Source organism: Lissotriton vulgaris, chromosome 1_1 (assembly GCF_964263255.1).
Source record: "Lissotriton vulgaris chromosome 1_1, aLisVul1.2, whole genome shotgun sequence".
Classification (NCBI taxonomy): Eukaryota; Metazoa; Chordata; class Amphibia; order Caudata; family Salamandridae; genus Lissotriton; species Lissotriton vulgaris.
Window position 1 is genome coordinate 1,476,123,596 of NC_141685.1, and position 72,089 is coordinate 1,476,195,684.

The window sequence follows — 72,089 nt, forward strand, 5'->3', positions numbered from 1 at the left end:
ATATTCTATACCACAATTTTGAAACAGACAAATGCACTGTGTAACTCTTCTAGTCACACTACCTTGCCGGCAATTAACCAGAAATTTTTCACACTGCTGGAAAAATTCCTTAAGACTACATATAACAATCTAACATAATCAAAAACTTAACATTTGTTAAACATCAATCCTATGACTATACCAACATATATGTAACATGCATGTCAAAAACAACATATAACCGTCTGATGCTACCAAATTGATCCAGCGCTGCAACTAAAATACTTTATAAATGATGTCACAATCCACTATCACACTTACCAAACAATACCAGGCCCATAAGAAACATTAGAGCAGCTGAATCAAGAGGTGAATGGATCTAATATGTATTTGTTTTTAAGCTATAAACTATCTACAATAAACAAGACCAGCTTGTCATTTCAAAAAGTTTATTTTTAAAATTCATAATTGAATAATCTTTATTAACTCTCTTTATTAAAATCAAACATTTAGTTTTATTAATTCAGTTAAATGCATTAACATTGGCACAATGTTTACTGTCAAATCAGCATTGATCAAAATAATGAACTTAAGAAAACATAAATCTTATTCTCTAAGTTAGTTTTCTGACCTGAAAGGGAAACAAATAATAAACAGTAGAATGCTTACAATCCCAAGGTAATCGGACAGCACTTCGCCCTCTGGAACAGACAGCCCCAAACCCTTCAAGAGAGCCAATTTTATATCATTTTTGCTCTCAAATTTAACTAAATGTTATACTTTAGAAAAGTTCAGCACTGTGATTGATTGATGGCTGTCAGGCCACCACAACTACCACGTCCAGGGAATAAGCGCGTCACTAAGCCATTGTCCATTGACATAGAGTGACATCAGCTTCCGAGCTTTGCAACATTAAAAGTTACCAACCCGACTTCCACCAAAAGCTCGGCAGAATTATGCCTGTCACTTCTTCGGCCTTGTAAAAGAACATCCAGAGCAGTCCATGAAAACAAGCTCCATTGTTCGAGCCATAGTTTTTTCAAAAGTCAGAGCCACAATCCATTCAAGAAGAACGTTAAACAAGCTCCGCATGGAAGATTTCCAAAACGTGTACACTTGGCTCCAACTCTGCTCAGTTCAGGCCGACCAACTTTTCTTCAGAAACAGAGACTAGGCCCTCAAACCATTCTTGAGCTAATATTTAAACAAACACAAAAAGAGTGATTAATTCAGGTAAAGCAAACGCTTCTGTACCACCCAATCCCTTGCTAATTATTAATTAACCCACTAATAGATAAACATTTAGCAAAAGCAAACATTTAAAGCAGCACATACAGCGACGGCTCGTGGAGGGAGTTACGGTGGGGCAGGAGGGTGGGGAGGGGGAGGGGCAGGGTGGAGGTTGCTAAAAACCGGCATATGGATAATTGCAGGTAAGTAAACAATTTAATTAATAAAACGAATTTCGTAGTGCGCTTTGCATCGCAAAATGCAATGCAGTGCGAGCTACGAAATTCGTTTTATTAAGTAAATTGTTTACTTACCTGCAATTATCCATATGCCGGTTTTTAGCAACCTCCACCCTGCCCCTCCCCCTCCCCACCCTCCTGCCCCACCGTAACTCCCTCCACGAGCCGTCGCTGAGCACATAAAATATCTACCATTCTTCATGTAATCCAGCTTTATGTTTCTGAAAGAGTAAAAAGATGATTAAATGATACACAGACAGACAAACACAACATAGGACATACATGTAAGCACATATAAAAAGCACATGCCATGAATGATCAGCCGAATATTAATAGTGACAAAGACAATAGGACAGACATAACAAACAAGACAATATTAATCATGTGTTACAAAACAGACTTGCAAATGCAACAAGAGCACATGTAGTTAGTTTTCCGCGTGTATATGTGTGGTGCAAACTTAATCTAGGTTGTGTTAATTAAACAAATCATGCAACAGCTCATTAATTGATTAGTTCATGTTATGGGAATTTAAATCCACGAGTCAGAATAAAATATTTTCTGAAGCCCGCTTCATCATTCTCAAAAGTGTTCAGAAGTGGCCTGGTGTATTTAAATTGAAAGGCTCTGTAATATTCAAGTAGATCTGGGCTAGCTATCCCCCCCTGTTCTTTTTTCCTTCTTAGTTTGCTCCATGCTATTCTTGATCCTTTCGAAGACCAGATAAAACTTGTGAGTTCCCCTTGAATTTCTTTATCGTCTCCCACTTGAATTCTAGCGGAATGGCGCTAAAAGCAAACGTAACTTTTGGTATAATTGACTTTTTACTATGTTTGACTTTCCAAGGAGGGTCAGTGGGAGACCTCCCCATACCTTTAATAGTTTCCTTACCTCACCTTCAATTCTATTAATGTTTATGTGTGTCACTTTATGTAGGTCCTTGACAAGATCGATACCTAAGTATCTGATTTTCTCCTTAGTGTAGGGGCTGTTAGTATGCATATTCCAGCTCATGACTTTGGTTTTAGACTGATTGATTTGGTAGCCGGATACCTTCCCAAAGCTAAGTAGTGTATCTTCTATTGCTCTAATGGAGCCATTCAGGTCTCTAGTGAAAATCATTAGGTCGTCTGCGTACAAAGCGACCTTTTTATGCCAAACTAGAGACGTGAAAGGGAATATGGAAGGATGGTTTCTAAGGCTATCTGCCATAGGTTCAATGTATAGGTTAAAAAGTAGCGGAGAGAGCAGACACCCTTGCCTTGTTCCTCTCTTTATTTCTATGTTTTCCGTGAGGTCTCCGTTGAATAAAATTTTGGCCCTAGATGAACTGTAGATTCCTTTGACCATCTCTATGCCCAGACATTCTTGCAGGGTTCCAGACACATGTGACTCTCTAAAAGATAGGTTTATTAGGCTCTAAATAAAAGGAGCAAATGAAGGGGCTCTGCCCTGGATGAGGCAGTGGATTTTGTAGAATAGTCATAGGAACCACAAATGGATTTTAACCCTTTCCATGCGGCCGCGATTCCCCTGGTGTGCTGTAAACAGCACGAACAGGGGCGGGCCGTGACGAACCCCAGCCGTCATCAGCACACGAGCACCATAGTGCATGACGGCTGGGGTTCGTCATCAGCATGGAAGGTGTTAAGAAAGTGTGGTGCCAGTGTGGATCCCAAATGTACCCAGTAGCGGACCAAAACTGGTCAAGAACCATTTAGCCCATGTTCACCCTCTTATCAATTATTCCAAAAAAAGTCTGATCACAACCCAGTGTCTGATCTCAGTGAGACCCACCATTTCTATCAGTTTATTAGAACTGGATTGATGCAGTAAGAGATTATATTAAACTAGTACCTCTACTGTAGCAAATTCGTACAATGTAACTTAAAAAACGAGTATTACATGAGATTACATTGCATGATAAAGATTTTACTCACCCAAATCAATGTTTTGAGTGCCTGCCTGACTGGCATAATAAAACAGCTCAATCATGAACCCTTGGCCTAAACAAAAGACAATTCCAACAGTAAGCATTTGGATTTAGGAAGTACCCTCTAATTTTTATATCATGGTATTTCTAATGCCAAAGCCAGTCTGCTGTAAAGAAGGTATGCGCCCTGAATGATTAGTACATAATAGTAGAATTACAATAATAATTATAAAAACCCTTCTTAATTAATTGTCCAAACTTATGCAGTTAACAATGAACAAATAACATGTTTTCCGATATGCTATTTTCTATATTATAAAAAAATTAAAACTATCTTTGTTTTGTTCAGGATTACACCACCAACCACGAAACAGCACGGAGATACATCATTACAACTCAACCCAAGTTAGAAATGGAATTTGTATAACCTAAATTAGCAGTACACTGTATCAAAAAAGAGTGTAAATCGTCGGTTGTATTTTCTGCTTTTTTTTTGTTTCGTTATCCAGAAATGCCCTATTCGGATGGGAGTCGAATTGATGCGCGAAGTCCATACACGGAGCCTGGCACATGATGGAAGAGATCCGTTTTCCGCACAGAGCTCAAGGTCAGCATTTCAGCTCGGTTGCAAAAAGATCATCCAGCTGATCCGCAAAGAAACAGCTTGCACCCTGAACTAGACCTCTAAATACTAGACAGCAAATCCTGGTAATCCCCGTCCAAGAAATGCAGTAAGTGGCGCGCAAAATCCTATCACTGGCCACACAAGCCATTACATTATTGCCCAAAATGGTCCTTAAAAAGGGCGATGCGAGCATTTACAGGAACATAATTACATTTCATTCAAGTGATAGTACTGCAGGGCAAAGAATTAACTGAATAATGAGCAAATGTACCCATTTGTTCCTGTGCAAGTGTAGTATTTCATATGACCTTTACATATGTGAAAATGTAGATGCAATGCACAGCAATAGACTTTTTGTCGGAATTGAAATATTTTCAGTTTTCACGTTAGCATTAGTATTCTGCTATCCGTCTTTGGGCGTACGATTCAATACAGAAATTTCGAGGGTCTGTATGTGATTTCATAGAAAAACGATTTAATGGAATACCATTACTTAGAAACGATTTCACCTAATCTGTTTAATGCATTTACCATTCCATATAGATCAATTCATAGAATGTCTTTTATAAAATTGGGTTTGGCATGCTTATTCTTTAGGTTGTAAATTCAATAGTACTATGTTTTAATTTCTGACACATTTTTGCTGGAGTTATTTATTTCTGTGCTGTACTTCACTGGACATTATTTCGAACTTATATATTTTTCATTGGCAAACAACTACTTGTATACTTTCAATTAGCTGACCCCTTACCATCCCTAAACACCACTCATTCATACTTACCCCCTAAAATCCCCTCACCATGCCTAAACTACAGCCATCTCTGACCATCAAACTGTACCAATCCCTGAAGCATAAAATCCAAGCTTCACCCATCCCTGAACACTAAAACCATGGACGCCATTTAGAGGTCGTCAGGGGTCACAGCTGTGACACCTGGCTTGCCCCTTGCGACCTTTGGCACTGCCTTTGCGACCACTGGCCTCAGAGGTGTGAAGACAAGTGACAGGAACACGGGTAGCTCATTCTTATGAACATCAGCCAGGGCTCCACTTTCCTTGTTTTCTGTCAATGTGTTTATTACACTAAAAGTGAATAATATAATATAACATGATTCACTATTAGTGAAGGGAGAATTTTGGAAAAATGCTAAAATTCTCCCTTTACTTAAAAAGCCTTCCGCAGATCCCATGGTGGCCTCCAATTATAGGCCGATATCATTACTACCGTTTTTCTCCAAAGTTCTAGAAAAATGTGTGAATTAAATTTTACGAAATATGTGGAAACCAACCATGTACTCCATCACAGCCAGTCGGGGCTCAGAGAATTTTTTTTAGCACTGAAACAGCCCTACTGGAAGTTTCCGAGGCTACATAAGAGACACTAGACAAAGGGGTAAAGCAGTGCTGATACTGTTAGACCCCTCCACGGCCTATGATACCGTGCCCCACGCCAGGCTCCTACAGAGACTCCAGGAATGCGGGGTTGGTGGCACGGTATTCAAGTGGTTCTCTTCTTTTCTCAGAGACCATCAGCAAACAATTTGGTACCCTCCCTTTGTGACCCCCATTCCCTCCATGAAGGTAGAGGTCCCTCAGGGATCTATTCTTAGCCTGTCACTCTTCAATGTCTATAGGGCTCCTCTGGTGCTTTTAGCTGAGGCATACATGCTAAAATAGTATGATATGCAGATGATACTCACCAGCTGTTCACCTGCGAGAAGGGCGTTCATTTTAGAGGCAGTGAAATTAACACCTGCTTGACGGAGGTTTTCTCCTGGCTTAAGCAGAACCAATTAAAGTGTAACCCGGAGAAATCTGAGATAATTTTCTTTGGCTCGTCACCATGTGAAGCATGACACAAGTGGTGGCCACAGGATATGTCCACCCCTGCTGCCTCTGTTAGCACTGTAAAGAACCTTGGAGTGAAGTTGTATTCCAATTTATCTATAAAGGTTCACGTCCAAAAAGTTGCCTGCACTTGCCTTGGCCTGCCTGCTAAAAATGTAAAAAAACATTCTGCCCTTGCTTCCGATTGAATACAGGAAGACAGTAGTCCAAGCCCTGATTGTAACAAGGCTGGACTTCATCAACGTCTTGTACCTGGGACTCCCTGAGTACCTATTAAACCATCTGTGGGTGGTCCAGAATGCGGCGGCTCGTGCAATTCTCATGGTAGGGCCCAGAACACGAATGTCTATTCATCTGAAGTCCCTGCACTGGTTGCCGGTCTAGAAGAGGATTCAATTCAAAGCCCTGGTCCTGGCTTTCCGAGTCTTCCATGATATTGGCGCCACCTATATTAGGAACAGGATTCAGCACTACGAGCCACAAAGAGCCCTGAGGTCCTCACTTCAGCACTTGACGACCGTCCCCAAGTTTTCCCGCTCGCGGCTGGGCGGCAGTTCTTTCCAAGTGCTGGCTTCCCGTTTATGGAATAGTCTTCCTCAGTCTCTCAGGCAGGTTCAAGATCTGCTTACTTTCAGGAAACAGCTAAAAACGTGGCTTTTCCAGAAACAGTTGTATGCTTCGTCACTGTTAGAGTGCTGGTGCCTGTCTCGTGGTCTTTTAGCACCGGTACATTGTGTGGAGTAGCCTCCCTTCATAAGTACCTATTTACAATACTTTACATTACATAAATGGAGAGCAGTTGGCTGGAATTTGGCTCTTCTTGTTAGCAGGGTAGGCAAAAATTGTTTTTAAATATATGTTGTGTCCATGCTTGTGGGTGAGACTGTGTTTATGCGAGAGGCGTGTATGTGTGATGAAAAGTATATGTTAAATGGTGTGTGATGTCGCTTCCACTACCCCAGCAATTTTGGTGAATTAAAGCCCATACCTAAAACATGTCACTACCCCTAAAATCCATCCTTTCAAACTCATTCCTGAACACTAAAAATCCATTACTACCACCAAAAACCACCCATCCCTGATCCCTAAAAACATTGAACAGCCATAAACTCCACCCATGCCGGAACCATAGACAATCATTTCCACATCTAAACTCCACCCTTCCCTGAAACCTTAAAATCCTTCACCATCCATTCCTGAACTCTATAACTCGGTCTGTATATAAACTCCACCCATTCCTGAGCCGTATACCACTAACCACCCATAACCTCCACCCATTCATAAATCCTAAAAACCCTTCCCCTCCCCAGACTCTACCCATTACTAGAGCTTAAAAGTCTTCACCAGCCCTAAACTCCACCCATCCTATAACATTGAAAACCTTTTTTCATGTCCAAACTCTACCCATCCCTAATACCTAAGAAAACCTCATCCCCACTAAACAATACTCCTCCCTGAAGCCAAACACTCCTCGCTACCTCAAAACTCTACCCATGTTGAATGTGGTTCTTTATTTTTCCCTAAAATTATGTTTTCTTTAAAATGTTTCCTTTAATTTTTGATTTATTTGCATTTTCTCAGAATTGTCTTTTTTAAAAATAGTTTTTCCCTGATTTGGTTTCCTCCAATGTGGTTGCACAGTTTTCATTTTTCCATTAATCCACATACTTCAATTGTGAGGACCTGGTGTATGTTGTTTTACAATGAAATGCCCTGCACTTTAACATAGAGTGGAGCTAGTCACACAGGTAAACTTATATATGAGCACATATACACATATAAATATATATAAAAAAAATATACACTTTATAATACATTTACTACTTTAAGCTATTCTTCATTGACTTCAAGAATTGCCTTACAAGACTCCACCCTTTGAAAAGGTTAACAAAATTAGTAAAAAGATGTTTAAGATAGATATTGAAGAAATTTAATATATTCATTTGATATTTAGAACACAATACAAAATGCAGCATTGTTAACTTAATTACATGTTTCAATATTGTGAATAAAGTAAATTAAATTAAATGTTTCTTAATATTTAAATAAAAACAAAATCCAACCTGGTGTATACAATTTATAGTTATTATCTAGTAAAAATTATAGGACTTTGTGTCTAGAATTAATTTAAATGAAATGTATTATTTTTTAAAGAAAGTAAAATGTCATTATTGTTTTTCATATAGAAAAGGTTAACAACAAATTTTATGATAAACTAATAAACGAACAATTTCATTTTATTTATTTGAATTTGTAAAAAAGTTACATTTAGTTAATTGTATTTAGCATTCGTTCTTATGGATTTTTTGTCCCTGCCTACATTATTTTCAATGGGAGGGAGCAGCTGCATCAATGTTTGGCCATGAGTGGTTGGCTTACTTTAGCCCTGAACTGTAGTACATTTACTACTGTTTTGTCTCCTTTTAGACCCCATAGAATTCCACAGAGATTCATATTTTGGTCACTGAGAAGGAAAAATAAATAGTGCAAACTTTTAAGGTGGAACTGGTACATGCAAATGAGAGATGAGCTTCAGCTCTGCATGGGGTTGCCTCGACATCAAGAAGATTTATAAGAGGGTAAGAAAAGGAAGGAACATGTACAATTGTTTTTTTGAAGTTCGGTGGACACCCTTTTCTAAAGGAGAACAGCTGTCAGGTGTGTATTTCTCCTGCAATTATATGAAGTGCAATGGAGAACGAGATGAATGCATGGAGATTCTGATGACAAGCTCTGAGAGAAAAACAAGAAGTCAAAAGTATCAAATGGTTAGAAGCACAAAAAAGAAGCATTCGAAGGCAAAGCCGATAGGTCTGAGGTAAATGTGTCTAAGTCAAAACATTAACACAAGATACACAAGCAGGAACATGGAGCAGCTGATAGGGGCAATTATAATTGTAAAGTAGCCCCTTGTGAAGGTCAATATAAACACTCAAGTAGAGACCGTAGTATGAACTATCAAAATATATTGGAAACAATATTGTAACACATGAATTTACCATTAAGATTATTGTAAAGTAAATAATATAGTGGAACAGAATGTAGAACGCAAGAATATGATTTTTTAGGAATATAATATCTAGTTTTTAAATATAGTTGTCTGTAATGTTGTTTATTTTAGTATTGATATTTAAATATTGGCTTTTCTTTACTTATTATATGTGACATATTACATTATTTTTTAGATATTAGTATTATGATAATGATTGTATTTTTTGAATTGTGCATCATTTTTAATCTGCAATTTAATTTGTTTTTAGTTTAACTGCCACCTTTTAATTTAGTAGCAGGTTATTGCATCAGTGAGGCATTAGGGTTGGTAGTTATTTAAACTATAAATTATTTGAGTTATGATCAACATAGCACAATGACCTGCTCAGGAAGGAGTCTTTTGTGTTCCTAATTATGAATGTACTACTTGAGAGGCCAATTGCAGTGAATGATGAGATTGGAGGTGCAATGCAGTAATTCAAAAGGAAAAGACATAAAAACTGTATTACCCCGACCACACTAAATTTAACTGGTTTCTGGGTGCTGAGAGTCTGCCACCTCTTTCCTAGTCTTGCTGTGGGTAAATGAGCCTTGTTAGGAAATGTATATAAAACAGGTTGGAGAATGGTGCCATATTCGCTGTTCATGGTCATAGGATTACAAAAGCACACAATAGTAAACAGTGGATAGAAGCAGGTTTTATAGAATTGGGGAACGTATTCAGCCAGGAAGCCCTACACACATTTTATAGCATGAGAGAAACACATCATCTGTGTAATGGACGCTTTATTTCACATAGTGCACTCACTGGAGCCGTTCTACGAAAATGGGGTTTAAATAAGGCGGGGCCTCTGTGTTTGGATGCCCTGAATCGTATGCTCACACACAGAGAAAGTAAAAAGACCATTTCCACATTATATCCAATACTGCTTCCACCATACCTGCAATGAAATCAAAGCCTGAAATTGAAATGAAAAATGCAAATTCATTGCAGGATCTCTAACAACCAATGGATGCAATGTCTGGAATACAGTAAAACTGTTTCTAGAATCCATGCTTCAAGTAGACTCAGTTTTGCTCAAACGAATTGGTCAAATGTATGATGCAATGATCTCAATGTCCATGGTGTGCCAAAGGTTGCACTTGCAGAGAGGAGCTCAAGAGATAGATGCATTGTGCAGGAAGTATCTTGTTGTTTGGGCAAAGTCCAGGGAAGCAAGCATACTAGAGCAGGCTTGGGTGCAAAATGGCACAATCTTTGAACAGGTTCCACAGACCCATTTTACATATTAGTAGGAGCCATTTTTGTCAGGACCTAATCAGAAACACCTGTGTTGCTCTCAATTGGTAAACATTCCTAATCATACCTACCTAAATCTTACTTCTTTACTTCCCAACTTCCTTTACACTTTTTGTGCCAATTTTGGATGTCACTTTTGATCTAAGGCATCTGGAGCTGTTAGACAGAATTGTTCTTCCTTTTCTGTACCTTTGTCCAATTTGTTTTTAGGGACAAGACTGTGTTCCAATTTCAGTTTCCCCTGTCCTATGCAAGAATGTGTTCTGTTTCTGCTTCCTCCTGCCGTGTGCAAGACAGTGTTCTGTGACATTCAGGCCTTTCCACCCCAGCAAATTGAGGTAGAATAATATAAGTGGTGGAGTGGTGAGCCATTGACAGCTGGGCATTCTTGCTTCTGGTGTTGCGTTGCTGTATCATTAGAGCCAAAATCGCTTAATCGGTTTTGACATTTTTACTGCATGACATCCAGCACCTGCCATGTGATGGCTAACCTGTGTGTTCACTTCCTACACCCATATACTTTGTTCCATTGCTCCACCATCACTAATTAGTGCATTGTCAGAAACTCTCCTATTTCCAGCCTAGTTTCTCACTCACTCTCTCACACACACCCATACCCTCCTTCCTCATGAAAACAATCCCATCTCAGATGCACAGGCTTCCTCAAACTTTCCTTTGCATTATAAAGCCCCTCTTACCTGACCTTCTCACACGCTATCTTGCTTTCAATTACTTTCTTTGTCACCCGTTTCCCACCAACACACACTCACTTTTCACTGTCTCTTAACTCACATATACACAATGAAAATGTTGAATTACCATTCATAGAGTCGAGCCTGTGAGAACATGGCCTAGTTCATGCATCTTGCTTGTTAGACACTGTTGTTAACAAAAGGACTCTGACCTCGCCCATTGCTTACCATTTGTTGGCTTGAGTGGCACTCTTCATTACAGCCTCGTAATTCATCATGGCAGACCTAACCTCATTTCTGTTCCTTTCTGTGGAGCAGTGACCAAGCACTGATCGATTCAACTTAATCAGTGCCCATCCACTGCTCCTGACGCGATCAAAGTACTATTTTGTTCTGTTTATCTTTTGGTGCCCTACAATCATAAGGCATGTGACTGGCAACAGAGTGCGTAGCAGGACAAACAAAATTGGAAAGATTTATTTTCAATAGTTAACTTTTTTTTATTTTGACAAGTCTTCTTTTGTCAATTTGCACTCATATTTTCTTTTTTGCTTGTGGGTGCTGTTCTCAAAAAATGAGGTTTATCTTATTGCAAGGCAACATTGTTTCTTTCTTATATGTAATTTCTAAAATGATGCTTTACCACATAATCATGCAGTACAATCCAATCCACCAAACTCCAACCCGCTCCACTCCAATCCACGTCAATCCATCTCACCTCACCCCACACCCATTTGCCCCACTCAATCCAATCCACCACATACCAATATACTCCACCCCACTCCACTCCAATCCAAACCACACCACTCACCCCAATCCAATCCAATCCGCCATGTTCCAATCCTCCAATCACACCCAACTCCAATCTGCCCCACTCCATCATGTCCTGCTTCAATTCGCATCACTCCAGTCCAAAGCAAACTGCCCGACTCCAATCCAGAACAATATGCCCCACTCCAATCCAAAATAATCTGCTCTACTCTACTCAAAACTAATGTGACCTACTCCAATTCAAAACAGCCTGCCCCTCTCCAATCTACATCAATCCAATCTAAAGCAATCTTTTACAATCCGATCTGCCCTACTCCAATACAAAACAATCTGCCCGCTCTAATCAGTCCCACTCCAATCAAAACAATCTGCCCCACTCAATCCAACACAATATGTCCCACTAAAATCTGTCCTACTCCAATCCAAAACAACCTACCCCACTCAAATCCAAAACAATCTGCCCCAATCCTATCATCCCCACTTCAATCCAAAGCAATCTGCCCGCTTCAATCCAAAACAATCGCCCCCACTCCAGTCCTCCCCACTCCAATCCATTCCACCCAGACCACTCCAATCCAATCCACCTCACCCCAATCCAATCCACCTCACCCCAATCCAATCCACCCCACTACAACCCAATCACCTCACTCCAATCCAGTCCACCCCAATACAGCCAAATCCAATCTACCCTACTCCAATCCACCCCACCCCGATGCAATCCACCTCAATCCAATTCACCTGACCCCAATCCAGTTCAACTGACTCCAATCCAATCCACCTCACCCCAATCCACCCCAATACAATCCACCCCCAGTCTAATCCACATCTCTTCAATCCAACACACCCCACTGCAATCCAGTCTACTCCAGTCCACCCTACCCATGCCAATCCAATTCACCCCACTCCAATTCATTCCACTCCATTTCACCCCACTCCATTCCACCCTACTCCGTTCCACATCACTGTAGTCCACCCGACTTCAGTTCATCTCATTCCAATCCTATCCACCCCACCCCACTACAATCCAGTCCAGTCCACCCAACTTCAGTTCACCTCACTTCAATCCTATCCACCCTGCTCCACTGCAACCCATTTTTATCCACCCCACCCCAATTTAATCCACTCGATCCAGTCAACCCCAACCCATCCACCCCACTCCACCACAGTCCAATCCACCCCACTCTACTCCACTCTATCCCACTCTACCTCAATCGAATCAGCCTCACCCCAGTTCATTCCACCCTACTCAATCCAGTCCAGCCAGTCCATCACTACCCCAATCCAATCCACTCCACTCTAGTCTAATCCACCCCATTCTAATGCAATCCATCCCATTCCAATGCAATTCATCCTACTCCAATCTAAACCATCCCCTCAAATTCACCCCTCCAGTCTAATCCACCCCATCCACTCCACTCTTATTTAACACACTCCAAACCACCCTACTCTAATCCAGCCCTATCATCCAAATCCAATCGACCCATCCCACCCCAAACCGATCTAATCCAACCCACTCTAATCCACCCAAATCGAATCTACCTCACCTTAATTCAATCTACATAACTTCAATCCACCCTATTCAGTCCACCCATCCAATCCACCCACTCCTCTCAAACCAACCCACTCTACCACAATCCAATCCACCGCAATCTATTCCAATCCAATCCACCCCACTACCTCAATCCACTCCAACCCACTCCACCTATTCCACCCCACCCCACTCCTCTCCACGCCTCTCCACTCTGTGCCACTCCACTCTATGACACTGTATCTATGACACTGCACTGTACGACACTGCAGCCTATGAAACTGCACTCTATGACACTCTCTGCCACTGAACTCTTTTTGACTCTGCTCAGCTCTGCGACACTCTACTCCCGCTACTCCATTCTACAACACTCTGTTCTGACAAATACAGTCTAGAACACTTTACTTCCCCCACTCCACTCTAGGACACTCCATGCCACTAACATTTAGCCATGCCTAACAGCAGCCACACTGTTCTACAACATGGCAAAAACACATTGCCAAAGCCAATAGCTCTTGTATAGTTAGACCTATAGGCTGTCAATCAATGCTTGTTCAAATTTACTGTGTTGAAAAATAACCAGTTCTAACAATTAGCCAAGTGACTTCAGAGGCCCTGGCGACGAGTGCTGAAGACACAATGCTACTGAGAGTTGAAGGCTTTAATGAACGCAGTGAGCTTTTTTGTTGTTTCTTTGGTTGTTCCCGTATTGAGGAGTAAGCATAACATACTAGGACAGTGTTTTTTGCAGAAGTCCGGCCACCTTCGATGTTACAAAGCTGAGGTCTGGGACAACATTTACACTTCTAAAAGGTTTTAAATGTGCATGCACCGCGCATCGTATGACCCCATACCCCTGCGTTGCACAGGTTCAAATTGATGAGAGCTGCCCTGGAGTTAATTACTGTAGGAGGTAAGAGCCAACTTTCTTCAATATAAACATTGGAGAAGAACAATTATATGATACAAGAGAGAACTGAGTGGTGAGTATTTCAACATCCCTTCACTGCTGACTGGCATCACACGTCTGTTGGTGATGTGAAAACATGCTTACCTGTTTCATAAACTGGGTCACTTCATTGTTGGCCCACGAGCTCCAGATCCCTGCCAGAGTTTCAGGGTATCTACATGGGATAAATTAGTGACTCTTAATGGCAATCATTTATAAGGTCAGTGGTTATGCTGAAAGCCTGGCATGTACCACCATCTTGCGGATTTACACCGGTCACCCCTGTGATGATCTGTACTTATGGATTTCTTCAAAAGCATCATTCTCTGTAGTTTAGTCAGTCTGTGCACGTACATTCCTATAAATCTATTTTAGGACACTGAACATCATTAATCGAAATAGAATTAGAATTTCTCTGTGAAAGGAGCCAGCTCCTTTTCTCGGTATATTTGTCACGGATAGAACTCTCCCGCAATGCATGGCTGCCGGTAGATTGGCCTGCGTCATCTCCAGCTCCAAAGGGACTGCCTTCTCGTCTTTGAATCCTTTGAACGCCGGCAGTGGCAGCATGCATACTAACACAATAAAGATTTCTTAGAATCTGCCATTCTTGTATAAATAGCGCTTAGCAATTAAATCCCATGGCTTTCGGAAACCCTTTGTTAACCTGTGATAAACATTTATGTGAACAGATAATCCAATTAAGACAGTGGGTCTTCAGTGATAACCAGGACCTTAAAGGTTTTATTATGTGGCATTAGGAAATCCTTCGCCGTTTAAACAAATTACTGCATTTCCAGCATTTACATGTTGATAATTCTACACGTGCATGGGTCACCATTTCCATTTGCATTCAACATACTATGATCAAAGAATAATTCCCTAACTGCCCTTCTTTAAGGGGGTTCATGTTAATATATATGTAATCATATTCACAGTGAATATACATCTCCCATTTCACAGCCATCCTAGCAAGGGACCGCAGTCAGGACACAGTGTTTATAAGCGACCAGAGGCGCAGCTATAAATGGTGCAGCAGGTGCAGTGGCACCATGGCCCACAGCACTAAGGGGCCTTCTCCAACCCAGTTATGGGCGTTCTTTGCTTAAATGGGGTCAGAATTCATTTTTCGTGCTGGCTATGTCATGTTTGTTATGTTACGTGTATTTGTAGAGCACATAACTCATCTGGGACGGCTTTCAACATGGTGCTGAAAAACAGAAGCAGCAGGGGCCGAGCCAGGGCTGCGGCTAAGTGAAGAACCATGGGCCAGATGTAGGAGCCAAAATACCGGTCGGTAACGGCCGATTTCGGCCGTTACTGACTGGTATTTAGTAATTGGCATGTAGGGGCCCTATTTTACCGATTCGGTAAATTTACTGAATCGGTAAATGTACAGAATCGGTAAAATACCGAATCGGTATTTTTACCGATTCGGTAACTTCCTGATGTAGGTGGGACTCTTCTGAGTCCCAATGGCCTTACAGATTCGGTATTTTACCACCCAATCCAATTGGGTGGTAAAATAACAAATCCAGGTGTGCATGCACATGTGTGCATGCACACCTATGCCATGTGACAGACAGACATGCCCTTAGGCACACATGCCAGTATTTGGGGTGCTAGAGGGTGTCAAAGTGACACCCCCTGCACCCTTGCTGGAATCGGTATTTACCGAATCGGTAAATACCGATTCGGAAATGCCCATTGATTCCTATGGGCTTAAATGCCCATAGGAATCAATGGGCATTACCGAATCGGTATTTACCGATTCGGTAAATACCGATTTTTACAGAATCGGTAATTCAATTACCGATTTTACCTACACCTCCCCCCTTCTATTTTACTGATTCATACATACCGAATCTGTAAAATTCGGTATTTATGAATCGGTAAAATAGAATTACCTACATCTGGCCCCATGTCTTCAGTTTGAAATTCAAGAACTGAGGAGGTGTCTCTGATGTGCAGTGCTAGGTCATTCTAGGCTTTATGAGCAATGTAGACCCAGCCTCAGGATATGGTTCTGCGAATGTGGGGAATGTGTACGAGTAAGAGTTCGGCTGAGAGGGAGTGTCGGGCAGGTATGAAGAAGTTATTGTGATTGGTGAGGTAGGTGGGGTTGATGTTGTGCAAGCCTTTGTGTGTTTGTGTTGCCATGGTCTAACTTGCTGGTGATGGGGGCTTGGGTGGCAGTTCTGCAGCTGGTGAAGGACAGCCATTTGAAAATTTTCTTGAGTATCTTGGCTGTGTGGAAACAAGAGGAGGAGACTAAGTGTACTTGACCTCTCATAAAGAGCTGCTAGTTGACTATTATTCTGAGGTTCTACGCATGGGTTGGGGGTGACCATTAGGCCACCAGTTAGAGTCCCATTGTGAGGTGTCTTTACCAAAGATGACCACTTCTATGTTATATTTGTGTCCATGACATTCTAATTGAGGCACATCAAAGGACTGCAGGCAGGGCAGGATTTGAGGAAGAAAAGTATAATAAAGACTGCTTTCCTCTGCAGTATTATATTGTAGGTACAAAGCAGATATGTGTAAAATACGTTTATTCGAAATATTGTTGGTGCATTGCTTTGTACTTCTTGGAATCCATTTAAATGGTTGTGCTAGATATGATTTCACACTCAATTCAATTCAGCTTTATTTAGTGCAAAAAGAAAAATCACCATAAGAGCACAAAATTCAAACAACAACAATTCAATGATAGAAATTACTATAGGTAAAAGGAAAAAAAATAGTAATACAATATTCCATTAATAAAATTCTGTCATAGAGAGCAAATACTTATTTATAAAAGAGAGATTTCACACTCATGAATGTTCTTGGTTGTATAAAATATTTGTGGTCAGAAACCATTGTGTGTTTTAAACCTTGATGTGTATATGCTTTTGCACACAAACATTTAATGACATACTGTAGGCAGTAAAGTTGCCATGGGGATTATGAGTAGAGTGCCTTCAATTCTGCACACATGGACATATATTAAAATCTTGGATGATGTTCCCTCCATCCTATTTCCATGCTATTGACCCACATGTGTACCCTCAGTAACTCTATCCTGTATTTAACATTTGGGACGGAAAAGTGTTTTGGATGGAGACTGATGTGTGCCCCTGCCCTGAGTGCCCCAGCAGAAAAGCTATCCGGATCCTTGGTGCAGATTTTTATTATCATGGACAAACAGAGATCTTGCTGGTGTGCCATGACATAGGCCTGTCTCATGAATTGTGGTCTTGTTGCACCAGAAGGGGTGCTCAAAGTTCTACCTTCATGGCTGTGAAAGGGTACTATCTGTACCAGGAGTTAGGTGGGACTAGTAGGGTGATGGCAGCATACTGTGTAGTGGTCAGCAGGAGTGAGCAGGCCTTTTCACCTGTGTCATTGGAGTGAAGCCTACAGATCCACTCATGTAAAGGTCTGCTGTTGTGTGCTTAACTCACCTTTGACCTACATCAAGTTGTTATGTAGCACTGTGCAGCGTGAGTGTGGTTGCATGTGTGTTCTGGGTGTATGTGTGCCTTTGAGTGGTTTAATATATGAAAACCTTTGGGTTCCCTTTGGGAGTACCAGAGCTGAATGGACGAGAATGAGGAGATAGAGGATTCCCCAGACAGATTTGTGGATGGCTGTATTCCAGAGAAGTGGGTGGGACACACACTGGGGGAAGGAAGAGGCAGGCTCTTCAGTACAATTTGAAGGGCTCTCTTCATTCAGAGAGAGGTCACTGAAAAGTGACTGAGCACATTTTAGGGCGTAGAAGAGGCTGATAAGGGAATCATATATAGTAGGGCTGAGGTCCTTGGATAATCCTTTGATGCACTGTGTCTGACATTCAGATGTGGACTTCTATCTCTATGGTTCTTAACCTGTGGTGTGAGCACCCATAGGGCTCTGTGAGGCCTACTTAATAAAGAAGCAAAATGTAACTCTTTCTATGTTTTATTGTGAATTAAATAAAATATTTCATTATTTGAGAATTGGTTTGATGTGTACTTGTTATTGCATTTGTATGCAGATTTCTGAGGTTCAAACCATAGAAACGTCTTTGGACGGGGGTTCCTGGCTTACAATAATGACTCAGTAGGGGTCCTCTGATTTTAGTAGTGATTCAAAGTCAAAACACTAAGAACTGCTGCTCTAGACACTCCCATGGCGTGTGTTTGTGGACTATAAGATTTGGAGTTGCTCCTGCTGTGAAAGACTGATTTCTGGAAGAAGGGCAGGGCAGAGGAGTGGTAACGTTTACAGGAAGGAGACACCCAAAAAAATGCAAAGACTCAGACACTAAATCACATCTTTTGTCTGGAAATTAACTATCAGAATGGGAGATCAAGGCTCCCAAAAGGGTCAACTGCCAAGCAGCCAATCCGGCTGTATATTCACGAAAACTGGGGATGTAGGTCTGCCAGTCTCCCTGTTGGGTGAGGGGACATCACCCAGGGAAATCCAAAACCACCTGCCCTGGATCCTGGATCACCACTGCTGGCCTGCTTGCTATGGCCACGGTGCCCTGTAAATAATAGGAGAGTGCAAGCTCCGGTTGGGAAACCTGGCAAGTGGCTACCCATGCGCGATGTGTGAGAAGGTTGCTACTGCACCCATCAGGCTGTTGCCCATGTGCAGATTCAAGTCAGCAACAACTTATGCAGAGGATACTTCTGTGAAGCAAGCTGTTGTGGCACTGATCCGGTCATTGCTTGTGTGCAGAGTAAAATTGGCGACCCTCTTTTTCAGAGTGGGCCGTAATTAAGATTGTATTGCTGCTGCTGAGATTAGGCCATTGCCTGCATACAAGGTAAAGTCAGTGACTCCATATGCCAAAGGAGGTTGCAGTTAAAAACAAAGACCATTGCTTGGTTTCACGGATGTCGAGAAGAATGGATGCTGTGGTGATCTGTGCATGCCCAAGCCCCAACTCAAGGATTGGAGCCCGGCGATTGTCCCCCTGCCTGTGAGAAGGATCAGACAAATGTATTGTGTCATTAGATGAAGTACCGTGGATGATCAGCAGCTGCCACTGCAAAGCCGAGAGGGCTACTCAGCCTTGGCCGCCACTGCAGCTTTCTACAACACTTGAGTGAGAGTGACAAATGCTCCCATGGACTCTGGTAGAGCAAACCCTGCAGAGCAGGACAGCAGGGCGGCAGGGCCGAAGGACACAGGGGAACTTATTCTGACTCATATTGCTTTAGATGCTGGAACACTTTTGACTTTGGAAGAGTCAGAGTAGGACTCCTGAGACTCAGACTACTAGTGGGGTATAACCTGATTTAAGCTGTTATGAATGGGGAATAACCACCACCATTAGAGAGGGGAACTTAGATTCAGTGATCTGCCTATTGAAGACTAGAGTACTGACCTCAAGAGTCTGTCTGTTTTACCTGTGTATGCTGTATTTTACTTTGTGTTTGCATATGTATGAAACTGGGCTATTGATTAAGAGGGTGAAAACCCAACTCAAGCAGCAACCATGATCTTTGTCAGGATGAATCACAAAAGTCACTCTATGAACCTTTGATTAACCCTCGCATAGCTTGGCACAAAAGCAGTCAGGCTTAACTTGGAGACACTGTGTAAAGTATTTATGCAGCACGCAAAAAGCAATAAAGTGAAAACACAACACAAGAAAAATCGAGAACCAGTTTCGAAATGTAAAGTAAATTTTTATAAATAAAATGAAACTGAAACAACTAAATTCTGATCAGTAGAACTGGAAATATGTAATTTTGAAGATTTAGGAAGGTATAGTGCCTAAAACCACCAAGTGCCACGTGCAGCCATGTCGTCATGCTAGACTAGGAGAAAGTTGCAAGTTCAGGCTGACCATGATGGAGCATGGGCCAGATACAAAGACCAGGGTAGTCCTGCTAAGAAAAGTTACTTTCTCAAAGTCAGAGACGAAGAGTCTAGAACTTCAGCATTTCTCCTTTTCCTCTATAGAAGTACACTCTGATTTCAGTCAATGACCCAGGACCTGGGGAGGCACCTCATGGGGATTAGGGAATTGCTCTAACAGAGGCCCACAGGGCTCGGGTATGTCCAGTTGCAGGTCCATGTGCAACAGGTAAGCTGGGCAGTTGCAGGGAGGTCTCTGGAGCTGTTTGTGTCCCTGTTGTCCGGAACAGGAAGTCAGCCAGCTGACCCTTGGAGTCACTAAGGTATCCTGGGATGAAGAGCACAAGTTCAGTCTTCCATTACAGAGAGCAGGCTTCAAGCTGCAGGGCAGTACTCTGGGGAAACAAGGCAACATTTCTTCTGTAATGCCTGGAGGTCCAGGTGTTTATTGACGTGTGGCTCAGAAGGTTAAATATTTATACCTGATGCCATCTGGTTCTGGAAAGGTCTTCCCTTCCCCTGTCAAGGTACCAAGAAGTCTAGAGTAAAAAACACACCTAGTATCAAGTTCCTTTGTTTGTGCTGGAGGCGAGGCCTTTGAATTGTAAGTGAGGCAGGGAAGAGCTTCATCCCCAACCAACTTTGTAGGAAGGCCTATCCTGCCCACACTAACAGCAGATTCATCAAACCAAAATCCGCTCGCAAAGGGCCAGATTCTGAGAATCTGGCCCTTTGCGAGCGGTATTTTTGCATTTGGGATGCATCATCCCAAATGCAAAAATCGCAGTTTTACAAATTGCTACATTGCGATTATTTGCATTTAAGGAATCTCAATGTGAGATTCCTTAAATGCAATGCATGAACCATTTCAAAATTGCGAATTCGCAATCTGGGGCCGTTATTTACCGCGAAGTCTAACTACGTGGTAAATAGCAAAAACTTAGAAAAATGCACTTTAGTGCATTTTACTGAGTTGCATGTTACACACACACACATGTCCTTGGGACATGTTTGTGCGCAACACCAGTGTACATTACCATTTCAGGGGTGCAACAGGGTGTCCTTTGGACACCCTGGCACCCTTGAAATTGCTTCCTTATTTGCGATTCGCTTATTGCGAATCGCAAATAAGGAATTACTCCCCATTCATTCCTATGGGCCTTTAGGCCCATAGGAATGAATGGGAAAGCCATTCCTTATTTGCGATTAGCAATTAGCAAATCGCAAATAAGGAAGCAGTAGAAATCGCAAAAAATATTGCAATTTCAACATGCATCCCGTTTTGCGAGTCTTTAATAGCGATTCCTTAAAATTCGCTATTAAGGACTCGCAAAACATGACTTTGATGAATCTGGGGGTTAGTCCCCTATTGTTCACTCTCTGGACCCAATGCCAGACAGAGAGAGCCAGAAAGCTGGAAACTCCTAGATGGCCTTAGAAGGTTTCAGGCTGGAAAATGCCAACTTTCTAAAAGTTCAGGCAATGAATGCTGGTGAAGGGATAAACCAACTTTATTAGCTTTATCCCGACATTGATTTATGTCATTTATTTATAATTCAATTGGCATTTTTCCCTTAATGACATTCAATGCCAGTGATACTCATTCTAGAAATGACATTGTCCTGATTTGACCTAATTCATATGTCTTCAGGAATTGGGGTGTGACTTTGTTCAATTTCCCATGCCCCTTGCTTCACACTGTCATTTGTGATTTTTTTCTTGAGTATTTGATTACTTGTTCCACAATTATAAACAAAAAGTTCTTTTGTATGTATAATCACATGTTTATTAATGTGTTTACTTCACTGTTTATTTTTTGGATTTGTGTGTTTGTATTTAAGTATATGGCAATACATGAAGTTGATAACGCTCTTGTTTCTGCACAAAGGAAAGATTTTTACAATTGAATTATAAATAAATGACACAAATCAATGTCGGGATAAAGCTAATAAAGTTGGTTTATCCCTTCACCAGCATTCATTGCCTGAAGTTAGTATTGATGTATAGGTAAACTGTTTGTTTTGAATATATTGTGGCCCAACCTACCCTCATTCCCACAGGGCCAAACCCCCTTCTTCTTCAACTTTCTAAAAGTGGCATTTTCAAACTCGTAATCTGAAATTCGATGTTGCCATTAAAGAGAATGTTAATGTGCAATTCATTTGAGTCCAAGCATGACATTTCTATCTACTGCCAATCAAAAGTTAGCACTGAATAAATGCAATGTGGCAGCCCCATGTTATGCAATGGGAGGGATAGACCTTGCAGTAGTGAAAAATTATTTTTGGAGTTTTTCACTACCAGGACTTATAAATCTTAAACACACATGACCTACTTTAAAACACAATACATGCTACGCTATGGGCCTTTAGGGTCAAACTTACGGGTGACTTATATGTATTAAGAAGGAAGATTTAGGCCGGGCTAGAGGTTTATTTTGCCAGGTCGAAATTGCAGTTTTAACCCTGCACTACCATCTGCAATTGCAGACCTGAGACATGTTTTACATAACTACCACAGTGGGTGGCACAGTGAGTACTGCAGGCTCACTAACAGCATTTAATTTAGAAGACCTTGGCACCTGTTGATCATTTACTTGAATCTTATAAGTAAATTAAATGTACCAATTAGGTGTAAGTCAATTTTGCAATGTTTTAGGGAAATTGTACTTTATCTCTGGTAAGCAGCGGTAAAGTGCACAGACTTCTAATGCCAACAAAAACAAATTCAGAAAACATGAGGGGTGAAGGCAAAATGTTTGGTTGTGACAATGCAGAGAGAGCCAAGTCCAACACCATAAAATTCTACTCTTTTTCATAAAAGCATGTATTTGACTGGAAAAAATACTGACAGCACTCTTTTGTTCTTGGGTGGCAAGCAATAAACGAGGGAGGAAGGTAGGGTGTTGCAAGCAGCAAAGGAGGGTGAGAGAGTGAGTGGAGGCTTCAAATAACTCCTGCAGGAGAGATGGTGGTGTGGGTGGCAACAAGGGGTCTGGGTGGTGAAAGAAACGCTATGACTCATCACATTCTTTTTTGTTTCTTTTTAACAGCAAGTGTATAAGCACCCATGGGGGATTCCAAGCAAGGAGGCAAGTAGGGCAAAGAAAAAAACTATAGAAGGTAGGAGGCGAGGTGGGGGCAAGCAACAATGATGGGAGGGAGGGTTGTTTGCCGCAAGCAGCAACCGCAGTCACATGATACAAGAAAACAGACAGCTGAGGAGGTAGAAGCACAAAAATCAGCCTACAGAAAAAGATGCACTCTATAGAGTGCTTAAATTAAAGGAATAATTTAGAGCCTACAAAATGGCCAGTGGCAGGACACAAGTGATGAATCCATGCTCAAGGAATGGAACAAAGACAGGAAGAATAACAATGTGTATTACAGCAAATGAGAGTAGCATAGAAGCCAAACAATAGGAAGCAATAGGTGGTCTCTACACCCACTTACAGAAAACAAAGGGGGATATGCACAAGGAAGTGGAGGAGCGGGCCTTCCTGGCTTAACGCCTCTCTCCGCCTCTTCTAAAATGCAAGGCTGCACCATATTTACAAGAATGTGGTGCAGCCTTGCATTTACCCCTGCAATGGTGCTAAATGTATCTACTTAGCACCAACACAGGCACCCTTGCACCAGAGTGCAAGGGTGTCTGCGTGCAGGGGAGGATGGTTTATGTGTTGGAAGGTGTCCCTTCCTGCACATAAAAATCCTAGAAATGCCATTGGGTCGCTTTCATGCATGCTGCTTCATGCAGTATACATGAAAGTGACAAAATAGATTTTTTTAAGTTTGTTTATGTACAGGAAGGGACACATTCCTGTACATAAACAAACAATGGCATTTTGCTTTTTCCATGTGTGCTGCCTACTGCAGCACGCATGGAAAAAGCAAAAACAAGGAGAAAGACCTAATTTCTTCCTTGTTTCACCATCTTAAGACCAGTTTTTAGCTGGTCTTAATTTTGGCGCTGCCGCCTATGTACGCCACACTTGTACATAGGGGGCAGAGTCAACATGAATGGGTGTTGTGCTGGAACGCCCACCGCAACACCCACTGCCCACCCCTTTACCGCTAACCCTAGTGTGAAAGTTGGCCTTATGTACAAGGCTGCGTTAAACCACGTTAAGTGTACATATGCCAAGGGTCTTGAAGAGAAAGTGCATTCACTGTTTAGGTGAGACCTGATATGGACTTGATGAGATATTTATGAATGAATTTTCAACATTTGAGAGCTCTGATCATAGCACTCTTCAAAAGTGTGACATTAGGTCCACCAATGGCGACCATGTCCTTGCCAAATTTCAGGATAGCATTGATGCATGCAAATGCGTGCTCTTTATATGCAGTGCATGTAACTCTTAGGTGGATATACTGACATGGACGTACCTGGTCCTCGATGGCCTATGTTAAGCATCCCTGCGGATTAGGGGTTAAAGTTATTTGAGTAATGACAAAATTGGTCGCCAATGAAAGAGTGGAGAGGTTTTTCAGAATTGTATTACTGGAAAGCAGAGAATGATTATGTTTCATCACGTGAACTTATATCAGCAGCGGAAACAACCAGTGAAACCTTTTACATGTTCCAGAGCAGTATTTAAGTGGAAATCTTTGTACCATTAAAATAACCAGTTTTTAAGGAAACTCCTGAGGGGGGCCTAACTGTGCAAGTTTTAATTGGAACCATGTGTAGCACATACGTAATCACCTGACAAGGCACAAAGCAATACATTATCCTGTCTCTGGAAGAAGAGGGGTTGCTGCTGTAAAACCCTCTCTAACCTCTTTTAGAATTGTTCTTCTTCAGGGAAACTCAACAATGCGCGTATTGATTTTCAACATGCTATTGAGAATACTCATTTGTTTTAATTAATTGTTAGCAAATGACACCCCCGGCCTCTGGTTGTGCTAACTTTAGTGTTGCTTGTATGTTTATTTTAGTCTTTATTCAATGAAAGTGTTTCTCTGTATTGGAGTTGCACTTCCACGAACTCTGAGGGGGCTGTTGGTGCAAGGCACAGTAAGACTGATTGATTCATTGCACATTACCCAGCGTGTCCGTCGAGAAACTGAACTGCATGTGGTCAGCGGATCAAGCAACTTGTACTGAAATTAACAGACATCAATACAAAATAAAAGCAAGCTAATCTGTTCCAAAGTACATCTGGAATGAACTGGAATGTTCCTAATGGAAGGCAGGAAAGCATGCAGTCACGACATTTTATGCACCAACAAAACGTGATGAATGGAAACGCTGTAGCCTATGGTCAACTGCAGGGAATCCCTTAAGTTCGCATCCTATTACTTTGTTTTAGTTCAGCTGTGCCATACCTGAAGGGGGCGGTTATGTTGTGGGCTCTAGGCCCACACGCTGGTGAAGAATTGACACAGACACCGTGGCTATCGTTATTCAACTGGCCACGAGCACGTGCACTCGAGCCCTTTTGTTAACAGCTCACATCACTCGGTGACGCCTGTGAGGGATGCGTGTGGGGTGCAAGTGTGCCCACTCCCATAGGGGAGTAGCGATCAACTCTATGTCTGTCGAGACACTAGAACGTGTCTCGCAGGACATAGCAGGGGACCACTGAGAAGTGAGTGCATCACCCTTGGACCTGTCCAAAAAGAGTGATAAAACGACCCAAGGCATCCGAGATTGCATTCAATACCAAAGCATGTGTTGTCTTTATTGCTAGTCCACATGAGCGAGATATATGGCTACCAGCTCTACCCATTGTGTTGTCAGGTGCCACGCCTGTTCTAACCCTCCCAACAGGTAGATGACTGAAAGCACAAAAAAAAAGAATGTTAGAATATCACTTAGCACTTGCATAGTACCCTTTGAGTGTTCTAAGTGACCAGGTATGGGGCTAGGATATTAAGGGATGCCCATGCACCTAAATAGGATCAGTGATAAGGCTCCGGTGAATGGATTTCTAAGGGATGACATACTGGGGTGAAGGCCTCCTCGCTGTGTGCACGACCATGCAGAAACGTTGCCATATATACTCTTCCACCTGCGATCCTGTAGACTAGATCTGAAATCATCTCTCTCACAAGAGCCTAGCAAGGATTGCTCACAGTTGGATTTGTTCAAGTAGGTGGCATGCAAGTGTAATCATCAGTAGCCAAGAGCGTTTTGCACCCCGTCCATAACCATTGGGCAAATGATAAATTAATTGGTGGAGAGTGATTTTTTATTCATTATTATTATGAATCTACAGAGTAGTCCGAGGCAGAATCTAAAAGATGGAGGAGGTGGGCAAAAGCATGGTAGAATTGTGATTGATTTTACTGTCCATCTGCCAGATTAACAGGCAACAGGCTCTATAAATGCTTTCATTCATTCAATTGGCAAAATCTACAGCAGGTAACAAGTTTACCACTCTAAGAATTAAAAGTAGAGGGTGAAAAGGTGGCACAATTAGAATACCTATGTATCCCAGCAAGAGCACCATTCTATACTGATGACCAGAGACATTTCAGAGCCTGCGTTCACTGCTGATGCAGTGAATAACAGTGGAGCTAGGCAAAGTCAGTATTGCAGCTACTGCCACATCTTCTAGCATTAGACAAGCAGTATCTTCTTCCAGAGGCAGTTTCTTTTCAAATAAAACATTTGCAGTTGTTGCCCATTTTGCAGAAAGTTTGAATACTGAAGCTGCCCAATCCATGATTAAAGAGCGAGCGCTTCTGAGGCAGCCACTCAGTCCAGTAAAGATGACAACATTATTTAAGGCAAAAACTCAATCAGACATAGATTTCCATCAAAAAGCATATTGGACATCCTAGGACCTTTAACAAGTTTTACGTTTGAGTGCATGCCTTTTAAGTGTTACTCTTTTTACTCTCAACTTGATCTGAAAATGCCTTGATCAATTGCCTCTTGGATCCTTCAAAATATGAATTAGTAGTTTAATGTCATTTTGCCATGATTTTTGTAAATAAAATTACCAGTAGAATACATTTCAATGGAACATTCAAGATGCGCAGCAATGTCAGTGTCGGTACTAGTAGTCTCTAATTTACTATTCGAAGGGGTGTAGGCTATTTAAAATTACAAATAACCTCCAACACATACATGGATGCCAAGACTTGAGAAGCTCAATAGTGATTTTGTGGCAGAAAACAGAGAATTAAATATACCCATTTTTATTTTTTATTATTGTAATATATGGATTTGAGTACAGAACTGGCAGCATCCTTAAAATCAACTTTTTAATTGTTTGCGTTATAGTCAGTCAATTTTAAAACTTAAAATAGCAAGCCATGTGAGGTCTTCAAGAACGTAATCCCAGTAGGGTGAATCAAAAATTGTCCACAGGTATAGCATGTTTAATTGATTCAAATCCACAAACCTTATAGGACAGTGTACCGCTGACTGTATGATTGTATTAGTGATATCCTCATTGATTCTATTTGATATATCATCAGTGGCATTAACAAGTATGCCATTTAACAATGGTTTCTGAGCTTTGAGGTTTCTTGTAAGGTTTAAATTAGGCGTCTAAGGTAGCTGTCTTAATGCAGTACATGCCTTTGGAAGGGACAGCCGTCACAGGGAGAATGTCTGTAGCAAATCAGATGGCAAATGAGGGAAGTTCTGATCAGGCAGTTGGACCTGAAGCCAGATCAGTACTTTCAGAGATCCTGCAACTGCAAGCGAGCGGATGGTGTTCCGCTTGAGCCCTGGATTCAAGGTGTATTGCAGGATTGTAATGAGTGGGTAAGGGGGATGGAGGCCAAGGAGCCTGAGGTTCTTAATTAGTTGATGGTGACAGACCGACTCAAAGAGGGGTGGTGTACCCCACTTAGGCAATACGTATTTGATTTTACAGAGAGGGATACAGAGAAACTTTCAGTGTTGACTGACAAGTAGTTACAAGAAATGCAATATATCTCACATTTGCTTGAGTTAGAACTATTGGCCCTGTAAATTACAATCTGGCACATGCATCATTATTGCATATTGCGATTCCTTAATTGCGAAAAATAAGAAATCGCAATTAAGGAATTGCAAACTGCAATGCATCAAGAAATCGCTATAAAAAAAGTGATTTCTTAAAATTCCTTAATTGCGATTCTCTAATTGAGAATCGCAATTAAGGAATACCTCCCAATCCATTCCTATGGGCCTAGAGACCCATAGGAATGAATGGAAAGACATTCTTAATTTGCAATTCACCATTAGAAATTCGCAAATTAAGAATGCAATTTCAAGGGTGCAGGGGTGTCCAAAGGACACCCCGTTGCACCCCTGAAATCTGCTTAGAAGTACATTTTGCACACTCACTGTGTGTAAAATAGAACTTTGAAAAATGCACTTTAGTGCATTTTTAAAAGTTTTCGCAAATTACCATGAAGGTCAACTTCATGGTAATTTGCTCCCCTTATTTGCGAATTCGCAAATTTTTAGAGTTTGATGCATTGCATTTAAGGAATCTCAATTTGAGATTCCTTAAATGCAATCGCAATTTAAGAAATCGCAAAAATGTTAATGCATCCCAAAAATGGGAATTGCATTCGCAAACGGCCGAATTTTCGATTCGCACCATTTGCAAATGCAATTTCCTTTGATGCATGTGCCCCTACGTCTTTTACCCATACGTTTTGGAGTGTATGTATGTGGTTAGTGGAATTATGTGGGTTGGATTGGAATTGTTAGTTGTGGACTTGTGTGGTGTGGAGTTGATTTGTGAAATGGAATTATGTGGCATGGTGTACAGTGAAATTATGTGGATAGCAAATATGTGTTAATAAGCCTAATAGAATTATGTGGAGTTGGCTATGTGTTATTGAGTGTAATTATGTGGAATGCTATTTTGTGTTGCAGAGTTGTATGTAGTGGAGTAGATGTATGTGGTGTGTTGTTGAATTTTATGCCATGATGTGAAATTCTGTGGTGTGGGTGTATGTGGTGTGTTGTGTAATTTTGTTGTTATGTTGAATTATGTGGTCTGGTGTCAAATTATGTAGTATGGATTAGAAATGTGTGTCATTGAATTGTGTGTCATTGAATTGTGTGTTGTGGAACTGTGAGGATAGCTTTCCCTTTTTGGTGATGAAAATAAACAAACAAGTTGGAGCTCAGCACCAGCTGTTTGGGTCTTAAAAAAAGACAAGCCATCAAATGGTAAGAAATGGACAGGCTCCAAGGACTTTCCCATATACAATACCCCTCACAGGAATAGCGAATGTGCATGCTGTTAGGCATTACCTTAAACAGGGGTGCATGGGCACAAACTGTTATTTATTGGGAAAAATACTGCCAAGAAAAGAATTGCACCCTGTGAAATGACATGCAAGACTAACTTTGTTTGCTTTGAAGGGCTGCTGTATGTGGGAAAAGGTGTGGGAACATCCTGTTCTCCTAACTTTAGATTCACCACGATTGGACATAAGGAATCAACAATGTGAGACCTGTGGAGCCAGGTGCAATGTCGAGGGAGAAAAAGTGCCCAATGTCTACAGCTCACTACAAACTGCCCAGCATTTAACCTGAAAGCACACACCACTGTGGTGATTGCTACTATGTCTACCGCTACAGACACTGCACCAGAACCCTAAGGGCAAGTGTGTGTGTGTGCGCCACATGGCACTTAGAAAAATGCTATTTCGAGCATTTTTCTAATGAATTGCAGGTTACCATCAACTTGAAGTTGATGTTAATTTGAGATTCCTTAATTCTATGTCGCAACCTCAAATCGCTCCTTGCATTGCATTTAAGGGATCACAAATTGCGATTCCCTAAATGCATTTACAAAAAAGGTAATCACACATTTTGTGATTGCCTATTTTGCGATTGGGTTTGGGCTTGATGCATCCCAAATGGCTAAATACTGGTTGCAAAGGGGCCGATTCACAGAATTGGTCCAGGTGCTACCGGTATTTTGTTTGATGCAGGTGCTCCATAGTGTGTAATCACATTACCAAACACCACATTCCCCCCAAATATTCTAGGATAGAAGGTAGAGCAGTATCCTATCCATCATGGTTGTTCCGGGTGAATTATTAAATTACCCCTTGTAAAAGAGAAGTGCATAAAAAGTATTGCATGCAACAAAATTTATATTGCCCTTCGACTTTCCTAGGAGGCATGGACTGAAAGGAAAGCTCAAAGGGTTGGAATAACAGAACTTGAACAGGGCTGAAGACTGAGCAGAAGGCAAGGGAGCCAGAAAAAACACAGAATAGGAACAAAACTGAAGAGTAGCAAACTGTTACAAAAACTACCTTCTGCCAGAAATCGAAGAGTAGCCACAAATAACGATGGACCTGCGCCAGAACTGGATCAGAACAGCTAAGGACCATGATCAAACAGTACCAGGATTGTCACAGATGCTAACAGTGGCAGAATCAAAACACTACCCAACAGCACGGAAAGAGTGGTACGGGTAGCATTCGATCCAACAGTACCTGAATCAGTACTGGAACAGAACAGCGGAGTAACAAAGGAAAAACATAAACAAGATTAACATAACAAGACAGCAGTGTCAGAGCTAAAGCAGAAAAGGAACTTGGCAGGCCAAATGCTCATTGCAGGTATTTCTGTGCATCTGCAGCTATAAATGCTGGTAGCATGGATCAACGTTTCGTCATTCTAGTAGGCGGTAAAATTAACACTCAGTGGCCATCAAGTGAATGACGTCACAAAACCATTCAAACTCCCAGCTGACATAAACAACACAAAGCAACATTTTAGAATGCTTATGGTAAGACTTAATAAAGAGATCTGGTTTTTCCCTATACCAATGGCCTCTGTAACACCCACTTTTCAAGTGCCTAGAGATTCTATTGTCCGTTACATGTGCTATATAAAGGAGCAATGTTTTTGGATTTAACATAAAAGAGTCTGCATTGCTTGTGTTCCGACAATATTCTGTTAGTGGCTCACCTCTGGACCCCAATACTTCTTATTTTGACACAGAACAGTTGGCACTGAACTGTGCTCGTTCCTGTCCAGAACCCGTAAAACATTTAAAAAATAATAACCATGCCATGCTCTTCAGCTTCTCTGTTACATACATTTCCATTTTTAATCTACACAATGCCTTAAGTGCACCATTTTTTATTCGACTTGCACTTCGGTACACCTCATGGGAAACACAACAACAACCTGCACTCGTTCAGTTCCTACAGTTGAGATTGAGCTCAATGGAAAGACGTCCATGATTGATGTCTGGGTAAGGGAAAGGCAAGGTGCTGGTTGTCTCCTGGGCAATTATTTAATTGCCCCTGGCTTGGTGTCAGGACCAAAGCCCTTTATGATTTTGACAATGTCAGCTGTGTTGACCAGAGCACAGGCTGCACAACAGTCTCAGAGTGAAACTGGGATCATTTCTGAGTTGTAGGGAGCAGGACAAGGTAATATGCAGGAAAGGTCAGGAAAGTGTAAACTCCGGAATGGCAATGGCAGTGCAGGTCACTGCTTCTGCTCCACAGAAATGCGAGGAGGAGGCTCTTGAAGCAGACCAGTTGGTAGAGTCTGGGTCACTTCCAGAGCTGCAGGGATTGCTACCTACTGTAGGGACTACTGCGGCAGATTTCTTTAAGGAGGTGTGCCCTTCGTGAAGTAGTGTGGCTCACTGGTTAGAGGCGGCAGACCCGAGAGCAGAGGACGGCCCGGGACCAGGGTTCGATTCCCGACGCGGCAGGTTTCTGGACCAGGGTCAGCGGACTCGATAATTCTCTCGCCTCGGTGCCCACTCTGATCAGCGATCACACTCGGCAACTCTGGGAACTAGCTTGCCTCATCTTCACTAACGGCCCCACCAGACCGCCGGGGATGCCTGGTCTCACCCTGGAGATACCCATTAAGGGACCATCTCTCAGGGAAGCCAGGAAGGGTTTCGCAGCGGTCGAAGCGCGGAGGTACCCCTTCGGGAGTGATTCCTGCGCTATATAAGCACATAATTAATTAATTAATTAATTAATTAGCAAGAGTTTGGAAGGAAGCCCAGGAACAGGTCAGCAAAGGAGTGGTCAGCAATCTCTGTGTTGAAATAGTGGAGGGCTTATCTTATAATGAGCCATTAAATTCTGAGTCAGGAACTAGGAAGAGGCTAGTGGTTCCATTAGTGCAAAGGAACATTCTACTTTCACTGACCCATGAAGTGTCCTTAGCACGACACTTGCGTATCAGAAAAACTCAGGATACATTGGATCCTCTGTTCTGTTGGCCAGGAATGCTGAGAGACATATAACGGTTCTGTAGAACATGTGCGCTTGCCATATGTGTGGTAAGACAGGAGAGAGGACTAAGGCACCATAACTGCCTCCACCAGTTATAGGTGCTCCATTTGAGTGGATGGTAATAGACATAATTGGTCCATTCAACCCAACCTCACAGTCAGGCACCAAGATTTTCTTGGTTGTGGTGGATTGTGCACCAGGTACCCAGAAGCTGTACCTCTGAGGAGCGAGACTGAATGGGTGATTGCACAAGCTCTCCAGGGGATCTTTTATAGGGTAGGATTTCCAAGGATGCAATTTATCACTGAGGAACCAAATTCATCTCCTCTTATGTGAGAGAGGTGAGGGAGCAAGCTGGTGTGACATACCACTGCTCCATGAAACTGAGGGGGTTGTAGGAGCACTCCGAATTTTTCTGAATTTAACAGTTTTGTACACTGGTGCTGCGATTGTTAAGGGTTGTCAGTCCTGGTACTAAAGTTCGTTATGGTGGAATTGAGTTACCACCCAATCGCGCACTGTTCACTTGGCGCCCTGGCGCTTTATGTAGTTTATTGCTTCAAACTTTATTTTAACCACACTTGTGTTATATTCCATTCATTTGTCTTTTTATTTCGTGCTTATATTCTTTTTTCATATGAGCTATAGTTGCATTATTCTGCATTCACATTACTATATAATCAGTGACATATATTCACAATATATTTTTACTTCATGTTTATCAGCATATACTTGGCACTTATGATATAATGCATTTAATCAACATTTTTTGAATGAGCCCAATGCATTTCGGCACTCGTGTGTGCCTTCATCAGGGGAAGTATCTACAAAAGGAAAGTGAGAAAGCATAGTGTAAGTATTTAAAGTCATGTCTTGGTGGGGGGTTCTATAAATATGTAACCGTGATGTGTGCAAACCTGGTGGTTGTTGTTTTAAATCAACTGAATCCTGTCCTCCATTTTGGCCACTATACCACTGTTCAAATACAAGCCAATATATAATCGATCCATATGTTCATATGTAATTGATAATAACTTGCCATAGGATGCCCTACATACCTTCAGTAATAGTATCACGGATGTCTGAAAAAATAATAGGCAAAAAATATCTTAACTCCTGTGTCTTGTGCACTAAAGCGATCTTTTTACATCCTGCATTGACAACATACCTTATTCGAATGTGCCTCGAGCCTCTGAAATAAACAAACCAGATCTGTACCTTAGTTTCAACTTGGGATCAAATAACAACTGAAAAACGGGTCGCGGTAGCTTGCCCTGTTTACCTTGTCTTGCTCTGTGCGTTCGAAATCTAAAAAAGTCGAAATTCAACAAGGTCAATCACCCTCGCCGGTAATCCTAAACTGTACTTCCCAGCTCTAAATTGAGCGCTGCTGCCATACCTGTATCGAGTATTTCTGCCGATCTAAACAATTCCCGCAAACCGCTAAGTCGTGCGTATTCACTGGTTGCTCACTTTTAATGGCTACGCTTCACTCCACGTCAACTCCGCGGAGTTAACAACTGACAACGGACTAGCCCATAATATCTCGTTGCTTCTAAGTGTCCGTGGGCGCCATCTTAAAAAGGTGCACAAACGTGTTGATGTGGTACAACGACCCCATTGTGACCGTTTTTTAACGTTATTAGTAAGTTCCTGTACCCTTCGCTAATAATGTATTGACTGCTCGCCTATTCTTGTATGAATCTATTAATAATCACTCCCATGTCGCAGTCCTGTTTCTGAAATCCAGATAAGTTACACTTAACTGACTGTCTTCACCTTTGTGACTTGTGAAGTTAAGTATCCTGTGACAAGTTCAGGCTTTGGTGATTCTATTTATATTGACACCAACTTCATAATCTTTACTCTCAATCCCATGGAAAAATTATTTTTGGAGTGTCTCAATGTTATTGTCTCAAGTTGAGTCATGTGTTGTGCTGAGTGGTGTGTTGGTTGAGAACAGTGTTTGGGTTTGGTGTGTTAATTAACATCTCATCAGATTGTACAGTATATGGGTTCATGATTCAAGTTGCTCTTTCAGGTTACATATAAATTACACATCAGGAGAATTACAAGTATTTCATGAATCATAAAAACTGAAGTACATCTCCCTATTCTGTAATGTTGTTATTCGTTATAATCATGGAAGATACATAAATTCATAATTGTGAAAATCTCTCCCTCCTAGATTTAATTTTGTTCATGGTTGTCCCTATAGAAAACATGCTAAGTCATACTTGTCATTGAGACCTGTTGGTATCATGGTGTTTAGATATTTTATCCAAAACAATTCGCGTTGTAGTAATTTCTGGTGATTGTTTATGCCTTGTTTCAAAGGTACTTGTTCCAAAATTTGAAATCTTAATTGAGATATGCTGTGTTTCTCTTGGATCCAATGTTGTACCAGTGGTGAGGTCAAAGAGTTGTTCCGAATTCGACTTTTATGTTCCGATATTCGTACTTTTATTTTACGCTCCGTCTTGCCAATATACATCCTTCCGCATGGGCACTTGATTCCGTACACCACGTTTTGCGTATTACAGTCACTTGTGTGTCTTAAGCGTATCTGTTTGCCTGTTGTTGGGTGAGTGCATGTATTCCCTATTATTGCATTATTGCAATTGATGCAATTGTGACACCGGAGTGTTCCTTTATTGGTGAGAAATGTTTCTGGTTGATGTTTGAGTTTCAGTTTTTCTTTTAGATTCAATCCTCGGGTGTACGCATGTAATGGCAGCTCTTTGAATAATCCATTAAAATCTGGTTCCAGGGACAGTAATTCCCATCTTTTATTAATGATATTTCTGATTTTGTATGATTGAGTGGTATATTTTGTTACAAATACCATTGTGTCTTGTTGTGTTTTAGGTCGTGGTTGCAATAGTTTTGCTCTATCCATTGTAGATACCTTTACAATCTGTTCTTGTAGTATATTGTTAGGATATCCTCTTTCCTCATATTTCTGTACTTGTCTTTCCAGAGTTTTCACACATGTTTGCGTGTTTGAACATATGCATTTACTTCGGATGAATTGAGATAACGGTAAGTTTTTGATCAAGCTCCTGGGGTGGAAGCTCGTGTAGTTGAGGGCACTGTTCCGATCCGTAGGCTTTGTGTACAATTCCGTATCAAATCCATTGTCCGTTTTGGTGATTCTGACATCAAGGAAATCAATTGTTTCATTGCTTATTTTATGTGTGAATTGTATTCTTGTCTCCACCTGGTTGAGTGTTCTTATTAAATGTTCTAGTTTTGCCTGTGTGTCGTCCCAGATTAAAAAAATATCATCTATGAAATGGCAGTAAAACTTTACATGTGACCATTCACTCCAGCTCATCATAGTTTGTGACTCAAATTGAGCCATGAAGGTGTTAGCGTATGCTGGGGCCCCAGCAAAGCCCATGGAAGTTCCAGTTAGTTGGGCAAAAAATGTGTCTTTCCATATAAAATAACTATTGTGAAGACAACATTTTAATAGTTGCAACAAAAAGATTTTTTTGTCAGTTGGTATGTCATTCAATCTGAGTAATGCCCACTCTGCGGCTTCAAGACCTGCTGCATGTGGTATTGATGTATAGAGTGCCACCACATCAATGATGCACAATATCCAGTGGTCTTGGTAGCCTTCTTGTATCCAGGCTAATTTGTTCAAAAAGTCTGTCGTGTCTCTGATGTATGAGCCCCATTGTTGAACAAATTTCTGTAGATGATGATCAATATATTGTCCTATGGGATCAAAAATAGACCCGCACCCTGATACTATCGGTCTGAATGGTGGGTTGGTTGGATGTTTATGAATCTTTGGAATCATGTATATCCGTGGTCTTCTCGGGTTTTTGGCAGTTAAAAATGCTGCTGTTTGTTCATCCACAGTATCGTTGAGTTTGGCTGTCTGTAATATACCTTCCAGCATGCTTTGAAGTGCTGTTGTTGGGTCTGAAGGCAACTGTAGATATGTATCTTGATTAGAGACATGTTCATATACTTTGTGTTCGTAATACTGTGTGTCCATAAGTACTAGTGCTCCACCCTTGTCGGCTGGTTGTATGGTTAAACTTGCATCATTAGCCAAGTTGTTGATTGTGTGTTGTTCATCTTTTGTCAAATTATTATGTCTTTTCCTTTTGTAATCCAGTGTTTTTAAATCATTTTTCACCATAATCTCAAAGGTGTCAAGCATTTTGTGCGATATTGGAGCTTGGAATACACTTTTTGGTCTAAATTGCTTTTCTGTATGTTCAGTCTGGACATCTACTGATTCGACCACATTCCCAAAGTAATGTTTTAATTTCAATGTTCTCATGAACCTAAAAAAAGCGCCTTCTGTTTCCAATTCATTCGTTGGAGTGGTAGGCACAAATGTTAGACCTTTATTTAGTGTTGTTATTTGTTGTTTTGACAGCGTGGTGGATGAAATATTTATGATTAGACTACTGTCCGTCCACTTCGTAGAGCTTTGCCTGCCACTTCCTCGCCTTGTTTTGCGCTTATTATTGGTGTTGTTGTTTGCATCGTTGGCGGTTGTCCTTGATCCTGGTCCTGTGACAAAAAAGCTGTGTGTCTACTTGTTGTTGCATGCTGACTACTTTCAGTTGATAGTATTACTCCCCCGGATTTGAACCAGGGACCACTGCTCCATAGCACGACATCCACATCCCAATGGTCAGGTTGAGTGGTTTACCATGATGCTGAAAGGCATGATGGGAACTCTGCCAGAGAACCTCAGGAGGAAGTGGGATATTCTCTTGCCATGCCTCTTATCTACCTTCTGAGAGACGCCACAGAATGGGGTAAAGTTCAGTCTTTTTGAGCTTCAGTATGGACACCCTGTGAGGGGTCCACTCACCTTAGTCAGAGAAGGGGTGGGAAGGAACCTCACAGCCTCCACAGAAGGATGTGGTAGTCTATGTGATTGGCCCTAGGAAGTTAATGATGCAATACATGAGACAAGCAAAGAAAAACCATCAGGCCAGCCAAGTGCTGATGAAGGAATGGTGTGACCAGAATGCTATGCTGACTGGGAATCAGGAAGGTCTGGATTCGGAGTTGTTGGTGCTAAAGACTATTTGACTCAGGGCTTTGGAGGACAAATTGTGTGGGTCATTTGAGGTATTTCGGAAGATTTCTGAGGTTAACTACTTGGTGGACACAGTTTCCACAAGAGAACCCAAGAGGGTGTTCCTTGAAAACCGACCGAAGCATTACCTCTGGAGAGATTGCACACTGAATGTCATGACTATGGCAGAGGAAATTGGGAAGACAGAGACATTGTCCTGACTTACTGCATTGTGACATGAAGGATGGCACTGTGGTTCAGTTAGCCCCTGAGTTAACAGATGAGCAGCAGAGGGAATGTACACCAGTGGTTGGATGGTTTGCCAACCTTTCCTCGCTGACTCCGGGGTTGATACCTGCCTGTGTGCATGACATAGACACAGGTGACAGTCTGCTAGTGATGGACAGGATGTACTGTGTCTGTCCAGTTTCAGGGATACATTAAGACGGAAGTTGTAAAAATGCTGTCATTGAGAGATCTCATAGTTCTTGGGCTAATCCTGTGGTTCTAGTACCAAAGCAAGGGTCTACTGACTTGCAGTTCTGTTTGGGCTACCAAGCCCTCAATGAGTTACCAAAAACGATGCTCATCCAATTTCAATGGTGGATGAGCTTCTGGATCAGTTATGTTCTGCAAGGTACTTGAGCACCTTGGATATGAGCAGCAAAAATTGGCAGATGCTTTGGCATCAAATTCCAAGGAGAAGACTTCATTTTCTATGCCAGAGGAGCTATATAAGGTTAAGGTGATGCCATTTGGGTTGAAGAATGCTCCTGGTGCTGTACAGCGCCTAGTGAAATATGTTCTTGCAGGGTTGGAAGAGTTCTGTGTGGCATACCTAGAAGACATTGCGATGTACAGCAATTCATGGCAAAACCTCCTGAGACACCTAGGATAGGTGTTGGCTAGGATACAAGAGATGAAACTGGTCATCAAGAAAGCCAGGTGTATGGTGGGGCAGTCTCCTGTAGTCAACTGTACATAAATAGGGGTTCCCCTGATACTAGGTAGAGTTACTAAGCCATGGACTTTAGAACAATTGATTGCATTAGAACAAGCTTAGGCAACTATGTATTGTACTAGTATGTTAATACTGGGGGCATCAAATTAAGAATATCTAAACCTAGATGAGAAACTAGCATTAGAATATTTATTGTATCAAAAGATAGACAAATCACATAAATATATACATTTCTAGTGAAGTAATGATATATAATACAGTTAATTAAAATATGTTGTCATTCCATTATAATGTAAAAATCTTTTGTACATTCATGCATCCTCACTCATTCTTTGTTATGATATGGAATCTATATCATCCACAGTAATGCAAGGCAGATATCAGATACTGGCCCATTGTGAGTAATGTGAGGCAATTAAAATCTGGATGTCGGCTTCCATCATATAACGTGAGGCAAAACTGAGTACTAGTTCCCTGGAGTATTATATGCAAGACCATTGAATATTTGAATTGATGAAGAAGCATATGTTTTACCTTCACATGCCACTCCCAGGAGTTTATTTTATGCCACCATACTGAACTCCATTACGAATTGACTCTCCCTGCAATCTTCTTGGGCTAGAGTTTTGACCTTAACTTTCATTGATGACCTATCAAGGATAGTCATCCTCTTGGAATCACGCATAACTTTAAGAAGTTTTTCTACTATCCATGGCTTCCTCATGAAGGTTAAATAGCAGAAATGCACGTAGAGATTGAATTACAAAGCCATGCTGGACAACAAACTTTATCTCACACAGTCCCAATTATGTGAGACAGCATTTAATTGAACAAGGACTGAGAATATAATAAAATCGATCACAGTGATTCAAATTGTCATTCAATGTACTGTAGAAGAATATGTGCCCATTGTGAGGATTAAACCATTAAACATACAATAATCTGATAATGAAATATTATATAAAGAAAAGCATAACAAAGGATGAGTGAGGATCCATGAATGTACAAAAGGTTGCCTGCCGATTGCCGGATGAGTGAGCGGAGCAGAGCAAGCGGTAGCGGGAGGGAGGACGCCGAAACCGCGGATCCCTCGCAGACACCTGCTGACATCGTTGCCTTTCTCTGTGGTAGCGGGCAGCCAAGTGGGGCTGAGTGAGCAGGGCAGAACAACCAGGAAAACAGGTAGAGCAAGCGGGAAAGGCTCGGGAAAAGCGCTGAATCGCAGATCCCTCGAACCGCGGCCCCCTCCGCCCTGAACTTGCCTGCTCTCCTCTAACCTTCTCTACTCTCTGCGGTGAGTTGGCATTCAGCTGTGGACTTCAGGCAGAGGCAGTGGGCAGCTAAGTGGGGCTGAGTGTGTTGTGTCTGCTGAGTCTCGTCCCCCCACTACTCCGGTCTGCCCCACCTAACATTGTGCTGCTAAAAGAATCACAGACAGCAGCAAGCAGTAACACAGACTAGCAGCTGAACAGTGCGTTGGAACTGTGGACACGGTCGCAAGGCGGGGCAGTGTGCTGCACAACAGACAAGGTATTGGCCCATTGGCGGCTTCCCTCAGTGCAGCAGTAAAGTCTCGGGCCCTCAAGCCCTGAGCGAAGGGAGAGCTTGCTACTGCAGTGGCAGTGGCCGTGGCCGTGGCCCCCCCTCCGCTCCAGCATATTGGCCGGGCAAAGGCAAGGCGGCTGGGCTCTATCAGCATTTGTGATCCGTGGCACCACCCTGGAGCCGCAGCGGTCGCTGGTCCCACGCGCACCGCCAGCCTGTTAGCAGATGGGAGTAGCACACGGAAGGGAACTGCATATGGAGCAGCTAGCTTAAAGCAAGGATGGGTCAAGCCAAGTGGACTTAATTTCTTTTGTTGAGGAAACTGCCCATTCTGCCAGGAAGACTGGTCTCATTATTGACATCTGCTGCAACACAAGCCAACTAAAGCCTTAAGTTCCCCATGACTGAGTGGGTGTGTGTGCCCAACATTACAGCCTGCCCCAGTCGCTGTAACTGCTCCAGGCAGGGGTGGTTTCTCCTGAAGCACCGCTGAGGTACCACTGAGGTGCTGGGGGAGTGAGGCACTGAGGCACTGAGGCTTTACAGGGGCACGCTAGTAGCTACCTTACTACCTCACTACAACCTTGCAATGAGGTCAGGGAGAACCAGGAAAATGCAACCCAAACCCCGACCCAAAGCCAAAAGGCAAGAGTCCTTAAATGATAACTCAGACACGGCGGAAGCACTTTCCCTGGACATACCCCAGTTCAAAGTAACTCACGGACATGCTCAGTCACCACCAACTAACCTTTCGATCCCCCCGGCAATTCTTCTCCCCCTACACTGTCGGGGCCAGTACCCTCTGTCAGCCCTAAATCCACAGATACAAAACAAAGCATTACCATCTGCGTGGCCACTTCCCCCAAACGGGTGACATTGAGGGATTTCTGTAAAAACCCTACAGCAACAAAAAAGCCCGGCCTTACCCCAAACACCCCGTACAGCACTACGCTGGAAACTACAGTCGCCCTCTGTGTTTTCGGATTGAAAGTTAAATCAAGTAAAGGCTATGATTCATGATGCCCCCCACAGGTCAGGCCTCAGTCCACCTCAAACTACATCTTCCTCAAGAACTTTAACGAAGGACGAATACTCAGCTCCAAATGTTACCGAGAGCTGTTCACCATCACCTCCACAGGGATTTAACGTTCTTCAATACGACCAGCCAATATAAAGTTCCCCTTTAAGGGAGGACAACCACCTTTTTATTCATACAAGCTTGCCACCACCGTTAACAGCAAATGCACAGACTATGATTACCGTCTCGGACGAGCTTTCTGGGAGTAAACCAGTATTAATTGCTCAAAGGGAACTACATATTGGGCCTACCTTACGCAATGACTTTTTATCACCCATAAAATTCATACTAAAGCCATATGACCAGTGCAACTACATGGGCCCCTCAACAGGCAGCCCGATTATTAAAAATTCATTTGACTTGTCTTTTTTCAATGACGATCACAACAGGCCGTCCGCTATGCAGAGCTGCCGCTCGCACAGCGAGAATATTCTGTGGCCTCAACTCCTGCAAACACTCCAATCAACAGTTTCAGCTTTAAACTACAATTCCGATAAATTGGATCTGAAGGTGGACCTATTAAACACATTGGCCGTGTTCACAGATGGGATTAACAAAAAGCTAGAGGGCCTTAACACCTTGATTATAAAGGCACAATCCAAAGCTCACCTGGCGCAGGCGGTATGTTGCTGTTCACCATTAATTGACAGCCTCTCCTCGTTATCTGAGTTCCTCGCTTAAGTTCTAACTGAAGTCAAGAAACTCCCGCTATCAAGGCAGACCTGCATTCCATCCCAGGATTATTGTTCTTCAGCGGTATCTGACCTAGTCGTTCAGAAAACAAACAACAGCTATCAAGGCCCCGATAACAATAAAACCTTATCAGAAAGTTTGAGAATTGTCAGACTAACAACCCCTGGCACTACCAACCCCACTCTTGAACTTCAAAATATGGACAAGTCAAACCGCATAATCTGTCAATCCTTAACAACTAACTCGATCTCCTTAAAATCAAATCAAGTGACTCCTTGTAAGAGCACATGCTCAATCGGCAGCATGGCTCCCGAGAGCTCTGGCTCGGTTGCCGATAAAGAAGTGACCGTGGCTCATATCCACAAGATGAGTAAGCGAGAGAAAAAAAAGACTCTGGGAAAACCGCAACAGACAAGTAACTGAAACTCGAAACACAATAAATCACTATTTTAAAAAAAATATTTCTACCCCACCATCGGGCTCGCCCAGTACAACTAGTTCCACTTCCAGCCAGTCCTCTTCCCAACAATCTATTTTGTACAAAAAAACAACATTAACAAATCCACAACCTGCACTAAACGCTTGGTCTGACCAAATCGAAGTTCTCAACCCTACTCCAAAAACATCACCAAAAGAAGACCTTCCTCCACCCAACGAGATGCCTGAAACAGATCAGGCTAGCCCGTCACCCACAAACGACATCCTAATGGCTACCTCCGGTGCTAGTACATCTATCCGGCCAATAGCAGGCAAGACAATCCCACATACGATGCAGAGGAAAGGCGTCGAAAAATTCAGACTACGACCCTTGGCCCTGCCACTAAGTGTAAAATCATCCTTAATAAAGCAAGTCTTACATCCCTTAGTAGTAAAACCATCTTCAATAAAGTGTCCCCAAACCTCTCCAGCAAAAAGACAGGCCCCCGCAAAAATCTTTTGGAAACCATTGGGGACCAGACAACACCGTAAAATCTCCAGCCCTCACCATCGTCCCAACAGAGAGCCAAAGGTGCAAAGAAGGGAACCAGTCCAAACTGTTGTTAGTCCCGGAGTATATTTCCCAAGGCCCTCTTGATATCCTGAATCGTGGTAACATTCTCAGACTTTTCAAATCAATTCCAGAGTTAAGCAAACTGGCATCTAGCGACATAATAGCTATTGGATTTATACCTAGCAACAGTAACTGATCAATTGAAACCACCTTGATAACCTTGGCAACCGAAGTAATAAAGGATCTGGTGCTAACACAGACAGAGCAATTTAACAGCTGGGGTATAAATCTAGTATCACCTACCGACCTTCGGTACCCCTCAATTCTAACTAGTGCCTCGGTTCCCACAATCCAATCAGTAAATCCACCATTTTCGATATTGAGATCAGCTCGAAGCAACTCTCTAACAGAGTCTGGTGAGTCTGTCATAGAGAGCCAACCTACTGTAAAGCCCAATCGGGACTGGCTGCCAGGGGCCCTGTTCAGATGCCATAAAGACTGAAATATTATGCGCTCCAGCTTGTTGATATGCTCCTGGAACATTAATGGCCTTGATGCGAAACTTCAATCGCTTAACAGTCTGGAATTCCTGAAAAAAAATAACATCATGCTTCTCCAGGAAACCTGGTATGTATCAAGTTCCCCTATCGAAGGTTACCTTGAATTTAGGTTACCAGCAATAAGAGTGCACAAGCTTGGCCGGCCACAAGGCGGCCTTTCGATCTACGTCGCCTGTAAATTATCTTTGAACATTAAAGTGTTGTAATTTAATGAAGACTGGATTACTGGCATCAGAATCAGCAGTTCAAACCTAGCCAGACAACTTTTTCTACTTAACATTTATGTTGCACTTTTTTCTAGCAAGAAAATGGCAACATTCGACTGCCTGATTGACATCTTGTCTAAACTGATAAAAGCCCATGGTGCAGTCCCATGCTTAATTTCTGGAGATTTTAATACCAATTTACACTTAACCACCCAAGATGAATATAACGAAATACTCCCTGCCGTACCATCGAACCTAGTGCACCTTCTCAAACCTTCAGGCATCAGGCCAAGCACGTTGGGTGAATATGCCGTTTTACAACTTAACAGCCTAGGTTTCACTGTATTGAATGGGAGATTTTCTATGGATTCTCCACCAGCCTGGACTCGAACTAACGGCCTTTACTCATTTCTCGATTACACGCTTGGAAACTTTGAAATACTCCCCTTAATAGAGAACTTTTATATTGCACCTCCGGGTGTCAGTGACCATCGCCCCCAAATAATTGGCTTATCCTTCAATGTTGCTCATCATTCAGCAATAGCTCACACTACAACTGGCATACGCACAGAGAACCTTAAAAGATTTAAATGGACGGATCATCTACTCCCTGCAATAATGGACAAATGTAGATCTCTCCTAGCAGAATGGAGCACAGGTGAGATTGATCCAATCAAAATATGGGAGCTCCTTGTCCAACAATTGTTGAGTCAATTTCCGCTTTCAGTACGCAAATCTCCATACCTTGTACAATCTCCCATTACAGCAGAAACAAAAATATTAAAGACCAAACACAATGCTGCATTACGTACCGCCAGGAAACGTCTGGGTGATGTTCATGCATTCGCTGTCTACAAGCAAGCTCAGAAAGCATTGAGAATATCAGTTATCAGAACAAACACACAGCTACCGACCAGTTCGGGTACAAACTAGTCCACGCCAGCAAAAACTCCAATCCCAAACCCTTTTGGACACTGGTGAATAGGAGGACACTGGGCGCAACTGGCCCATGCAGCGCCAACATAAGTAAACCTGAATGAGCCCTTTTTCTAACAGAGCACTTTCAAGATCAAAATAAAGAAAGGGATAAATTGAACATCACCTCACAATGGAACACAAAGAGAAATAGCACATTAACCCTAAATGATATACCCAATGTCTTTACCTCACTTATAAATAAAAAGGAAACGACGTTCCAGCAAGACCCTCTACTTTCAAACTTCTGGTTTTCTTATGAAGGCATGAGACAAAATGTGGAGCTGGTTCCAATAAAGGAGAGCGAAGTAGGAAAAAGCTTTTCCCCCGAACCTAGATTTCCTGACTCAGGGGACTGAGAGACGGGATTTGGCTCCTGAGCGAAGAGTCCTGGAGGGGATATAGTGATTAAATTTCTCTGCGAGATAGGAGGGGCCATTGTTATACAAGGCCTTTTGAACAATGCAGCACGTTTTTAACTTAATCCGTTAACGCACAGGGAGCCAATGGAGATGTTGGAGGAGAGGAAGGGAGGCAGTTTGCGGGGGGCATTCAAGACAAAGCTTACTGTGGTGTTCTGAACCACCTGCAATCTGCTTAACGAGGGCTCATTGGCTGAGACCAGGAGCGCATTGCAGTAGTCCAAGTGGCTTAATACCGTTGTCTGAATAAGGGTTTTACGTGTGGAATGTGGAAGAAAAGGAAAAACTCGAAGCAAAAAACCCAGCACGTGGAAGCAGGAGTTAGCAGTATAAGCTGTAAGCTCCTTCAAGGTCAATGTCTGATCTAGGCTAATGCCCAGGTTCTTAACAGGGTCTTGGGGGCAGGACGAGGACCTGGGTCTGCCGACTACCACTCTGGTGGCCACAGCAAAGGTGCCTCTCTGAAAAGCATTATCTACGTTTTCCCTAGGTTGAAGTGGAGAAAATTACTTCTCATCCAATTGGAGATGGCTATCATTCCAGAAGAGAAAGTAGACTGAACAGAGGGAGTGGATTTATTAAATGAAAAGAGAAGCTGAGTGTAGTCAGCGTATGAAATGGGAGTAAAGCCACAGGTTCTAAGGAGGTTAGCTAGGGGAGCAACATGAATGTCAAACAAGGTAGGGCTCAAACATGAGCCCTTAGGTACTCCCTTGGTCTATGCCATCGCTTTTGACCGAAAAGGACCTAAGTTAATGGTCTGAGAATGGGAGGAAAGGAAGCTCATCATCCACTGCAGAGCTGGTCCTCTGAGTCCAATTTCCTCCAATCTCCTGAGCAGGATCTGGTGAGAGATCGTGTCGAATGCGGCAGAGAGGTCCAGTAGCACAAGAATCGTAGATTGAACGCTATCTAAGGTCTTCCTGATAATATCCGTAACAGCCACCAGGGCAAACTCTGCTATATTTGGTCCTGAAACCAGATTGAGAGGAATCCAAACTGCCGGTAAATTCGACATCATCGGACAGATGTTTATTGATGTACTTTTCCAGTAGCTTGCTCAGGAGAGGAAGTAAAGAAATGGGATGGAGATTGGAATGGTCTTCCATAGGGACATTGGTGTTCTTACGAATAGGGATGACCTGTGCCGCCTTCCATTCTAGAGGAAGATAGCCCTCTCTCATAGAGAGATTGAGAAGAGTACTTATGGGCGAGGACAATTGATTAGCTAAAGAAGCAGAGATTTTAGCCGGGATAATGTCAAGGGGGAGACAGATTTTACTGTTCGTAGTAACGCTTCCACATCCTCGGAAGTCAGAGGGGGAAGCTCTCCAGCAGCAGTGTTTTTGCGGATGCAGGCTGGATATAGAACACCTCCTGGGACCAGCAGAGTGAGGGGTGGGTCGACCGCCAAACTACAGAGTTCAAACTAACACTGCACCTTTTAGTGTCTACACCTGCCGATACACATTGCCACAAATTGCTGACCCTAATCAGGTGATGTTGTAGATCCACAGGTACCACTTTTTAGGGTGCTGTATGGGTGGTCACTAATTCTACACCAATTTAGACCACCACCAAAGAGTGTAGATAGATCTTACCCCGGTCCTGAAGAATTGCCATCTACTTGACCTGAGGCAAGAAACATGTTGTCCTGATTTTCAAGTGCAAAACCCTGTAACCTTAGAGTAGGTGTGCGCGCATTTTTGTTTTTAATCAGGATGGTGGCCACATTCATTAAAGTTGTTTTAAGTGGACCTCTAGTTTTCACCTCACAAATTTCAAATTTTCACATCTACACTCACTAGGGCCCTCACACGCACTGCACCCAACAGCTAAGGAAAAAAAATCTCCGCAAAAAAGGCCCCATCATGGGTGCCGATCGGGTATTGCAGCACCAACCCGATAAGGAGCAGACCCAATAATGAAGCAAGACACCTAGCTGATTGGGTTTGAGAGGGTCTTATTCTGAAAGGAGGACAATTTCTCCTGCCCTCAGTGAATACTGTGCTCTCTACATATACATTTACCTGCACCTCACAGTAGGAACAGCAGACCACCTTGTTTTGTATTGGGATATAGAACATAACATCCAGTAGCTGGCTCCCTGCAGAAGTGATCTTATCGTAAAGGAGCTCAATCTTCTGTGTGAAGTACTGAGCAATGTCATCGCAGAGGGCTCGGGAGGGGGCCTCTATATTGTCACAGGCTTTGGGATTGGTAAAAGACTTAAGGATCTGGAATAGGGCTTTCGGGGCATTCCCTGCCTGGGCTAACTGTAATGCGATAAAGGCTTTCTGCGCAGCCTTTATATTTTTATGGAAGTGAGAGAAAGCTGTCTTAAATCTATCTTTGTCCCTCTCATTATGGGTTCGGCGCAAACATCTCTCCAGATGTTTACACTGCCATTTTTTGGCACGTCGCTCAGGAGAGAACAAAGCTGTCTGAGGGTGCCTAGCCGAGCTAGGTAGCAATTTCAGAGGCACAAGCTGATCGATGACGGATTTAACAGCGGAGCTGTACCTGGCTAAACCGTCCTCTATGTTGTTAGGTTCTACATTCCAAGGTGCCTGAAAAGCAGCCTGGAAGAGATCCAGGGAGATTGTATGCCATTGTCTACGGACACAGTGAGAGGCAGGGCAGGGTGCGTTGTGCACCCTGGGACCCTGTATATGAATCAATTGATGGGTGAAGGTAAACTGACTACCGCCCGTACAGGCCTTGATATTAATTTAGGAATCAACAAACAAATGCTATTTTTATTCTCGGTTCAAGTGTAAATTCTGTAGTGCTGAAACAGTGTTTATGTTTTCAATTAGGTACAACTAAAGTATAACTTTTGATAGCATTACATAGCAAAGCCTTGACTTTGCTTCGTGTATAAATGTATGGGTCACAGGACGCATATGCGGTCATTTTTACTCTGTGTATACTAAGGGGCGATTATGATCGCGGATAATCTGCATCCTCCGGGCCGGCGGAAGCCACCGCCGGGCCGGGTGATGCGGATTAACCGCTGCGGACTGGAAAAAGACCCCTGGTCAGATTAGGATGGCTGGGGGATATTTTTTCCATCCTCAGCTTTTCCGCCGCGGTCACCTTCCGACCACGGCGGAAAAGCTCTAACATGGCTGGCGGTGTCTATCAGACACCTCCAGGCATATTAGGATGGTGGCGGTCCTATGCCTTTCCACTGCGGCATTTCCTCCGTGGAAAGGCATACAGTCTTTTCTTTGGGGGCCTGTTGCGGGCCCCCAGGTTCTGAAGGGGGGTGGGGGTGCACATGGGGGTACCTATGGTACCCCCCTGCCTTTGCGTGCATGAAGCGGCAGGCACCACGCGGTGCCTGCCGCTTCGTGCCTGCAAAGGTAAATATGCACTTTTTAACCTTGCGGCGGGTGCTACTTGAAGCAGCATCTGCTGCAATGTTAAATGTAGGGGATGTGACCGCCAGGGTGGCGGTCACATCCTAATTTGCTTGGAGGAACCCATGCGGACGGTCCCTCTTCCTCTGGGGTGGCGGACGGACGCATGTCCGTCCGCCATCCTAATGACCCCCATGGCTGGCGGTGTCTATCAGACACCGCCAGGCATATTAGGATGGCGGCGGTCCTATGCCTTTCCACTGCAGCATTTCCGCCGTGGAAAGGCATACGGTCTTTTCTTTGGGGGCCCGTTGCGGGCCCCCAGGGGTGAAGGTGGTGGGGTGTGCACATGGGGGTACCTATGGTACCCCCCTGCCTTTGCGTACATGAAGCGGCAGGCACCACGCGGTGCCTGCCGCTTCGCGCATGCAAAGGTAAAGATGCACTTTTTAACCTTGCGGCGGGTGCTGCTTGAAGCAGCATCCGCCGCAATGTTAAATGTAGGGCATGTGACCGCCAGGGTGGCGGTCACATCCTAAATTGCATGGAGGGACCGCCGCTGCCCATGCGGACGGTCCCTCTTCCTCGGGGGTGGCAGACGGACGCATGTCCGTCCGCCATCCTAATGACCCCCTTAGTTAGGCATGTGCAATTTTGGGCATGTTTACCTGAGTCAGTCTTTTTGAAATTCAAGCCTCACAAGTACAGGTGGATTGTCCTCCCATGGGAGGGAGGGGGGGAGAGGGAGAGACATTTGGCTTCTATCACCACATGGGTTGTCATTTGGAGCTTGGTGGGATGTAACCAGGCCAGAGTTGGTGGAGCTCGACTAAGAGATGGGATCAGTTCCAATTTTCCTTCAAGCTGCCATTTTTATTCTTTCCTGAATGCTGTGTGGGAGTGATTGGAAGACAAGGGGCTGCTCTCTGGAAGTCTGAGTCAGAGGTGAAGGGGTTATGTTGTATCTCTTGATAGTATAAGGACTGTCAGGACTGTCATCTTAAATAACTCTTCACCTCCATTTTAATCTCTCTCTCCAGGCATAAACTTTAAGAAGAAGTGGAGAAATAGGAAGGCGAAGTATCAGCACAATGTAAAGAATATCAGGGACACTTGTGCTAGCACAGTACCTTCACCCTGAATGGTGGATTTAAACCCTATTTAAGTTCCGAAGAGGTCAGGTTTGGTGCATAAGTGGAGGATAGAAAGCTGGAAGCTAGGCTGTTTTGCACTTAGGTGTTGTGGGTGAGACTTCTGGGACATTTGGGTTAGTGATTGTAAAAGGCCAGTACAGGCACTGGGGGGCATATTAGCAAGAACCTCGTTAAAGTTATCGCCATTTTAGCGGCAGGAAACTGCCGCTCAAACGGCGATAATGGGCTTGGTAATATGCGTTATAAAATTCCAATAGAAGCCCAGGTTAGATGTGCAGGACATCTAACCTGGGCTTCTATTGGAATTCTATAACGCATATTAGCAAGCCCACTATCGCCGTTTTAGCTGCAGTTTCCCTCCGCTAAAACAGCGATCATTTTAATGAGGTTCTTGCGAATATGCCCCTGGGTAAGTACCTGGCAACATTTCTCAGTTGTTTCAGCTTACTGAACTTCCATCAATTTGTCACTGGGCATATGTGATCCCTCACTGTTTGTTATTTTTACCTTTCTCTATTCCTCCCCCCTGATTGACCTCTGAACTCACTGGTCTCTATCCTTTGTTTTGCGTTTACCATTTTGAGTCTATTCCCTTACCTCTGTGTGCTGCATATCGATAATTATGATCTCCTTTACATCTCTGCAGCTTCTCATTGATGTTTGTATCAGCTCCTGTGATACCTTATGGAACTAACCCTCTAATCTGTTGTACTAGCTCGCTTCAGGCCTGATTCCTAGTAGAACTGAGGCTAGTCACAGTATGTACTTAAGAGTGAGAGGTAAACTATAAATGTCATCAGTGTGATATATTCTCTATTTATTTATTTAAAAATCTCATACTGATTCTTTACCTCTCTGTATTCCGAAGCTATTACAGCAGTGGTTCTGATATCATCCCAGCCTTCTGTTGCTGCCATTATGAACCAGTGTCTCCGGTATCTTTCCTTTTGCTTTCCCCATTTTGTCTGAGGGCTCCTAACCAATGGATTATCATTCACTACCTTTATTGCAACATGTGGATCATTGGAATGGTCAGCTATATTCCTTTTTGGGAATTACACCATTTTACTTAAATCCTGATACAGGCCTCATGGATGAACTACAGTCTGGAATGGGACAACACTCTCAACTTGTTCTTCTTAAACTTTTGTTGAACTCTGACTCCAAAGCTACTGGCATTAGCTCCCAGCCTCCCTCTACATCCAGGAGAGGGTAGTGTATTGGAACCTTGAAGAAAGGGCTTAGATTAGTCTTTGTGGATGGATTGGCCCTGGTTGTGGGTGCCATAGGAGTGGGCACTGCAGTTTCCTGCTGAACAAAAAAGAAACCTGAATTGGCTGAAGGTTTTGTGTGCTAGGGGATGGAAGGCAGCGAGAGAGGTCATCCTTAAGCATAAGTGGGTACAGCGACAAGAAAACCCCTAGGACAGGAGACTATTGAGAATTGAATAATTGGACAAATCCAGACTCTTACAGTCCACTGCTGCTAAAGGAGAGGAAGAAGCCATGTCAGGAGTTGTAAAGACCCATCACAACTAGATAAGTTTAAGTGTTCTGGAGCTGACCTTTCGTGAGCCTTAAATGTATATGCGACTTTTGACTTTTGGTTTTTGAGACGTAATTAAATTGTTTAATTCAACTTTAGAAAATTAGATTTCATTAGAATATTTATTGATTTGCACTGAATACTATAGAAAGTGTGCTAAAGAATTGTCCACTCTTTGTGTTGTTTTGTGCAATAAAATCAGTACGCATTTTTTAAAAGAAGAAAAAGGATGAGAGGCAACACAAAATATCTACAATGGTACAAGACACAGAAAGAAGAGTTTGTTTAGCAGGTGTTTAGGGTTTCCGATGCAAGACTTTTATTTGAAAGATCCTCTGTACATTTGTGGAAACAGCCAACGAGTTTCACCCTTCACGAGGGCTTCTGCTAAACGAACTCTTCTTTCTGTGTTGTGCACCATTGTTGATCTTTTGTGTTGCCTCTCATCAGTATTTATATGTGGTCATGAGGCAGCTGGCCGTTTAAAGTGGGCAATACGAGTGTGAAATACCTTTGTGACTAGCCTAGGTAGTGCAGTTGTGTCTAACCCTGCTGCCTTTGCTTTTGTAGAAATTTGTTTAAATAATTTTAAACTACATGATTTACTATTGGGAAATAGGGAGTTTTTGTTTAATTTAACTTTTGTTTAGGGCACACACCTAGAGTTTTATGAGGACCACTGGAGGGTTTCTTGATGCGCATTTCCATCTTCTATTTTGTACATATTTGTAATTTTGACCATAGCATTGAGTTTTATATGTATTAAAGTGTTTTTCCTTTTAAGAAACATTTGGCTGGGCATTGATTTGCCGAGGCCTGTTGGGTTCCGAGTTTCAAGCCCAAAGCACCTCCCTGAGTAGACCATAGACTGATGTGCCTTGCTATCTTGAGGGTCAAGTGCTAAAAGGGGTCTTTCTCCCCACTTTGAAGATCTGCAGTAGGGGAGTCTCAGCACACCTAGGATATGTGGGTCACAGGATCTCTGATTACCCTGGCACGCCGCCCCCCACCCCCCACACAGTCCAGATTTCTCACAGTTTTTTGTTGTTAATGTCCATAAACTGTTCAAGATGGTGGATAACCTACATACTAGAATCTTAGTTGATAACCAAAGATTTGAGATTGCTCAGTAGATGGTTCTCTCCATTAAGTCTGCCATTTATTTATTAGGAATTAGGATTATAAATGCATCACTTGTAGGCCCAGACCCTTTGCCTTTATATTCAGAAGAATTGGAGACCTTGGTGATGTCAGAAAGAAATGTACTCAGAAAAAGCTGGATCCAAATTGCCACACATGTCAGGGAGGAGGATTGCTATATTACTTTTTTCCAGTATTCTCAATGAATTACATTGTCAATCTTGTGAGCTATTCTCCATTAAACACAATAGTGCTTTGTGATGATCTTCAACTTACCTTTGGATTAGACCAATAAGCAACCTGGTGAACTAGATACCGATATGCACTCCTAATGTCCTTTCAACTGGGTGAAAACCTCAGGGACCTCTTCCGCTCATAACAATAGTCAATACATTGGTTGTGAGTAGCATATGTGGCTGTGTCTATTTCTGAAATTCGACACAACCCTACATGCTTAGGTGGCCTTCCACTCCAACAAACCTCATGCACTGCTCCAAACAGTACCTAATTAGGACAACCCTAATCTAGTCCTACACATAAACCTCTACATAAAGGAATCAAAAAGTGAAAGCAGTTATTTGCAGATCTTTGAAATGCTTTGGACATCTCAAAGGGTAATAACGTTTTCTATAAGTACCTATATAATACAATACAGGGCAATTAGAGTTTCTGGTCTTCAGTTTAAACCAATTATAACCAAAAAAATACCTTTAAAGGGATTACTTGTTTGTCAAAGAACACTGGATTTTGCTGTACTGTTACTACTTTTGTGTCTTCTCGTGTTAAATGGATAATCTCACCATGACCCACTTAGGCCATGCTGAGCTGCTTAATATTTCTTGTGGACATGTGCAAGAACCTCTATGACCTACTTCTTTTCCCATTTTGGAAGCAAGGCTTGCTTCATATGGCTGAAGCCCACAGTTTACTGCATGTTTCTGCCTAGTGGCCAGCAGGTCTGCAGCTGAACTCTCTGCAGTGTCTGAGTCCAGGGCAAAGAACTTCTTCATGATTCCGTCATCCTTAGCTGAGAGCCAAGCAGAGCTTTGCTTTATAAAAGCTCAGTTGTCACGATTGTGACTACAAAATCATTGTGTTGATAGATGGCTCCAGAATCAATGTCTACCTGTAAAACACTTCACTTTTTATCTGCTGCAATCAAATATGAATGTGTGAAGGTATATTGCTAATCATGCACACCCTTGACATAAGGTGGGACTAGACTGCTGCAAAGAATTGGTTGAGTACTGGGGAATTAGACAGGCAGGAAGGTGAGGGAAGAATTACTTGAAAGAGTAAAATCAATCGAAGTGTACAAATAAGTGAGTTTGGAGGCAGAAAGAATGTAGGAATAATCAACAGTAGGAATGAATGAGTAAAGGAAAAAAATGAAATTAAATTTCATTAGGAAATGAAACAAAATTGTCAAAACATCTTCCCTGTAATTATATACAGAGCAAACATGATTAAGAACTGATAATCACTGATTTTACAGTTCTTAACAACATTAAAAAACACAGAGAAAAAACCCCCAGCATTCTCAACAAACAGAAATTAAAAAAGGAAAGCCTAAACACAGTACAATGCGTTGCAATGAGGAGAGGAAGGAACATACATGGTTGTTTTGTTCAGGGAACTTTGTTTGTTATTTATTTATTTATTTAAAGTTTTTTGTGCAATACTAAAATAAAAAGCAATTTAGTAAAGAATACAAAACAGACCGTCTGAATAGGATACTGTTGTATCTTATATCTTCCTGCTGCTCAGCTAGAATGCATGTGATGTGGAATGTTGGATGAATGGAATGTTAGAGGTTTGTGAATGTCAGTTGGGTGAGGGCTGTGCAGAAGGACAGCTGCTCCTGATGGGGTTTTATCTAGTTATCACTTTATCTTATTAACTAACATCTTAACTTAAATAAAGTAACTTACTTAATCTACATGGAAGTACTGGCTTCTTTTTGAATACATCAGATACCCACTCAAGCTGTTCAGTGGAGCTTTTCATTGCTTCAGATTCCCTCCTTAGTTTTCACCATTTTTATGCTTGAAAGTGCATGAAATCCTATCTGTGCTATGCAGAGGTTATTTGAGGATTCCTTAGACACTGGAGCTATTGTAGATCCTAGAAAATTGTAAATATCTTTTATCGTCAAATTAGGCAGGTCCATGATCTGGTTCGTTAAATAAGATTCTTGTATCATATCAATGTACTGTGCCGTCTTCTAATGTTGATGCAAGAGCGTGTGTCCTCACCAGAGTCAGATTTGCACCTTTTCACTGTCCGGTCTTTTCATACACACTTTATAGTTTGCAGCTTTTAATGGAAGCATTTGTTGATTTGTTTGAAGGCTGGTTTCTATTTGGTATGTCAAATGGAAGGAGAAATGGCACATGTGTCTCCCCTTTGTATGACACTATACCACAGAATGATCATCATGTGTCATTTGGTAGCTCTTGGAGGGCAGCAACAGGACTTCTGTAAAAAATGAAAAGCGGTACTGCCTGACCTAATTAAGGAGCAGCAGAAGGCAGCAGACCTAAAGGATAATTTCCCATTAGCTCTGTTTCTTTAGAGTTGATCATCTACGAAATGGTACAGAACTCAAAATGTGATCTTGTATGTGATATTAGTTTCTGTTTATAAGACCTTTGAGGGAGATGATGACCACACTGTTTCTGTCAATAGTTTATCTATTGTTGAGTACAATTTTGTAAAATGAGGGCAGGAGAATTCCTTGGAAGGGTGAAGACTGTTCATAAACTTTGTTTCTATCAAATCATGGTGTTGAGATTTATGGTCTTCAGCTAAGTTGTTGTTTTCCATGGAGTGTTTTACCACCAATAGGGTGTACAGAATGCCTATTTCAGTAACACTGGAACACGGTATTGGTGGTTGTCCTCTCAAAACTGCTCATTTTCACTGCCATTGTTTTAGTCACAATGGAAATCGTGAGGGTTTGAATTTAAAATAACACTGTTTTTCTGATATTGGCAGCAGGGAAAACAATTAGATGGGGGGTTGGTATGTGGACAGACAGTGTTTGTGCTGTTCTGTTTTCAACAATCCTAAATGCACCCTATTATCTATACTCAAAACAAAATGGTCTGATGTTCCTAAATTTCAAATAAAGTCTTCATTATGGGAGGAGAAGGTGTACCAATGTGCTACAAATGCACCAGGAATTCCAGTTACCATGGAGTATTGTCTTTTCTGAGTGCTGTATTACAGTACTGTTATAAGTTTGTCCCTAAGAAATCTAGACTGATGGTGGGAATCAGAGTTTCCCCTCCAATTTCCTCACATTTTCCTTCCATTTAGAGAAGTTTTCCTTAAGCAGGTTTCATCATATTTTTCCTGGTGAAGTCTACAAAGGGAAAATAAGTTGAAAGCTCGGTACTCCAGCAAAACCTTGTGAACTCATTTAACGCATTGAGGGCTTAAATATTTTAATTTCTTGTCCCTGATCATTCATGTGCCTTGCCCTTTTATGATCTTTCAGTGGACTGTACCAACTGTGTACTTTGACCAATTATCAGCTTTATGTAGGGCAGATCCTGTCGCATTTCAGCCCTGCAGTCATTAAAAATGCCTTTGAAATAGCTCCCTTTCGGGTCTGACATGAATGTCCTCCACTTTACAGGCAAAACAGCTTTTCAATTTTTCAACATTAACTCAAAAAACTGTTATGGTAATCAAAGCAGTGATGCAATGCCAGTTTACACTTCACGTTTTACCTCAGCCTGTATTCCGTTTTTTCACAAAGTTTTTCTGTAGGTTGTTTTTTTCATGCAACATTTGACTATTTTTTTTTACACACTTTGAATGGAGTTCTCTCCGGATGTTTAAGTTGATCCAGTTTGTGATGGGTTTTTTGGGACAGAAAAGTCCTCTGTAAGATAATGGTCATGTACCCTTGCCCTGAGTGCCCAACTGCACTGAAGTATAGATCCCTAATGCTGATTTGTATTGCAACAGGGAAACACTGATCATGTGTGTCCGCCATGACATATGCCTGTTTCACAGATTGCGGTTTTGTTGGATGGGGAGAGGCTCCCAAAGCGCTACCCCCTTAGTGGTGAGAAACGTACTGCCTTCACCAGGAATCAAGCAGCACAAATATGGTGATGGAAGCCTAGGCATTAACTGTTCCTTTTTTTCCTGTGACACTGAAGTGGAACCTACAGGCGAGCCTACAGGCTCACTCATTTTTAAAGTTTCACTGCTGTTTGCTTAACTCACCCTTTGCCTACATCAGTTTGTTCTGAAGTGCTGCCCAGTGCAGGTGTGGTGTTTCTGCGCTGGGTGTATGTGTGCCTGGGAAAAGTAGAGTGAACAAATTCCCTTGGGTGAGTAACTGACTGCGTTTGCCCAAATATTGGTCTTGGACACAAAGCTTCACTAAGCAAAAGCATAAACAAAAACAATTTTATATATAAAATGTGCAAATTTTATTCAAAAACACAATAAAAACATATTAAAAACATAATTCTTTCATAAAAAAGACCCTTTGCATTGATTATAAAAACTCATTCACAGTTTATATGCATAAACAAATACTTGTACTGTAATTCAACAAATTAAAAAAACATTTTCTATATGTAAAAAGAAAAACAAGAGTGGAGAGACACACAAAGACATCCACAATTTGTCATTCGGAAATGCACATCATAACCCTTGTTTAAACTCAATCCAAGACTTGACTTTTTTTTCCTTTTTGCTCTTGGGGTGAGTTGGGTGGTTGGATTGTGCCACAGTGAGCGTCAACGCGTTTCGATGGCTTTTGTTTATTCGTATGCCATCTTTTTCAAGACTAATAGATTTTTAGTCTCTCCTATAAAGGCACTGGATGGTTGCCTATATGGATAGATCCTGTAGGTAAATATATTCGAGTCAGTATATGGCATCAGACCACGAATGATCATAATTGACATCCTGTTGTTTAGCAAGCAAATCAAGCACTTCATGTATATTTCAACCAACAGTTTTAGACACTAAGGATTATATTGGAGGTGACTCCTATAGGTCAATATATTCGAGTCAGTATAAGACATCAAACCTTGTATCATTCTGATCGACAACATGTTTTTTTAGCAAAAAAATCACTAATTATGAACACAACTAACGGTTTTGGACATTTAGGATTGTGTTGGAGGTGACTCATGCTTTTCTCCTTCGCAATTACCAAAAGATGACGTACATTGGTTTACAGATATGCTTTTATTGCTTCGTCATAGGTCCTACCAATGTGTGGGCAACTGTTAGAATAAACCACCTCCCAAGATGATCACATTAGTTGAACAGTTATTATTGTTATATCTGTTGGAGCAACCACCTCCTGGGGTAACCCAGTGATTTGTAGCATTTTATGGTCTACACTGTGAATTTTTTGTACCCAGGGGTATGGAAAACTTACCCTAAGTATTAATTGAAATTACCTTATTCCATATTCAATTTGTGGTCAAAAGGTTGGTTTCTATTTTCCGTTCTCTCGCATAGATACACCGCAAACTGTCATTAAAATCTAAGAGGATAAGAATTTTATTAACGGAAATTTTTTCCAAAGGTCATCTCTAATGAACATACATCTAGACCTATTTCCCTGATTTATTACCTGTTTTCTTGTTCTCTGGTGGTTCTTGTTTCACCTTTGTCCAATTAAAAATAGGGAAGTATATCCCCCTGTAGGGCAATAAACACAGAATTCTCTTTTTAAATTATATTTTGAGTGTTCTATAACTTGTATAACGATCGTAATCTTAATCAGTTTTAATAATCTACCTTGTGGTTGGCTGCGGTAATAGCGTGACTTTAAACCTTCTCCTCAACTTTCAAACATGGAAATGCCTGGGAAAAGAACAAAACAGGAATAATGCAGTACTGAGCAGTTTGTGCATGGTGAGTGCATGTCCTGGGTGTATGTGTTCCTAGGAATGGTACAGTACATGGAAGATATAGTGCTGCACAGCACATGCATTGTAAACATATCGGCTGGATGTATGTGCGCCTATGAGTGGTCCAGTACATGAAACATACATTGCTGTGCAGTGCATGCATGTTAAATGTATGCACTGGATGTGCATGTTAAATGTATGCGCTGGATGTATGTGTGCCTATGAGTGGTGCTGTGCAGTGTGCAATTGTAATTGTAATTACATTTATACAGAGCTTACTACCCCATACGAGGCATTGAAGTGCTTTTCAGCAAGTCGCATGCTACTCCGAAACCCAAAGGATCATTGCTACATTAGTATAGGAAAATATAAGTTGTTAATTTGAGCAGTGGACACATGAGTCTTTTAGTTTGATTGAATGTGATAAAGGCGGGATTGAGGAGGGAAAAGTTTAGATAGTGTTATTTGGAAGATCATATTAGCTAGATGAGGTTTGGGATGAGTCAAAGGAGGCGTAGAGGAGGGAAGAGTCTAGAAATGGTTACATGGGAGAACATAGTAATAGACTGAGGTATGGGGTGAGTGAAGGACGGATAGAAGAGGTGGGTGTAGGTTGTATACATGCACTGGGTGTATGTATGCCTGTAGATGGTACAATACATTAACCCCTTGCATGCTGCCGCAATTCTGCGCCTGTGCGGCAAAATCGCTAGTGGGAGGGTTTATGACGGCCCCCAGCCGTCATCAGCACACGAGCGCCGTAGTGCATGACGGATGGGGGCCGTCATCAGCATGCAAGGGGTTTAAGGCCTTTGATTCAATTTTGGGAGACCCAGGCCTGCAATGTGAAACATGGAGAGGAGGTAAAGAAATCCCCCCAAACAGAATTGTGTATTGCTGCATTCCTGTATGGTGGTTGGGATACACACTGGAAGAGGGAGGGACAGGCTTCCCCTGTACATTTCAGGAAGGGGCCTGGGCACATCTCAGGATGCAGATGGGCCTAATTAGAAATGTATAAGGAATAGGGCTGGAGACCAGGGCTAACCTTTTGATAGGCATATCACTGTGGCTGACATCCAGGTGTGAACTCTAGTCACTCTCATGGCCTGTGTTATGAGGCTATCTGAGTTGGAGTCTCTCATTCTGTGGCAGACTGCTTTCAAAATGAAGAAGAGGGCAGAGGAGTGAGCATTTCAAAAGAAGTAGAATCCCAACAAAAACTTCAAAGACACATCTACTGAAACTCTCCATATTAGGAAGACATTGTCTATATACCTAACCCAGTGTGTAATGTTAATGAAGAATGGATTGTGTGAAAACACAAAACGCTCCTCAAAGTCAGACAAAAAGAGATTTGCTAGGTCCGGAGTAAACCTCTCCCTCATTGCAAGTCTTTTAGTTTAGTAATAGAACACATTTTCAAATAAAAAGTAGTTTTTTTATAAGGCAATTTCAGCAAGGTCCCCAATGAAGCATGTAAGTACCTGACAAGGATGTTCTCTGGAAACAAGCTTTTGGCCTCATTTTGAGGAATATTGGTGTACAATGATTGTATGTCCATTGTCACTTGTAAGCTGCTATGCGTGTTCAATTCTGTCAATCAAATGAGTACTGTCCTAGACATATGCTCTGGTCTAACTTATATTGGATTTAAAAAGAAATCAATGTATTTGCAGAGAGATTCAAGTAGTGACCCAAATCCTGACACTATTAAACTTTTAAATAGACTGTAACCATCCTTGTTCTGAGCCACTTACAAGAAAATAATTTGCATCCCTTTAAAACACATAAGGTTGTTCTTGTCTAACTTTTCCTTTCCTACCACATGGGAGACAGTTTCACGGTGGTTTGGTTTGAATGTCAAAAATGGGGTACACATCTAACTTCCTATATATGAGTATTGTATCAGTCTATTAGAGAGTGATGCGTTTTACATGATTGGAAACATAAATATTAACGTAGATATTCTTCTACTTGGAGGCATTCAAATGGTATGAAGAATTCCCCCACGGCTGTACCTAGCCTTATACAATTCATCGCCATTAGGATACAGGCGATCAGTTAAATTTGTGAATTTGTTTGTGTTAGGGTAAGATTGACTTTTCATATAATTGTTTCATTATTAATTGCTAGACATATTAGTCTTTAGTGGCTGATTTATTTTTCATCTTCAATTGTAGGTTGCTACCTTTATTAGTTCTGGTGGAGACGCCAATGACATTGGTGTAGTGGGTCGAAACATCGATGATTTGTCCTGTTGACTGCCATTCAACGGGGAACAAGAAAACTGAACTTGCAGTGACAACTGTTTGTTTGATTTGTATCATTTTACCAAGCAGTCAACAGTGCATTATTTGCTGGTTTTAATGCCACAAAGTGCACCAATAATCACGTTACTCACTATTTCACGTGCACTTCACAATTCGTTGAAGCACCTAATTTGCTCTAGACACACTTTCTCCTGTGTTGGTGTGGCAAGAGTTGTGGTGCAGAGGAAAGAGTGGCTGACTCTGGAGTGTGGGGTTCATGGTTCAATCCTCAGCGGCAGCTCAGCTCAGCATCATGGGACTATGTGCAATAGCTCACTTAATCTCCCCGACTGACCCCCAGTGCCTTGAAACCCTTAAAGGGGTGATATGTGCACGCTTCACAAATAGGAATTATTATCTTACCACTTGAGTGAAATTAATGAAACTACATTTTCAAAAATACAATAAAGTGTATGCATTTTTTGCTTTACACGTTGCCAAGAAAGCATAGACTGGTATGCTTGAACCATTTTAGATTCTTTATTTAAAAAGTATATGAAGGTTCCAATGAAACAGTGTTGCCCCATACGTTTTTGCTCTCTAGTGCTGCAACACTGTTGACTTTAAAAATTGAGTCATAGTGGCTCTGGAGACTCCAACTACTAATGAAGCATAACCTGGATATTGCCAATAGTCAATGTGGACTAACTACTATCACTAACACTATGTGGAAGTGGGACAGGTTACCGGAAAGGAACCACTAGAGCCCCGCCTTCAGTGGGAGTGTGTAGTTGTTTTGAATGCTGTATTTCTCATTTGGGTGTTAGTGGTAGACATAATAATACTTCTCTTTTTCCATAAAAGTGAGCATTTGGCTGTACAATGAATTGTTCCTTCTGCTGCGTGCATTTTGAGTTGTGAGCATGTGATCAATTCCCAGTATCCACCTCCCTCCGCCCACGTCCCAGAGGGAGCCTTGAACTGCTTGACAACTTTACTGCTGAGTGTCATGTGCAGAAAGGATACTTGGCTCAGTTCCTCAGAATCCTTAATGTGTTGGGCCCTGGGACATCAGGAGTAAAAGCCTCAACCCCCATGGCTGGGCCCAGAAACCCCTGCTTCAGCACTTAATTTGTGAAAAAATAAGTGCCAGAGCCCTTGTTAGGGGGCCACTCTGGCTTGCACCACTTATTGTTCCTCCCAGTCCTGCCACTGACAGTACTGACACAACTACTAAGTATTACACTCCATCAAGAGTGACAATTCATTCTATTCCAGGTCCCCTATGCTATAACAATGGCTTTGGAGGCAAGAATTAGTCATTTGTAATGAATTAACAAACAACTCTTGTTGTGCTTGTCTCTAAATTAGGCAAACAGCGCCACCTTGTGGCAGACTGGTGACGACAATAAAGTGCCAGTGCCGGCCACAATATACCACCGATATACCACTGCCCTACCTAGCCCTTGGCCCTCTGAACAGGGTTCCGACAGGGGGATTACAATCCTGTATGATTGAAAGCACAGAAGTCAAGAATGAAAGCACTGCGAGTTTCTCACAGTTTCTGACAGTGGATCATAAAAGTGTGCAGCCTACGTGCACATCCAATCCTTGGTTCCTCTGCAGAGTGCACAGAGCAATAGCCACACGTGTCAAAAGATCCTCTGGGAAAGTTTGTGGAGGTGTACAGCTTATGAATGTGGACAGTGACAAAGTAAATGAAAATGCATTGCTTTCAGATGAGTAGATGACTTGTATGCATGGGAAGAGGGGATGGTGAAGTGGAGTAGATGAAAGCAAGTAGGAGGAACTGAAAAGGAGTTGCTGAAAAGAAAAGATATGAAGTGTGAGGTATTCGGACCGAGGATTTAAGAAAGATGCTATGATGAGTGATTAACAAATTTCGAAAGCTACTAACCTTTACACAGGCCTTAGTAATGTTTAATTCACAATCTCATACTGTCAGAATTAAAAAAAAATTACTCTAAATATTAAGCCTGAGTGGTGAAATCCGCTCCGTTTGCAGAGTTTGCAGAGTTTTTTGCACTACGCGGAGCTCTGAAAAATCTCTCTCTGTGGAGCAGAATTTTTTCCTCGCTCACGCTAGCCAATGGTAATTCGGTGAGTGTGAGCGAGGAAAATCTATTAGACCACTCCCCATTGAGATTTCTCAATGTGGGCAATCACAAATGGTCGCTACTGCTCGCATTAGGAAACCTTCTGTTTGCGTTGAGGAAGCTGCCGCTCAAGTAGAGCTTCTACTTGAGTGACAGAAAGTAGCAGCGCCCTCTTGCACTGTGCAAGAAGTCCTTCACACAGATTTTACAGCACGGGACAAACACCCGGCACTAGAAATCAGTGCGAACGGCATGAGGCAACCCACTCCGCCACTTACGAAACTCCGCGAAGCTTGGAAGAGTTTTTTGTCACATCGCGGAGTTCCGCATAGAGGGTTCTCCGTGAACTCCACCCAGGCTCACTAATTATTCACAACAAAATCATGTTTGTTACTAATGTATCTGGTACTGCTAACAAGCCTTGGCAAAGCCAATTGTTCCAGCCTGTTTTATGTGAAGGTGTTGGCTATTATGTGATATGGCTGAATGCACTCACATAAAACTCACAACGATGCACCTAAATACTCCTCAGGTGGCTTGATTTGTGAACCACATGATTGTTTTTACATGTTTTAATCTATGATCTTAATTACACAGGACATGTCTCTTTGAAAGGATCCCTAGTTAAGCTTTTCCCAAGCCACTTTTAGAGACCCCCACCTTTTTCATTGCACTTAAAGCACTACCTGTGATGTCTCCTGCAGCCCTCAGGTCAGAATTACTTGTGCCACTCAAATGCATCTTACTATTTACATTTTTAAATAGACAAATAGTCTCTGTATTCTCATATGCCCCTCCCCTGTTTTGATTGTTTTCAATAACATCATCATATCGGCAACACATTATCTAAACCTTTGCCATTTTAGAATCAACAAAACACTTCACAGATCTCACTGCTTCCTTACATGATGTATTTGCTTATGCTGGCTTTTATATTGTTCATGTTTGTATTTATGTTTTATTATGTTACACTTTGCTCATCTACCTTATGATATGTTATGTTATGACACGTTAGCACTGTCATTGTTAGGGTGGTCTTCCCCTAAAAGTTTTGCCTCCACGTTTTGCTGAATATTTTTGTTGGTCCTAAGACTCCGAGACCTTTACCACTGCTGATCAGTGCTAAAGTACTTGTGCTTCTTCCCTAAACATGTGGGTAACTGGTGTATACATGATTTGCAGATTTAATTTACCTGTAGGTCCCTTGTAAAGTAGTATACCACACACCCATGGCCTGTAAATGTAATGCCACTAGTAGGCTTGCAGCACTGATTGTACCATCCACAGAAGTAGCCTTTCAAACCTTTCTCAGGCCTGCCACTGCAGTGCCTGTGTGTGCAGTTTACTGTCACTTCGACTTGGCATTTAAAACTACTTTCCAAGCCTTAAACTCCCCTTTTCTTAAAGATAAGCCGCCCCCACAGGTAGGTCCCAAGTAGCACTAAGGGCAGGGTGCAGTGTAAGTGAAATTTAGGATATGTACTTTTATGTTTTGCATGTCCTGGTGGTGACACACAGATAACATTTGTTTTTCACTACTGTGAGGCATACCCCTCTCATAGGTCCACAATGGGAATACCTTAATACACTATTAGCTATAAATCCTGAACAGAGAGGAGTAGCCAGTTCACGTTTTATATCTTTGGAATGGTTATGATAAATCCACCTAACTGCCTAAAGTTGGATTTAACATTACGGTTTTAAAAATGCCACTTTTTAGAAAGTGGAAATTTCTGTGCACTTACTGCTCCTCATGCCTTGCAGCCTACCTCCAATACATGTCTAGGTTGGGTGGCAGATACACTTTGGTCATTCCCTCTAGACAGCCACAAAAATAGTAGGATATGTGTCTGAGTACCCATCTACATACATGTGCATTCTGATGGCCCTGCCTGGGCAGGATGGAAGGGAGGGGCTAACACTTCACTGAATAGTTAGTGTCCTGTCCCCAGACAAAGGGCTGATTTACCCCCCATAGATAGCCTGCAGACATGGCTGGATTGAAAGGATACTGGTGCAGTTCTAAGACCATTTCAAAGGCACTTTGGGTATAAATCCTGGGTCTCTTACCCCTTAAAATCGGACACTATTGTACTTGTAACTGAAGCTCTGTCAGAAGAACTGCTGTGCTGCTTAAAGGACTCAGGTGGACTGCTGGTGTGGAAGGCCTGCTTTTCTGTTTGTTGCCCTGCTGCCTACAGCTCTCTGACCTGTTTGAACAAGAACTGGACTCTGCTTTTTCTCCAAGTGTGCTCCAATGACTTGTTGGCTTGCCTCCTGTTGCTTGAGACTCCGGGATATCAAAAATCTAAATCTCTATTTCTGCTCCTGTGCATGGTTCAGTGGTAGTGGACCCAGATACTTGCAACCCATGCATCTGCGTATCTCCTGGCTGCATGTAGCAGAATCGGCGCATCAACCTGGTGGCCAGAGTAAAACCGTTGCTTCACTCTCTGAACCAACACAGCGCCTCAAAAGCCTGACGCATAAGAACTTTGCATAGCCGTCACCGCAGCTCGAAGAGATCGATGCATCCCTCGACTGCATTGAGAAACTGGGAACATCACTCTACGGAACCAATGCATCTCTGCCCATCTCACATTCGGAGCCAGTGGATCACCATCCCAGCATGGAGAAGAATTAACGCATCCTCGACCTGGGAAATTAACATCGACACATCCCTGATGCATCTCGCAGTTGTAAACAGGAAAGCTACTTTGTTCACTGGGGCCTGCGTGGGTTGTGTAACCAGCCGGTGCTCTATCGTGACAGCCCAAACTTTTAATTTGCCCTGTCCAGCGCGACCTCAAGTCTAATTACTTCTAAGTGCTATTTTTTGCTCATTCTTTTGAAATTCCATATCTCAACTTCTAAACATTGGATTTTGTCATTTTGGTCTTGTTTTGTTCAAAACATAATAATCTATTTTTCTTTTTGTGGTGTATTCATTGTGTTACTGTGTGTGGTTGTGTGTGTGTGATAGAGAGAGATACTTTACAGATTGCCTCTTTAGATAAGCCTGCCTACTCTGTGCCAAGCTACAGGAGTGTGAGCACAGGCTATCTTTTTGTGTACTTAACTTACCCTGACTAAAGTGGTGGCTCCTGCCTGCCCTGGGTGCCTACCTCAGCCAACCAGTAATCCCAGTTCTAACAGATGTTATATTATGACATTTTACGTTTGTAAAGGACATTATTCTCCAAAAATTGACCTACAGAGTTTCTGACAGATGTGCTGGAGGGAGTCTATTTGTTTAATACAAAAGTGTTGAGCATTTTAAAAAGTCTGGTGGTTTCAGTCACTTCTGCATCCCTGTGGTGCAGCAGCATTCCACAGGGATGCTCATGAAGCCTCCACATTTCTTACACTGACCCCACAAAGCTGTAACCAACATTCAAGCACTGACACTAGCCACCTTTTGAATCCTTCCTCAATTTTCTCAATTTTCATCAGGGCGCAAGTTGGGGGTACAAGCGGGTGGACGGCATCCGCTCACTATTTTCACAGGGTGGACGCCGTACACCCTGCCAAGAAATTGGACCCCACAGAATAATGTGCTTAATTCATCCTGGTGTAATTTTCAAACACTGGGGCACATTCAGCAGCGCCTGCACGTTGTCTGCTTTCGATAAGCAACAACATGCAGGCGGGAGGGGCCCTCTTGTAAAGACCCCAGCTGGACCCACAACAAAAGAGTCACAATTGATGGATGGAATGCAGAACCAATCAAAACATTCAACCCCAGTCAAGAGATTTGGGTTAAATCCATCAACAAAGGCGCAATTTGAGGGGTCATCAGGCCTCCTTTTGGTCGAGTCTCCTGGCTGGGAGCAGTCAGGAGCCGTGCGCCTAGAAGCAACTGCAGCAGAGATTAAACAAAGGCTCACACCTTGGTAGCACTACACACACACTTTAAAGCGGCAGCTTTTGACTTTGTTTAGGCTCTGTTTACGAGATGTGTATGCACTGTAAGAAAGTCAGAAGTGTTGGTCTTTCCCAATAGTCACACAAAATAAATGCAGTTTATATAGCACTTACTACCCCTGAGGAGGCGGTGAAATAATTTAAGTACCACTATGTTTTCCTGTATAGCGCTACCCATTCTAATGCAGGGTGTCAGAACGCTTTACACCGCACTTGCATATTACATTTACATTAATCATATGCATTTGTAAATCATTGTACAGGAGGTGTTACATAAAACAGTGGGGGATTACAAGGTGTAGAAGTCACATATCATCTTCCATAGCTCACTGTGCTATATTAAAAAGGTTTGCAATGCAACTGCAAGTAACATAAGCATCTCAGTGTTCAAAGCAGTAACCCACTTACCTAGATATATATAAAATAGATTCTGTCATTTGCATGTTACATGATGTGCTTTGCATTAACCCTCTTTACTACTTTGAGTCAAATCTGAGGCTAGACAAAACACAGATGTTTCCAGCAAGTTCATTAACCTCCATCTAGAGTTATCTTACAATTATTATTCATTTAGATTTACTGGAACACACAGAACTATGCAGAAGGTGCCTTCACCACTTAAGATATTTTTAAAATACAGTCTTTGGAACCAATTAACCAAAAAAAGATTTACTGTATGTTTTCTACTTGTTCCCACTTTCTTTGTGGCAGATTTAAAATAAAAGCCAATTTATAAATTGAGGCCAGTGCTTACTTTGTAAAAATAAAAAGTGCCGGAGCCCTCGTCAGGAGGCCACTGCAGTTTGTACCACACATTGCCACTGTACTTACACATCTTCTAACCATCACACTGAAGTGTGACAATTCAGACTGTTTGAGGTCGCCATTTTTTTAAGAATGGCTTGGGTGACAGGTATTAGTTGTTATAAATGTATATTGTATTAACATACAACTGTTTTTCTGCTCATCTTTAAATTACACAAACAGCGCCACCATGTGGCAGCTGTCAAATGGGCAGGTTCAGTCAATTAAGTGCCAGAGCCAGCAAGTGCCGGTTCCAAGCACCAGAAACCACCAGCTCAAATTAAGCACTGGTCGAGGCCTAGAATTTGCGTCAGAGTTAAGTCACTTTTCTGGCTCAACCTTGACATAAAATCTGTTTTGGGATTTACAGTTTCAAACATTGCCCTGTCTTGAGTTACCTTGCATCAGTTAGGCATTATATGGGTGGTGCTAGAGCGTTGCTGTGCATCCAACTATGTATTTTGACACAGAATCATATTTTAAAAAAACTTGTAAAGAGGTTTGCACCAAACTGGCGAGTCTACCTGAGGCTGGCGTAGCAAGAAGAAATGTATCCATTTCTCCTTGTTATTTCCTCTTTGCATGTATGCTGCATTCTGCAGAGCACATACAAAGAGGAAAAAACCTCATAGGATAGTTTTTCCGTGGCTTTAGGAAAAAGAAATTTGTAAACCTATTGCTGAATGCCAAGGTTGCAATCATCTTTTTCTTTCACTACCCTAAAATGGCTTATTCTTGCAGTTTCTTTTTTCAGCCCCCTTTATGCATTCATCATTGTTTTTTTGTCTCTCTCCTATCTTCCCCTTCTGCCTTTCTCTCTTGCTTTGAGTCATGGTCTGCTGGTTAAAATTGGGCCCCAATCTCCTGAAATGAGTGCAGGTGAGTAGGGCTGAGTAAGAATACTTTACATAGGACAGTGGTCTAACCTTTAGAGAGCGCAGGCAGCACCAGCTATCATATCTACATGAACATGTGCGGCATATGGAATATTATGCCTGGTTGAGTAGGCTGGCGGTAGAGTTAGTTTGTTCAATCCTGGGTAAAGAAAGAGTTACTCTGATAAAAGGCAACATTGCTTTATGTGTAGCATACAAAAGTGTGAATCTTCTACCTAAATCCGGAAGGTTTGACTGCATAATCAAAATGCGCTCAATTGTACCCATGATAGACCTGCTAAACAAATATGTGTTGGCTTAAGATCTGATGTCACTTCTTGTGTTGCCACTTCCTGTAAAGTTGTAGCTTGTGATGCCACTTCCTATGATGTCAATTCCTGTGATGCCGTCGCCATAATGTTGTGCGCCTTAATGTCGCGAGCTGTGATGTCCCGCACAGTGATGTTGCACGCCATGATGTCATTTGCATACTGCATAACTAGGATAGTGCCACCACTTCTTTTTTTAGGACTTGTGCCCTGGTTTTCATACCTCCTACATATTTTGATCCTCACCGCAATCCATAAATGTAAAAACACAGCAAGCTAAATCTGCAACCAACCCTTTCATTTGTCAGCAATGCTACTTATCCCGAAATATCCTTCAGCGGATGCCTCTAAAACTTAAATATCACTCCGACAATCACCAACTGTAATTTTATCCTCAATATATAAAGGTCAATATCTGTATTGTCTATCAAAGTTCATCCACACCATTTGCCTCCTCCTCTTTGAACCTTCATTTTAATTTAATTTCGCCAGCCTCTGGATTCTTTCTGCATTAAATTGCTGGCTGCAGGACAGTGGTGTCCAACGAAGGTCCAGGACATCCAGATCCCTAATAGATTTTCAAAACAACCACGATGCAAATGTCAATGTAGAGTCCGTGTTTTATATATTTAGCTTATGTTGGCATACTTAAAATGTGAACTTGATACTGCCGTCCTGGACGTCTGCTGGACACACCTGTGATAATAAGAATTGTTAAAAGACTCCACAATCAGAGAGCATGGTTACTCGCATTTTCCATGTCCATTCATGCTGGTAACGCTTAGACCAATCAGCAAGGAGGTGGCTCAAAGTTTATGTGATCAGTTCAGGGTCTGTCATTTTTTGATTTTGTTTCTAACAAAACAGCTTGTACTGCCTCCATCTTGATGAACATAAATGGCTTTTCTTTATAGACTATTCAGCCAGACCTCAGTGGAGGCCTTTTATGTTATTAAGTTATTAAGATGACATGATTTAACCTTCTCTCTGATAAACTATTTCCAGGGACACTCGAAGTATGGGATTCTGACGCCGTGGCATTTTTCGCGTAATTATGGAATGACCACATTTGCCATGTAATCCATCATCTACTGCATAATCTGCCGATTGAAACAAAAAAATGGAGTCTAGCTGAAATGAATGAAAAGTTACTAACACTTTGCGAAATGTGATCGATTCCGAGCGGTGCAGTGAAAGTCCCTTCACACAAGTTTACTGCTCACCTTTCCATTACACAGTGCTGCATGTGGTTCTTAAACTGATACTGCTAAGGGGATATCTTTGCCCAGACACTCTCACCATGAGTAGGAATGACAAAATATTGAATCAATAGTATCACAAACTGTGCCGCATCTCGGGCATCATTTTCCTTTTCTTGCCGCATGATTTAGTGATCTCTGCTGCATAATGTGGCCCTCCCCTACCGCATAATTCCAGTGGCACTGACAGGCAGATGTACAAGCCCCTTGCGCCACTTTTGCGTCATTTTTCATGTTAAAAAATGACGCAAAAGTGGCGCAAGGGGCGTGTAAATCTGCCCCTGGCTATTTTACACACATACAGGCGCGCACATTCTTCTGCAACGAATTCCGATCATGTATGTCTTATTAGCCACACTACTCTTCCCATCACGGATGTCTCATCCATTCCCAGGCGCAATAACCAGCTCCTGGCTTCTCTAAGCCACGCGCTCACATGTCACTCCTTCCCATCATGCACAACACTTCTCGTCTTTCCTTCTAAGCCGTTTCTGCCATTTTCTCATACCACCTCAGCTGCAGGAACCGTATACCGCTCTTTGTCAATAAGTAAACACTCCAAGTGAAATACACGTTTGCCAACTCCCAACAATGCGTAGCTCGGGTCAGAGTTCAAACATTGTATAACTAAATAGGATTCTGGTTCTCCTGGCTTCTGGAGTTCCCACGCAGTGTTGCAGCCGTATGTATTGGGTCAGTTTGTACATCCTCCTCTCCAAGTGTGACAGGATATGCTGAGAGCCTAAAGTACACGGTGATCCTGTTAGTACAGTCAGACCAGCTCTTTCAATCACAGCTATAAGTTTATAACCTGGCAGAAACTCGGAGCATCTTAAGTTTCGATAACTAGGCTGTTAGGACGCAGCCGCCATGCACGGCGGGCGCAGTTCCCCACAAGCCAAGCATTTTTGTGTTATTTGGAGTGTGCACGTCTCACAGCGGTGCGAACCGTGACGTTAATCAGTTGTGACTGAAATCCTTTCAAAGCGAGCATAAAAACGAACCACTTCCAAATGCCAGCTCGATGTGGAATTTGAGGAGAATGACTCATTTTGGAGATCAAAAGGTCTGGGAACGTTTCTTGTTTACAAGATATGTGTGTTCACGATTTAAGCTGAAGCATGCTGATTACACAGGGGATCAAAGAGGGGACATCAAATACATCTGGCCCAGCCGTAATGCGCCCTCGTGTTCTTAGCAAGTGGCCATGTCGTCCTAAGCATGCGTAACGAGGCTTTGAGAAAAGATTCTAGTATGACAAGGAGTGACTGTCAAAATGTACGAGATACTCTAAGGTTAAATACACTTTACAAGAAATATTCAGCGGCGTGAAATGCCAGTGCCTAATTTGTGTATGTAGTGATCACTGGCATTCGTTTTAGGAGACAGGGGTTTATTTTTCGTCAATACATTTTGAGTAAGGGGAAGAAAAGGGAGGAAGTAAAATGGAAGGAAAACAGTGACAAAGAGAGAAAGTGGGGACGAAAATGTACCAGGATGTGTGAAATAAAGCAAAAGTAAGAGTAGGGTTCTGGTAGGAAGAGCCATGAGGTGAAATCAAGAATAGACAACCTTGATATTCGAAAACTTCAGCAAGTGACAGCGATTTACATTGATGGAGCAAGGATTCGCACGCTGAGTGACTTGCTTGTATCATGAACCTCAAATAATGTTAATAAACTAAACCAACATGTTTGTGTTACTAATATTGCACATGTTTACACTACACAGGGTGTCCCAGTGACGCTTGCCTATGTGTTTACTAAACCTAATACGCTTGCATTCTAAAAATGGCCGCTGCTACTCGGGGATTTAGACTGCGCATGCGTCGGTCATACCCATGTGACGTGACGTACTAGCAGTTCTGGTGGGAAAGTGTTTGCTGATGCGCAATACAGCTAAAATGGCTGCTTTGTGTTCTCACATGCTCCAAGCTTGCATTGCCGCTTTCACAAAGCTGTTTGTTCTGCACTTACCCTAATGCTATAATTATTATTAAAGTAATGGGAAGAGTATAGAGTTTCCCTGGTATACAGTGAAATCATTTATTCTATGTACTAAAACTGTTCTTTTCCATTTCATGTAACACTTCGAAAACTTGGCCTGTTCTAACGTGATATACTCCATCTTGCTTGAATCTGAGTCTGTGCGAGATCTGCGAGTCTCCACAGAAATGTCCTTTGGACGGAAGCCAGATGGCAACCCAAGTCAAGATGAGCCTGGGAGAAAGCCTTCTCACCTAGTCAAAGAAGCCGAACTGTACTACATTTGTAACAATTGCATATGAAAATTGTATTCACCATTGTTATGTGAAAACATATGTCATGGGAAAGTAAAATTCGAGGGGCGGGTAGAAAATTCAAATAAGGAGCAGGAGAAAGTCTAAATTTTAGGTGGTGTGATGACCTAACCTCCTCCTTTGTCCAATCAAAATTGGGGATCCTTACACTTGCAACATTGGGGGGTGGTACATTGACCCGGAAAACAGTATAACTAGCGTAGGTTTAGCTAGAGAAATTGTCCGACTTGTCCGAATAGCTGACCAGTCACTGACCCAACGCACTCTATAGGTGACTAAACTCAGAGAGCTGCGAAGCACTCTGTTGGAATGGTCGAGAAACCCATTCGGGGTTTATGCAGACTTTAAAGTGCTGGCGAAGCACTTTGCTGGGAGGTTCGAGAACCCAATCGGGGTTATTGGCAGATTCCTTGCAGAGAGGGAGTAGCGCAGGCGTTGCAACCGAAGTTGCGGGTGTTGGTCGTACCCTTTGGTGAACCCAGTCCTGATCCAAATTCTGGGGTTATCCTGTCCTGACTGTCCATG